The following is a 52,116-nucleotide window of genomic DNA, read 5'->3' as shown; positions in this document are numbered from 1 at the left end:
TCCTTCTTCACCACGACGGTCCGGTACATCGACCGCATAACTGCGGACGCTGCACCGATCCGTCTGTCAATCTCACGCTCCATCGTTCCCTCACTCGTGAACAAGATCCCGAGATACTTGAACTCCTCCACCTGAGGCAGGACTTCCCCACCCACCCGGAGAAGGCACGCCACCCTTTCCCGGTGGAGAACCATGGCCTCGGTCTTGGAGGTGCTGATTCTCATCCCTGCCGCGTCGCACTCTGCCCCAAACCGCCCCAGCACATGCTGAAGGTCCCGGTCCGATGAAGCCAACAGGACAACGTCATCCGCAAAAAGCAGAGATGAAATCCTGAGGTTCCCAAACCGGATCCCCTCCGGCCCCTGGCTGCGCCTAGAAATCCTGTCCATAAAAATTATGAACAGGACCGGTGACAAAGGGCAGCCCTGCCGGAGTCCAACATGCACCGGGAACAAGTCTGACTTACTGCCGGCAATGCAAACCAGACTCTTGCTCCGACCATACAGAGACCGGACAGCCCTTAGTAGAGGGCCCCGGATTCCATACTCACTGACCCCCCACAGAATGGCACGAGGGACACGGTCAAATGCCTTCTCCAGATCCACAAAGCACATGTAGACTGGTTGGGCAAATTCCCAAGAACCCTCGAGCACCCTGCGGAGGGTATAGAGCTGGTCCAGTGTTCTGCGACCGGGATGAAAACCACATTGTTCCTCCTGAATCCGAGGTTCGACTATCGGCCGTATTCTCCTCTCCAGTACCCTGGCGTAGACTTTCCCGGGGAGGCTGAGAAGTGTGATCCCCCTATAGTTGGAACACATTCTCCGGTCCCCCTTTTGTCGCAGAGGCGTGTCAACCAAGACAGCCCTACGACATCCAGAGACTTGAGGTACTCAGGGCGAATCTCATCCACCCCCGGTGCCACTGAGGAGCTTATGAACTACATCAGTGACCTCGGCTTGGGTGATGGATGAGCACGTCCCCGAGTCCCCACTCTCTGCTTCCTCAATGGAAGGCATGTTAGTCGGGTTGAGGAGATACTTGAAGTATTCCTTCCACTGTCCGACAATGTCCCCAGTCGAGGTCAACAGCTCCCCACCCACACCGTAAACGGTGCCGGCAGAGTACTGCTTCCCCCTTCTGAGGTGCCGAACGGTCCTCCAGAATTTCTTCGAATCCGACCGAAAGTCTTCCTCCATGGCCTCCCCGAACTCCTCCCAGACCCGGGTTTTTGCCTCCACGACTGCCCGAGCCGCGGCCTGCTTGGCCTGCCGGTACCTATCTACTGCGTCAGGAGTCCCACAGGCCAACATAGCCCGGTAGGACTCCTTCTTCAGTCTGACGGCATCCTTTACTTCCGGTGTCCACCACCGGGTTCTAGGATTGCCGCCACGGCAGGCACCGGAGACCTTGCGTCCACAGCTTCGAGCCGCTGCGTCGACAATGGAGGCAGAGAACATGGTCCACTCGGACTCAATGTCCCCCGCCTCCCCTGGGATCTGAGAAAAGCTCTCCCGGAGGTGAGAGCTGAAGACGTCCCTAACAGAGGGCTCAGCCAGACGTTTCCAACAGACCCTCACAATCCGTTTGGGTCTGCCCGGTCTGTCCAACCTCCTCCTCCGCCAGCGCATCCAACTCACCACCAGGTGGTGATCAGTTGACAGCTCAGCCCCTCTCTTCACCCGAGTGTCCAAGACATACGGCCGAAGGTCAGATGAAACGACCACAAAGTCGATCATTGACCTCCAGCCTAGAGTGTCCTGGTGCCACGTGCACTGATGGACACCCTTATGCTTGAACATGGTGTTCGTTATGGACAAACTGTGACTAGCACAGAAGTCCAACAACAAAGCACTGTTCGGCACAAGCTTCGGCTCCTTCCCACCCAGCGAGGTGACATTCCATCAGAGGTGTCAAAAGTATTCACATTCATTACTCAGGTAGAAGTATAGATACTAGAGTTTAAAAATACTCCTGTAGAAGTTGGTTTCAAAACTACTTAAAGTATAAAAGTAAAAGTAATGTAAGGGGGGAAAAAGCCATTAAGGACAAAGGCCATTGAAAATGAATACATCTTAGTATAATGCAAATATATTAAAGAACCGTATGTGTACTGTTGAGCATTAACATGTGTTTCAGAGAGCAGAAGATATGAAGACTAGTTGCCTATAAGTATTGTAATGGTGCAAAAAGTCAAACTTCAGAGGCATGTTATCATTTATCCTAACCTTTATTGGAATGTACATCCAAGTTTAGTTGCAGGAATCTGAGGGCAACGGATGTAAGAACAAAACTGGACAAGAACATCTGAAACAACCACAACCAAATTCACTCTATCCGGATGGAGCAATTTAACTGGATAGTTTTTTTTTAAAGGCCGAAATGAAATAGAGTAACGAGGCTGTTTTTAAAATTTAAGGAGTAAAAAGTACAGATAATTGCGTGAAAATGTAAGGAGTAAAAGTAAAAAGTCGTCTGAAAAATAATTACTCTAGTAAAGTATAGATAACCAAAATTTCTGCTTAAGTAAGGTAACAAAGTATTTGTACTTTGTTACTTGACACCTCTGCATTCCATGTCCCCACTTGGGATTGGGTCGTCGAGGCACCCCGCCACGACTGCTACCCAGTCCACATGGCACCGGCCTCTCACGGTCCTTCCTGCGGGTGGTGGGCCTACTGGCCCATCACCTAAGACTTGTTTGCCATGGGAAACCCTACCAGGGGCGTAAGTGCCCCCGACAACATAGCTCCTAGGATCACTCGGGCAACACAAACCCCTCCACCACAGTAAGGTGGCGGTTCAAGGAGGGGCAGATAGAACATGCTGGTTCAAATATGAGTAATTTTGTTTTGAATTTTACTGTTCTTGTGTTAACACAGTTTTCCTGGGTATTCTGGCATCCTCCCACAAACAAACAATAATTCAATCTATTTACTATTTTACTATTTTTACTACTTACTATTTTCCGACAATCGGCCGCCAACCTGTCCAGGGTGTATTTCTAACATTCCCCAGTAATCAGCTAGGATAAGGTCCAGGATACCCCTGGCATCCCGAATATAAAAAACCATGATAACATGATAGATGAATGGATGGTGGGTGCATAATGGTAATGTTTACTCATTGAGGAAATTCTATTCCAATTTCTTCGAAATTGAATTGTTATTTAAGAATTTGAACCAAGTGTCTATTTTTGCAACTGATCTAGTATTGCCATTTTTATTACACATGTAGCCTAAAATAAAATAATAAAACATAACGACGCCTTTATTTTGAAGGGCAACAAACCACAGAGATGAGTCTGGTGACCGACGGAGACAGTTCACAGTTCTGTTTTGCGTCATTTTTGTTGTCCGTTTTAAGATTGAGTCACATTTCGGAAAGTAATCAACACAAAGGAGCGAAGTAATGGAGACAATATTCGGTGTTTCAAGCTTTGATTGGATAGACAGCAGAAGTATTTTACTATTTTTCTTAGTTTTCTTGCTACTGAGCGATTTTTTGAAGAACAGGGTGCCATCAAACTTCCCCCCCGGGCCGTGGTCTCTTCCCTTCATCGGTGACCTGCATCGGATCAAACCCAGCAGACTCCACCTGCAGCTCACAGAGGTTCGAGTCCGTGTTCAGAAAACCTTAAAGCCTGATTTATGGTTCCGCGTTAAATCGACGCTGGCTACGCCGTAGGGTGCGGCGTAGCCTACGGCGTAGGCTCTGCGTTAGTGTAACGTGGAACCATAAATCAGCCTTAAGTGTCCTCCATCGGGCTGAAAGCTGCGACCTGCCTCTCACCCATGAAGCTGATGTTTGTTTTTGACGAACTCCATGTGGGTTAAGAGCTTTAAATGTCCAAGTAAAAAAACAACACACACACACACACACACACACACACACACACACACACACACACACACACACACACACACACACACACACACACACACACACACACACACACACACACACACACACACACACACACACACACACACACACACACACACAAAAAGTGCGTTCTATAACTTAATAACATAATATAATCAATAAACCCAATACATACGAATATTTAAACATTAAAGGAGGCAAATGAAAATAGAAAAGTTGGATGATGAATCAAAAATGTACCTCTTAAAGAATATTTTTTATTTTAGGTTAATTGTTTCTTGAGATGGTTTTGAACCCTGGGGTTTTTGACTTTGATGATTTATTTATTCATTAAACAAGGCCTTAGGTCTTACGTCTTTGGCTGGCAAAGGTTTTTTTTCCCTTCAGTTTTTGCCCTGTTGCGCCATGTTTATTTTACAAAGTTACAAGATAATTTTGCATCTCAAAATATCAGTTTGTAGAAAAATGAGATTTCCTTTTATAATATCTGGAAAAACCTACACATTCAAAATGTATGGACGGGTGTTCTGAAACTTTTTATTATACATAGGCGATACCTTATTATCCAGGTCCTGCTTAAGGTTTCTTCCCTCCTAAAGGGAGTTTTCCTTGTCACTGTTTGGCTTAAAGGGGACATATTATGGCATTTAATGTATATTTTAAACAGGCCTTGAATGTCTTAAAAACAATCTAAAGCTTGTTTTTTTCTACCTAAATCAGAAATTCAGCCTCTGGGCCATGTCTATAGTTTTACAGATAATAAAGCCTTTTTCCATGACACCTCCCAATAAAATGTTTCCCAACAAGTCAAATCCAAACCATCCAATTCCCCACATGCTGAAAAGACTCCTTTTCAGTAAAATTGCAGAGTAAGGGCCAAAATACCAATGCGATCATTTGATTGCATCTTGGAGGACAAAGTCCAATCCTCAGAGACCCCACCTGAAGTCACACTGAGACAGAAGGATACTTCAAAACAACCTCAAATGTTGCTTGTCCTCATCCTTGGAGCCCATTGTTCCACCTTTATTGTTTAAAATGACATTCAAAGCAATCAGGCAGAGATGCACAGTGATACGTAGTAGGATATTAAGGCAAGGGACTCGAGAGTAAAAGGGGACATAAATATGATGATAGTTGCATTTTAAAGGGTATTCAGGAATAAATGTGAAGAGAGAAGCCAAAACCAGAGACTAGGCTGTAAACAGACACTCACATCGGATCCACCAATTTGCTTTGTTTTATCAGCTTGCAGGGAAATATGGAAACGTTTTTAGCCTGCGTCTGTTTGGTGGTAGGATTGTGGTCATCAATGGCTACAAACTTGTGAGAGACGCCCTGGTCCAACAAGGAGAAGACTTCAGCGATCGTCCCATAGTTCCAGTGTTCCATGAAATGGTTGGTAATAAAGGTAATATTGTGTTACTTGAATATATTTATATAGTTTTTAGTTGATGTTTCGTAAGGTCATCAACAGTATCACTCTTGATTAGTTCAGGTGTAATGATGTGTTGTGTTTCTAAAAGGTATCGTGATTTCTAACGGTCATAAATGGAAGCAGCAGCGGAGATTTGCCCTTCATACACTCAGAAACTTTGGTCTGGGAAAGAAGACGATGGAGCAATCCATTCAGCAGGAGTGCTACTATCTCACAGAAGCTTTGGCAGATCAGCAAGGTACATGCACTACAATTGATTCGTACATCAGGTTAAAAGAACGTCATCAGTGTCGGAGCAAGCAATTACTCTGTGGGCATAAAATTAATTCTGAAAAGCCAATAGGCTGTTCAGTTTGGGGTTCTTATTTGCATTTTCTCTTCGTTGCACAGGCCAGCCTTTTAACTCCCAGACACTGATAAACAGTGCAGTATCTAACATCATCTGCTGTTTGGTGTTTGGACGTCGCTACGAGTACACTGACCAGCAGTACCACTCCATTCTTCAGGACTTCAGCGACCTGGTTTACTTAGAAGGAAGTGTGTGGGCACAGGTGAGCTTCCTTTGTAAACACGCAACAATATTATTCAAATCAGCTTTTATCCAGAGGAAAAGTCAAAAGTGTACAGTATATTGATGTGTAATGTTCCAGATTTTCCTGGTAAGGTCTCTTATAATAATAATACCTTTATTTATAGAGCACTTTTCCAAAACAAGTCACAAAGTGCTTTACATGCAATTAAAAACAGGAAACAAACAATTAGTACAATATTAAGACACAATTGAGAGATAAAAACAGACAAATAATACAATCAGTTAAACGCAAGTCTAAAATAGTGAGTTTTTAAAAGTAACTTAAAAGAAGACAGTGTGTTAGCTACCCTGATCTCCTCCGGCAGGTCATTCCATAAGCGAGGGGCTAAAACAGAAAAGGCCTGGTCACCCTTGGTCTTTAAGTTGCACCAAGGAATAGCCAGGAATGACCCACCAGAGGATCTCAGGGTGCGTTCAGGCTCGTATGGGGTCAGGAGGTCAGCTATGTAATCAGGAGCTAGCCCCATACGAGCCTTAAAAAAAAGTAATAATTAAAATTTTAAAATCCACTCTAAAACGGACTGGGAGCCAGTGAAGGGACTTTAAAATTGGTGTGATATGTTCTCTCCTGTTGGACCGGGTAATGAGTCTGGCTTCTGCATTTTGAATTAACTGTAGTTTATTTAGATTTTGCTGAGTGAGGCATGAAAAAAGTGAATTGCAGTAATCTAACCGGGATTAAATAAATGCATGTATAACTGTCTCTAAGTTTCTAGATGAAAGAAATGACCTGATTTTGGATATTTTTCTAAGATGGAAGAAGCATGATTGGACAACGGAATTTATATGCTGGTCGAAATTGAGGTGTTTGTCAAAAATACCGAGGTTTCTACAAGAAATGGTGATGTTGGATGAAAGGGGACCAAGATGAGTTAAATTGTAAAAAGTTTGATGCCATCCAGTTATAGATATCTGCAATGCACACGTGGAGGTTATTTAGTTGATTGGAGTTTGCTATTATCAAAGGAAAGGTATAATTGTGTATCATCGGCATAGAAATGGTATTTAATATTGTGTTTTGTAATAATCTGACCTAGAGGAAGCATGTAAATGGAGAACAGTAATGGACCGAGAACAGAACTTTGAGGAATTCCATAATCTAATGGTGATGAAGATGACTGAAAATGACCAATTTCTACACAGAAAAACCTTTCGGACAGATAAGAACGGAACCAATCTAAAACCAACCCTGAAATGCCCACCCAATTTTTAAGACGCTCAATTAAAATATTATGATCAACAGTGTCAAAAGCCGCAGATAGATCCAACAGGAGTAGAACAGAGTGTTGACCACGATCAGCTGCTAAAAGAAGATAATTTAAAACCTTAAGAAGTGCCATTTCTGTGCTACAACCTGCTCTAAAACCCGACTGAAATCTCTCGAAGAGGTCATTATCGTTCATAAAAGAAATAATTTGATCTGCCACTACTTTTTCTAAAACTTTAGCGATAAATGGTAGTTTTGAGATTGGCCGGAAGTTATTGAGGATATCTGGGTCTAGTGAGGGTTTTTTTAAGGAGAGGTTTTATGGCTGCCATTTTGAAATAATCAGGAACAAGACCAGATGAGAGCAATGAGTTGAATAGTTCCTGTTATGTCTCTGTAGGCGTTGGGCTCAAGTGCACGCTGATCATGGGTTACAGCTTAAGAAAACTAAAAATCTAAAAAAAATAGAATATTCTAGGAATCTTAATCTTAAACTGTAAGCCATAATCAGAAATATTAAAATAATAAAAGGCTTGCAACATTTCAGTTGATTTGTAATGAATCCAGAATGTATGACATTTTTGTTTTTGTAATTGCATTACAGAAAATAAAGAACTTTATCAAAATATTCACATTTTCTGAGACAGCCCTGTATAGGCTTATTGGATTATGGGATACAGTATACAAGGTAGACAAGTCAGTTGAATGCTACAAGTTTTTCCAGAAGTAACATGTCTTGTTATTATTTGCATGCGATCGTTGAGATTTAAGCAAAATCCATGTGCAGTAGGAGGGTAGTATGTGGTTTTAAAGGCTGCTTTACAGCACAAAGAGGACAATCTGTCAGACTCTCAAATACTGCCTCTCTGTGAAATTTGTGAAATTTAAATTGTTTCAATTTCCCAGCGGGAATTCTTATAGAATTATACCAGAAGTGAATAAGAAGGCAGGACTTAATGACCCTGATGTCCCTGATGTCCCTAATGTCCCGGTGTTGATATTGCAAAACCGTATCCATAAAAAAGCTGTAAACACACAGGAATGTCTGAGCTAAGTTCCAGATGTTTAGACGATCTGGAAAGTGTCTTCTATCCCTGTAGATTTACAACGTAATGCCCTGGCTGATGAAGAGGCTGCCTGGACCTCATCAGAGGTTGTTCACTTTAACGCAAAGGCTAATCGGCTACATTGAAATAAAGGTGAAAGAACACAGAGAGAACCTTGATCCTTCATCACCTAGAGACTACATCGACTCCTTCCTTATAGAAATGGAAGAGGTGAGTGCTGTGTTTTGTTGCTGGTGTGTTTTTTTTTCTTTTCCTTTTTCTAGTGAAACATATCGGTGCATTTTTCCTTTCTTTTCCCTTTCAAATGTCTCTTATAGAATCAGGACGAAGATGCTGGCTTTGATATCAACAATTTGTGTTATTGCACTCTCGACCTCTTTGGTGCTGGAACTGAAACCACCACTACTACATTAAACTGGGGAATGCTGTACATGATCTACTATCCTGACATACAAGGTTTGTGTAGGAGTAATGTCTACCTGCCAGCGTCAGACATGCAATATATAACTTGACTTTATGTCGTTGTTAGTTTCACAGGTCAGCTCTGTATGTTTTGCCATGTTTTCATTGTGTGCAGAGAGAGTCCAGGCTGAGATAGATGCCGTGATTGGTTCCTCCAGACAGCCCTCGGTGTCTGACAGAGAAAACCTGCCCTACACCAACGCAGTCATCCACGAGATCCAGAGAATGGGCAACATCCTCCCCCTCAATGTGGCTCACATGACAAGCAAGGACACAACCCTGGATGGATACTTGGTCCCAAAGGTGCAACTCTTTACCTCCAATAAGAAGGCTTTGGATTATAGTGGTCAGGATTGTAGGTAAAGCTTTTTTAGCAGATTTTGAATGACATAGGCTACTGTTAGAAAATCAACAATAATAAATGACTCCAAGTTGTGTTTGTGCACATAGCAAAAGTAGTTTTACTAAATAACACCTGAAAGCAGGGGTGGGCAATGCTGGTCCTCGAGGGCCGCTGTCCTGCATGTTTTAGATGTTTTCCTGCTTCATTGCACCCTAATGTAGCCTAATTAACGAGAAAGATAGAATAGATAGAATACTTTTGTTGTCATTATACATGGGTACAGTGAGATTAAAAGCAGCATCACCTCTTCAGTGCAAGACAGTGCAAACAGATAAGAAATATAAATAATATAAAAATATAAAAAGGTTAAGGTGCATTTTGAATAGTGAAATCAAGACCTGAGATCCTATCTACAGATAATAACAAATAACTACACATGTGGTGGAATATTGCACAGATAGGCCGGGAAAAAGTATTGCACGGTAAAAAACAGTAATGAAGACATTCACATATTGTTCAGGGCGATTATGGCTTTGGGGAAAAAGCTGTTTTTCAGAAAGCCTAATTAATTGGGCCTTTTCATCTGCTGGGACCATCGGGTTGAGGTCAGGACTCTCCAGACCAGTAAAGTTCATTCACACCAGACTCAACACCAGTATTCCATGTCTTTATTCATGTTGGAAGAGGAAGGGCCAGCTCTGAACTGTTCCCACAAAGTTGGGAGCAGGGAATTTTCCAAAATGACTCAATTGGTATGCTGCAGCATTCAGAGTTCCTCTCACTGGAACTAAGGGGACAAGCCTAGCTCCTGAAAAACAACCCCACACCATAAGAGCGACCCCATTCTTTTACAAAAAGTTGTAAACACAAACTGCATGTCTAGGTGTTTGATTTTATACACTTGTGGCCAAAGAAGTGATTGGAACACCTGATTCCAATTATTTGGATGGGTCCTTGAACCGCCACCTTACTGTGGTGGAGGAGTTTGTGTGCCCGAGTGATCCTAGGAGCTATGTTGTCGGGGGCATTACGCCCCTGTTAGGGTCTCCCATGGCAAATAGGTCCTGGGTGACGGGCCAGACTAAGAGCGGTTCACAAATGCCAATCATGAGGAACAAAACACCAAGGACCGTTACGTCGCCCGGATCGGCGTCACCGGGGCCCCGCCCTGGAGCCAGGCCTGGGGTTGGGGCTCGTAGGCGAGCGCCTGGTGGCCGGGTCTTTGCCCGTGGGACACGGCCGGGCTCAGCCCGAAACGGCGACGTGGGCCCGCCTTCCCGTAGGCCCACTACCCGCAAGAAGGTCCATGAAAGGCTTGTGCATTGTGGGCTGGGTAGCAGTCGTGGCGGGGTGCCTCGACGACCCAATCCCTGGACCAAAACCCTCACAGTGGGGACATGGAATGTCACCTCGCTGGGGGGGAAGGAGCCGGAGCTTGTGCGTGAGGTTGAGAGAAACCGGCTAGAGATAGTCGGGCTCACCTCCACACTCTGGAACCCAGCTCCTTGAAAGGGGCTGGACCCTCCACTACTCTGGAGTTGCCCAGGGTGAGAGGCGGCGGGCTGGTGTGGGCTTGTTTATAGCCCCTCAGCTCAGTCACCATGTGTAGGAGTTCACCACGGTGAACGAGAGGGTCGCTTCCCTGCGCCTTCAGGTCGGGAAAAGGTCCCTCACTGTTGATTGTGCCTACGGGCCGAACAGCAGTGCAGAGTACCCGGCCTTCTTGGAGTCCCTGGGAGGAGTACTGGATAGTGCTCCAACTGGGGACTCCATTGTTCTACTGAGGGACTTCAACGCCCACGTGGGTAATGACAGTGATACCTGGAGAGGTGTGATTGGGAGGAACAGCCTCCCCGATCTGAACCCGAGCAGTGTTTTATTGTTGGACTTCTGTGCTAGTCACAGTTTGTCCATCACGAACACCATGTTCAAGCATAAGGGTGTCCATCAGTGCACGTGGCACCAGGACACCCTAGGCCGGAGGTCAATGATCGGCTTTGTTGTCGTTTCATCTGACCTTCGGCCGCATGTCTTATCGATTTACCGGTCAATCTACGCCCCTACCCTCACCTATGGTCATGAACTTTGGGTAGTGACCGAAAGGACAAGATCGCGGATACAAGCGGCCGAGATGAGTTTCCTCTGCAGGGTGGCTGGACGCTCCCTTAGAGATAGGGTGAGGAGTTCGATCACCCGGGAGGAGCTCGGAGTCGAGCCGCTGCTCCTTCACATTGAGAGTCAGCTGAGGTGGCTTGGGCATCTGTACCGGATACTCCTGGACGCCTCCCTAGGAAGGTGTTCCAGGCATGTCCCTCCGGGAGGAGACCCCGGGGAAGACCCAGGACACGCTGGAGAGACTATGTCTCTCGGCTGGCCTGGGAACGCCTCGGACTCCCCTCGGAAGAGCTGGAGGAAGTGTCTGGGGTGAAGGAAGTCTGGGCATCCCTGTTGAGACTGCTGCCCCCGCGACCCAGGAACGGATAAAGCGGAAGAAGATGAGTAAGATGAGTGATGAGTGGATGGGTGAGCAAATACTTTTGGCAATATGGTGTATATATCAATATCGACAAAAAACATAATAGCATTTTTTACATTTCTTCTTTTTTTAAGCAATACACGCTATATTTACAACCTACTGAACTGCACACTACAGTAAGAATAGACTGGCTTCTCCAGGCATCGCTGGACCAGTGGGAGGGGCTGCACAGAACAGCGCTGGACCACAACTCCAAATGCTGCTTCATCAGTCTGAAGGACCTTTGCATTGAAAAGGCAGTTTTGTTCTTTCAAGTAATTTTCTTAGTCTGTCAGGCATCAGTTTCAAATCTGTTTTCCTGTGAACTGATATTTATTCAAATCTTCACTTTGATGTGAGCACAAAGCCACGGTTGAGAGTGAAAAAGAAACAATCTTCAGCTGATCTAGACTGGGCGAGGGCATCCATCTGGCTAGACCGATGGAGGAGTCGTCTGTGTAGGTAAACCTTTTCATCAATGCTGTGTTTTTAGGGCACCATGGTCCTGCCAACACTGGACTCTGTCCTACATGATGAGTCGATGTGGGAAACCCCGCACACCTTCAACCCTCAACACTTTCTGGACCAGGATGGTAAATTTAGGAAGAGAGAAGCTTTCCTACCTTTCTCTGCAGGTTAGTCAATTGTTAAAACCCTTAAAACCGAGCTCCGCGCTGCTTTAGCAAATTATTTTAAAGGGAGAAAGTGACTGAAAGAAGTCACACATCTTTGCTTGACAACAGTTCTTTACTTCTAGGTAACAGTAGTAGGTTGGTAGGGGATTGCCTGTGCTTTCATGCTCACTGATGTATCGGCTGTTGATCTTATTTCAAGTAAGACAATATTTGTAACGTTAACAAGAGCTGCAAGTAAGATATTCTCTCATAAACTGGTTGATATGTTCCAGATCTTCATCTGATTAATGACTCATTCATCCCCATGACGCTGCAATGTTTGTGCACATCCAAAGCATTTATCAGAGCCATATATAAAAATACAGAAGTTTCCACCTAAACACAATAGGTTGTCTTTTTTTCTCCCCTTTCAGAATTCATATTGACGTTGGCTGAACTGAGGGCAGTAGTCGTAAAGGAGCAAAAATGTTCATTACAAGTAGATAGATGAACTCTTAATAGGACATACTGATGCCTTAAAGGGGACCTATTATGAAAAACACGTTTTTTCTTGTTTTAACATATATAAGGTGGTCTCCCCTCACCCTGCCAGCAGAGGGGAGATGAAATCCCATGAATTTCTGCAAGGTCTTTGATCCCCGCCCGACAGAATCCCCCAGTGTCACGTGATTTTTTTGAGCCGATTAGAATCTGCTCCCGTCGTGAGTCACGACGGGAGCAGATTTCCATAGGTTCAGCCTCCGCTGCTGAAACCACGCCCACAACCAGCTCTCTCTGCCGGCTGGAGCTCCGCCATTGTTTAGCAGCGGTGACTGTTTTCCACCGGTTTCAACAGCGAGGGACAGTTAAAATGAGATTTGCATCGACATTTACCCTCATAAAAGGATCAGTTCCAACAGCACGGACCCGGCAACTCCACACGAGTCAGCGGTAAGTTCATTTTTTTTAATGTTATTTATATTTGTATGATCTTTGCATGGGCTAAGTATTTAGCTTAGCTCCGGAGCACCGGCACCGCATACGGAGCTGCCGAAGCTGCTCACGGACCGGCCCGGCTCCAGTGTTCCCTAACGGAGCCACTCACTCGTTAGGTAAATTAGTAATACATTTTTTCTGGTTTCAGATCTTCCAAGCACCTGAAGCTGTTCAACGACACCTTCAGAAAACGCATGGTCCTTCCTTGAGCCAGCAATAGTGCATAAATGTTATTTATATACAACTCATATTTTATTTTTTTAACAATAAAGTTGCCATTTGTGAAAATTCAGTGTTGTGATTTATTTACAGTTAACATGATTCATCTGTCTTGTAACATAAGAAATTATGAGAATTCTTCCTGTGTGAAGACGAGGTGACTAAAGGCTGATTTATGGTTCCGCGTTACACCAACGCAGAGCCTACGGCGTAGGGTACGCGTCAATTTAACGCAGAACCGTTAATCAGGCTTTAAGATCCGTTTACAGCGTGTAACTGAATGAGAGCGTCCGACTATCAGGTCGAGCTGCGTGACATCGGACCCTCTCTGTCCACACTGAAACTGTTAAACTCGCGGCCAGTTAGGACAGTGTAATACAAAAAAAATAAAGCTATGGAATTGATTTTGTCGCAGAAGCTTCTCTCATGGGAGACGCTTTGTGTATGACGCAGCCGGCTGCTCTGGCCGGAGCGAGGCTTATTCTCCTCCCCTCCTACATGTCATTCAAGCAGCCAATCAGTGCAGAGCCTCACTATCATAGCCTCCCCTCCCCTTAGAATGAAGCACAGAAAAAGGCTTTAGAAGCGGTAAAACTAGAGACAGGGCCCACGGGCTGAATTTCTGATTTATGTAGAAAAAACAAGCTTTAGATTGTTTTTAAGACATTCAAGGCCTGTTTAAAATATACATTAAATGCCATAATATGTCCCCTTTAAGGTGTAGACAAGACCTTCATAATCCACCATTTGGTTATTTCTTACTCTAAATATGACCTTATTCAGGTTGAGTTCAGCAAGAATTTCTGTTCACATGGCCAGGCCTCCGTTGGAGTAAGGTTGAAGCTTAGCAGAAGTTCGATGGCTCAGCAAGTCAATGACCCAAACCGTAGAAGTAAGGCCCTTTCAGGGTAGAGTTAGAGCCCAGACTTATTTTAAAGAGATGTGTGTTCAGACCCAAATCATATAAATTGTGCGGGTCTGATCCAGAGCTGTTTGACTAGCTAGTTACTCAAAGGAGTCACTACTTTTTCATCCAGCATTGTGAATATGTGATGTATGTGTTCAAAAAACACAAGGCATTAAAATGTATTGGGTTATAAGCTCTCTTTGTATATTGATTATAGATGAACATTGAGTCATATTTGTAAGAAATAAATGCACAAAACCATTAAATTCCAAGGAGTTCACTTACTTTTTCTAACTATTGTACGTACAATGCCTCTAACAAATCTTTACATTTTTCCAGATCTGCTGTAGTTTTCTGGGATTAAATTTAGTGGCCCTTTTTAATGCTTTTGTTTCATGTTTTATGTTGTATTGTCAGGAAAGCGTGTGTGTCTCGGGGAGCAGCTGGCCAGGATGGAGTTGTTCCTCTTTTTCACCGCCCTCCTTCAGAGGTTTTCATTCTCGCCTCCTGCTGGAGAGCAGCCCAGTCTGGAGTTCAAGCTGGGAGGCACTCATTGTCCCAAACCTTACCGCCTCTGTGCTGCACCACGTTAAGACGTCAACCACCCCAAACCGAGCTCAGTATGCATCTGTATTCCTCCCCATTTATATGGCATTGTTCTGTTTTATATTAGTCTTTTTCTATAGTATTAACATAACTTTGGATTTTCAGTTCTGTATTATTTGACCAAAGTAATGCTCTGTATTCCAACATGCAATAAAGAGGAGAAATCAATAGTAGTTATGTTTCTGCAGAGTGTATGTGTGTGTTATTGTTTGTCTGTTCATGGCCTGCAATCAGCTGGTGTCAAGTGTTCACCAGCTGAGAAGACTCGAGCAGGTCGGTGTGATCCAAAATGTGAGAAAGCAACTTTAGGTGATGGATGGATGGTTAGTACTGCGTGTTATTGACAATTGTAAAACGTGTGTGCGTGTGTGTATTTGTTGTGGGTTTTAGTCTGAAGTGGCTGGTGTAGTAAAATAGTTAAGAAAAAAAATGTACTAGAGGAGTCTGTTCTGTTTCACTGTTTGAAAATGTTATTTTGAAACTAAAGTGGATTCTCAGTTTATGTGAAGCTTGTGTAGAGGAAATGATAAAACTGGGGCTTTCAGCAAAGTTTTAATCATCTGCCCTATTTGCAAAATTTCTACCACACAAATTTAAAAAAAAGTCACTATCTCATGTTATTCACCTAAGCTTAACCTTTAGTTCTTAATATTTAAGGGGAGTAATTCTGAAAATCATCAGCCGTTAGTCTTGAGTTCTCTTTGATCTTGACATCAGCCTGTGTATGTCACACATTTGGGTTTTCCCAGAAAGCTTTTGAGGTTACAAGTGGAAAATAACTTGTGAGATAAAGTCACAAAAGCAACGGAAGCTTCAGAAATGTTCACATTCCCTCAAACCATCTGACTCTGAAACTACAATCAACTCAAATGGAAAAGAGAAAAATCGTCATTATATAAATTAAACCCCTAAACACTTAAAAGTGTACATTTGTTTGATTTTTCTAAGGATGCAATTTAAGAAGAAATATGCCTTGCAGCTGAAAACCCAAGGAATATACATTTTGCTGATTTATTTTTAAGATATATGTAGTTTATATATGTTTAATGACTTCTGGATGCCTCTCACCTCATAGCCTACATTTGGAGCTGCAATTAAGAAAAAGAGTCTCGACCTTTTGTGGAGAAACAAGTGAAGCAATAATTGAAGCATTTTACTTTCTTGACACAATTGTCTGCTAACACCAGCATGTTTAATGGGAGCAGGTTGTTTGTTTCAAGTTTCACTGAACCTCTGTGGTGATGAAAAACAGGCAACTGAAGTAGGGCACAGCTGTATGTTCAAAGTTTCTGCTTTGCCAAAATACCACAAAACTAGGTCAATGGCCTCTTTTATGATTTATATGACATGTATAAGAAAGATCACTTTAGTCAGACGCACCTCATAGCCTAAAAGCGAGGAGTCGGAGGAGCCGGAGGAGCTGGGACTTTATTGAAAGTCACTAACCAGAAGTCATCGGATCGTATTGTGATAAGAAAACCCGGACGAGCGACATTCTGGTGAGTGTTATCTCATCTGGTTGGTGTGGTCTGATTAAAAAAAAAAAAAGTTGGATAGTTGGATATGATCATGTTTACAGGACATGTTTTTTTAATCGTATTTTTGGCATTGACGCATTTTCTGTTGATTTCATACTTTTAGCAGAACAAGCGCGACCCACGCCTCTCTTATCTCACATGTGCTGCTGAGACGCATCTGCAGATGTTATCACGTTATTAGCCATGTAAAGGGAAGAAGGCAGATAAACCAAACACTGCTCTATCCTGTCATTTTACTGACAACACTCCTGTTCTGCACCAGTAAAGCGGAGGTAGGGTTTATCTCCATGCACAGTAATAATCTGTGATTTATAATTAGAATAATCTGTGATTTTAATTAGATTAATATTATAACAGTATTTTTTTGTCCTCAGCTGCTGAGTGGGGTCCTCCACTTTAACAGCGATGAGTTGCCATGAATCTCTCCTCGACCACCTGGAGATGTATAATCGTTCTCCTCACTTTTTCTGTCAGAGGTGAGTGGCTTTTACAGCGTTTTTCTCTTCACTTCGGGCTCGAACAATTATCACCATGTCAGAACGGCGAACCGCGAGTTGGAGCAGGAGGGCGCTCGAAGTTTGTCTTAATGCTGATTTATGGTTCCGCGTTACACCAACGCAGCGCATACGCCGTACCCTACGGCGTAGGATCTGCGTCGATTAAACGCGGAACCATGATTTAGGCTTTAGTCAGTCTGCGTAAAAAAATAACGATACATTATTAGTGAAACACCTCGGCCCTCCGAGACCAGATTTAAACGTCAAAACACGTTTCTGTAAGGAAATCTTACACTTAAGACCCGGAATTGTACTTTGTACATATAATTTTGCAGTTGAAAATAATATGTTGATGGTAGTTCAAGATATTATAAATGGTAGTGTTGGAATATCAAAGTTACACTTAAACTAAGTAATTAATTTAATTAGTAATAAGTAATCACTAGCTGGAAACCTGTTTATGTGTGACCACAATGTATGTGACCACTGCTTCCTCTGTTGATTTCTAACACACACACACACACACACACACACACACACACACACACACACACACACACACACACACACACATATATATATATATATATATATATATATATATATATATATATATATATATATATATATATCGTCTATAGATCGTCTTGATCATGTCTACATTCCTAAATGCATTGAGTTGCTGCCATGTGATTGGCTGATTAGAAATCTGCGTTAACTAGCAGTTGGACAGGTGTACCTAATAAAAGTGGCCAGTGAGTGTATAAACGGAACATGGCGATTCTGCCAACATCACCGGCAGTAGCACCCCCTGAGAGGTTTTTCAGGAGCTGCCACTTCTGACGTGCTCCTGTCTTCATCAGGCTGCCCTCTCCTCCCAGCTGACTGCATGAAATTCATCCCTCTTGGATACCTGATGGTGGAGCGGGCTCCACCCTTCCTCCTGGGCTCTGACCTGACGGTGTACTGTCACATCAATGAATGTGATTGGGGGTAGGAATAGTACAAATATAATATGATCCATTGTCATAGACTTTACTGTTACATTACGTTGTTTGTCTGCGTGATGTTTCCCAAAAATACTGCTTTAAATTATATTTTTTTAAAGTCTGATTCCCATGCAGTCTGTCTTATTGACTTCCAGGTCCAAAATGTTCCTGGAGTTGGATGGTGCGAATGTGAATCTGTCGAAGAGACTCAACTGCACCTCAACTGTGTTCCATGTGGCCCCCGTGAGGCCACGGTCCTCAGTGGTCTGCAAGCTGATGCGTGCTCACATGTCTGCTCTGAATGTTGTCAATGGACTGGATCTTCAGGCTGGGCGTGAGTGCAGCTCCCTACCAAGAGTGTATCTGTTTAAAAATAAAACCAGCGGGTGCAAGAGACATACAAGAGATATACGGAAATGAGTTAGTGTCATCTATAAGGCCTGAACACATACAAATGAGCAATTATTTGTAAATATACTGTTTGTTAAGTATTTGGACAGTGGTAAAGACATTGTGGTTGATAATAGGTATTTAAATGAAAACTAGAAATCCTTGCAGACATGCACCTGTTTCATAAATTACAATGATACTCAGTCATTGCATGACTTGCAGATGTTTCTAACCCAGAGAGGATTTACTTAGATAAGCTTCACGTTTCTTTGCTTGAAACCAACTAAACAGTACAAAAAGTAAAAATAAACAAACAGAAAATGCTATTTATGTTATATATATTTATATGTATTGTTCTGACCTTGAAGTCCCTCCAGATGAACCCAAAAATATCATCTGTGAAACAACGAGGAGCTCAGAGTTCGTCGTCTGCTCATGGCAGAAAGGAGGTGAAACTTACCTGGATAAATACTACAACATTTCACTAGTCAGGTGTGTTTTCTGTGTACATCTCCATTTTTGTTTGATTGATTTTTATTGTATGTCAGTATATACTATTGATAAAATCTTTAATGTTTTTGTTTTTTTTTGTTTTTGCATTATTAGACTAAATGGGACCCAAGTACTGTTGGAACAAATCAAAGATGCTGAGGAAATCTCCATACCACAAGCAATACTAGTTGAAAACACTAAATATGAATTGATCATTACCGCTTACAACTACCTTGGAAAGTCACAGTCTGAGCCGTTCATCCTCTGCGTCCAGGATGTAGGTAAGCATCTACTTTTGTTATACTTGAACAGGACTTGTTATGCAGAGACAGAACATCACAAACCCGAATCATATTTGAGTTATTCACCGGGAGACGATTTGTTCAGAGCTATGACACCCATTGTAAAGAAGAACAAACTAATGAAGAAGCCTTCCTTAAACCTGCCGCTATGATGCGTGAGGTTTTTTTGGACTGTATCCCTTTGATACGGTACAAACCACAGCATGCTACAGACATTTCATGAATGCCTCAGGAAACACACAAAAGTATATGTGATCAATATTTTATCATCTTTACTGTGATGATGATGATTCTTATGAGGTGAGTCATCTTGTTTAAGCGACATTTTTCTGAAGGGACCCGTTGCTCCGCTGTTCTCTGCCCACTCCTGTCACGGCTTAAGTGAACTCTACAACTTTTCACACCCTCGTCAACAAGCCTGCATCTCCCTGCATGACCTGCCTGACCACTAGGGCTGTTCGATTAATCGATTTTAAATCGTAATCGCGATTATGTAATGAGAACGATGTTAAAACGTGAAAATCGTAAAATCGATTTTTCACTTTTTTTTTTTTACCTTGTCTGCACACATATTAATGATTGATACCATATTAATGATTGATGGAAATACCTCTCAATACCTGCAACAAGTGCCCCATCGGAGAGGCTCTTTAGTGTAGGAGGGGGCGTTGTAACATGCCACCGGGTAGACCGGCTCGTGTTCCTTGCAAAAAACTTGCAAATGTGAATAGCAAATGTAATGACTGACATTACACACCTCTACCTGCTTCATGGGTTGCATTATTATTTAGCATGCAAAGATCCAGTTTAGTTTAATTAGAAAATGTCTTGTTTTATTTAATTGGAAACATAACTTACTGTATGTTTGCAAGTGCTGATTTGCTGATTTTTTTTTTCAGAGATAAAACTTTATATTTTATTATATTTTTTAAAACTTTTTTTCAACTTATTTTACAGAGTTTTGCACTCTATTCATTCATTTTGGTTTAATAAGAGCAAAGTTTGCACTTAAAGCCCAATGGGGCAAATGTTCAATAAAAAAACAGCATATTTGAAATCATTTCTTTGCCTTTTGTCAATTCACAAAATAATCGTAATCGTAATCGAAAATCGGATTTTGAGAGAAAAAAATCGAGATTTTATTTTTGGGCAAAATCGAACAGCCCTACTGACCACCATTGCATTTTGGTCATTACTGCAGCATTCCTCTTGTATTGCAGTGATACCAGAGACCCCACGTATCGTGAAGGTCGAGTTTGGGAGCAACTTCAGTGCCGTGTTACACTGGGAGACCTCAACGCGTCTCAGAACCCATACCAGGCTACGTGCAGATAACGGGTCCTGGGTAAAGTGATAACAGCATCTGCAGTAGATTTGTGGTTATTTTCAGCACCAGTGATCTAATTGCCTGATGTTTCCAGGAAATGAGAGAGGGAACACAACTTGGGGAGGGTCTGATACAAGTGGACAGCCTTAGACCCCTGGCTGTATATGAGTTCCAGATGAGAGTGTGTGACGCAGCGTCAGGGCTCACAGACACCAACACATCCAGGTGGACCGTCAGCCACAGAGCCACCTGCAGCAGATGGAGCCCTTCTGTGATGACGAGGAGCCCTGGAAAAAGCAAGTCGATCACTTATATTTATCACCAAAACGAAGGCGGTCTTCATCTGATGAAAGTTTCTTGTCAATCATTCAAAAGCCATAACTTGTGGTTTCCCTCCTCTGCAGGTCTGTCTCAGCCGCTCCATGTGTGGAGGACTGTGGGAACCCCGCAGGACACGAACGGGCTGAAAAATGTTACTGTTTTGTGGAAAGTACGGTGCTTTAGTGAATTATGAAGCCTGGTTATAAAAAAAAATCACAGCCAGCATTTACGTGTTGACGCCATATGGGTTAAAATTGTCCTGCAAATTTGGGTCTCATGTGGGTTTCTCTCTGTAGGGTCTGCAGTGGCACTGCCCGTGTTTGCACATTCGGACTCTTAGTGGGATCTGCTTTTTCTTTTTTTTAAGCAGAGATAAGCTGCATCACCCGGGTCTCATGTCAATAAGCGTTCATGGGACCTTTATAAATACATTTGTATCTCTTAAGAGCCCCATATATTCTGCTGCCCATAAAATTTGAATAATCGTAATTTGCACTTTAGGCTAAATGTTAAAACAGGTTTGAACACCAAATCCACATGTTTTATACATCTATATCGCCCTGCTCAGTAATTACAATGAACAGTTTGCAGTTTTTGAAAAGAAATTCCTTTCTTGCACAGATTTAAATGATGAAATTAAAACAACTGTCATCACCGAAAAAAACGCTTTCTCTTGACATGAATTTCCCTCATAATCCACAATCCAGTATTGTCCTGCACATAACTCATCCTAAAACTGAAGCAGGTTATTTTGACTGTGTTGGTTGCATGTATCAAACATGCTACATGCCAAATACATTTGTAAAGAGTTTCAGGTGTATTTTGGAGAGAAATTAGTCCTCTGGTATGAAGGAATTACCCAAACTGCATAGCTATTCCTTAAAAATGTGATGAATTATATACAAATGAATGAAAACTGATCAGAGGACCTAATCCTCAGCCTCCAGCTCCAGAGGATTACAGCGGTGAGCTGCAACAGTACAAGATCTTTGTGGATGATGACCGTGAGGAGACCTGCACTGCTGCGTCCAGCCAGTGCTCAGTTCAGGTACCAGCAGGAAACCGGATGCTGAGTGTGAGCGCAGTAACCTCATATGGGACCTCTCCACCAGCTGAAGTGGAAATCAGATACTCAGGTACGTCAATGCTTCATGCAGAACACAAATACAGGTTAGATGGGGATGTTATGGGAAAATTCACCTATTGAAATGTTTCAACTGATCAGGTCTGTTGGGACCAATTCTGCGAGAGTTTGCTCCTTCAGCCAACGGCAATGCCGTCCTCGTGTCATGGACGTCGACTCTGGAGGAACTGCTGTACTACGTGATGGAATGGACATCTGTGCCTGCAGGAAGGCTGCAGTGGAGAAAGCTGACAAAAGATCTCACAAACACATCAGTCACAGGTACGCTTACCATTCAGGTGCAAATGCAGCAGAGTTCCTGTCTGCTCATATAACGTGCACATGTAACAAAATAGACATTGCATAACATCACAAATAGAAAAACTTTAACAATGGTGCAAATGTTTTAATTAAAAAAATGAGACTAAACATTTGCTTTTCCAGTGTCAGCTTTGCCTGCATCTGTTTATTCAGTGATTCTTTCCCAGCCTGCACCTGCAGACTCACACAAACACACTTCTCATAAGTAATATCGTGATTTTGTGAGCATGGTGTGTGGTTTTATCAGGACTTTAGCACTTTCCTTTAGGTGACAGCTTTGCCAACTGTTTCACCTGTCGCTGAAACCGCTGCTGTGCATCTGTCCCTGTAACAGAAACCACACATCGCCACAGTCTACAAAAATGTTTCGATACTTTGAACCAGACAAGCAGCATTAGTCACATTACCTGTGTGTGGTTTTAATGTTCTGGCTAATAAGCGTACACAAGCAAAGCAGAACTCTACTGTGGTTCCTTTTCAGGAAAGTCAACAAAGAAAAGCTCATCTAAGTTTGGAACTATTGTGTTGGATAGCATTAGTTTTGGCAAAGCTGAGGAAAATGGGTGTAGTGGTAAGATTGAGAGAAACCTTGATTTTTATTTTTTTAAAGGACATTTATGCCTCCTTTTGAAATGGCTGAATATAATTGTTACAGTCAGTGAAAAGGGCAAAAAAAAAGTACAGTAAAAAGGAAAACAAACGTCAAAAGGGACTGAAAATAACCCTTCTTGTGAAAGTTTACAGTTACAGTAAAATAAAAACAGTATCAGCTTAAAAATAAATATTAATCAAGATATGTGTCAGCTTTTCTTTTTTTTTAATTAACAGCTAGTGTGAAATAACTGTATCAAGAAAGAAATAGGAAAGCTGTGGAGGAAATTAGAATATTCATTCATAAATGATTGTTTATGTATGATTGTATGATTAATTTTTAGCTGGTTTGGAAATATTTTCAAGTTGAATTAAATTTTATTTTTAAATAAATGAATTAAATATGGGCTCAGTAGCCGAAAATGCAAAACTATGTCTAAAGTAATAATAATTAAAGTAATGATAAGAATAATAATATTTATACTTCCTCATTTAAGAATAAAGACGCAGTGATTAACAAACAAAAAATATTAAATGGTGACCTCTTGTGGCCATTTTAATAACTGCACCTCATTTACTGTTGCCATACCACCACCTGTTTAGAAAGTAAAATCTTATGATACTCTTAGATCAAATAGGAAAATAAATTTGATGATCATGACGTAAAGTGCAGTTTCATTTTCCAATATGGTTTCAGGTTTGACTGCAGGTGTGAGGTATAATGTCTCTCTGTATGCTGTAACCACCAGAGGTGTCAGTGCTCCATCATCCACGCTGATCTACTCCCGAGAACAGAGTAAGATCCATTACCCCCACATGTCTGAGAAACAGATACCTTAGCCAGTTTCATCATCTGATAGATGTAATGGAGTTTGCATCCATCTGTGTGCGTGTTTCAGGGCCACTTTCTTCTCCCACCCTGCATGTGCTGGCACATGAGACCAAACGCATCCTGGTCCAGTGGGATGAGCCGCCTGTAGACCAGCAGAGGGGCTTCATCACAAAGTACACCGTTTATTTGCAGACACTGGACTCCAGCAACTCGGAACTCAACGGTGGGCATCCTAAATATTAGTGTGAATATAAGAACATAAATAAGATGGGCATTTGACACCATATATGATATCTTTCATACAAAGTTATTTTATGATGAAATTAAGAATGTTATTGTGGTGTAATGTCAAATAATTTCAGATTTTGGTTAAACATGCCCTTTAAGTAAAATCTATAGCTATTAAGCTGCCTTTAGAGCTCTGTTAAATGCCTCCCTCATGATAGAAATTCATGCTGATTTGAGGTGTGGAGGAAGCACAACTTTGCAGGGAGTTTCCTGTTCTTGCTCATCATCCGTCATGCCCTTTCTTTTACACGACATGCATTTGTACTTTACCTTGGTCAGGCAAATGTTTCCTATAATACCTGCTGTGTGCTCACACATGTGGTAAATTAGATATGCAGCAGTATGCATGTATTCTGTCTCAGTACAAGCCACAGTTACATGATGGAAAGCATGCAAGCAGCATTCCCTTGACACTCCCCTCCCTCAAAGTTTCAGTGCATCAGCAGGGTTTTTCAGCTCAGACTTCCCGTAACGTGGTGAAATTCAAACCTAAACTTGGCACTTTTGCAAGTTTGATATTTATTTATGTTGTATCATTACAATAGTGAACACATGTATATACAATATAGGGACCTTTCTATGGGTCTGATATTCAAAATTTTTGTTTTTTTAATTATTAAATATTTAAATGTAGCTTTTTCACTTTCACGGATTGAGATGTTGAGTTGAGTCAACTGAAGTGGGAAACGTGGCACGTCATCATTTTCACAGTCTTTCGATTTCTTTTTGATCTGGCTCTGACCACAAACAGGAAGCTGTGTAGGTTAATGCTGTTACTAACCAAGCTGGCTTAAAGACGTGTAACATCAGAACACCTGAGAACGTACCCTTTCCTGTTGCTGAAATATTTCACATGAACTGAATGTCTTTTCTTTTTTTATTCTTTTTGTTGGGTCTCTTCTCTTCCTCTGCTCTTAGGCTGTGAGCTGAGGTCTTTGCAAACTTGCAAAGTTTGTGACTCTTGTTGGTTTGGTAAAAAGAAAACAGTATATCGCTGTATGAAGATAGTTGGGCTCCAAATATATTTGAACATTAACTGTTGTGCTGCATTCAGTGATTTGAATGTTTTCAAAGCTGTCAAACTGAAAAGATGATCATATTTAACTTGCTTTCTGTTTTTTTTGTGTATACTTGCCTTACACATTTTTTGACTCATTTGATATTTTTTTTTCAACTCTTACTTACTCTCTTGCCAGGTGCTGAAAATTTCCCCTTACACTTTTTGGATTTGGTGTTTTGCGTGTGGAAAGTGTTGAGCTTCATTGGGCTGGGAATTGGGAATTGGACAAGTGCGGGTACTTAGTCTTGTTAGGGCCAGTGGCAGAGCCTGAGTAGAGTCTTCTGTGCTTGTTCTGCAACTTTATTATCTGGTTGAGTCAAGGTAGGGTGATACACTCCCTGTGGTGGTGTGGAATGCGTGTCTCGAATTTGCTCTCGAGTACTTTCTCGAGTATCCACCATCTTGGTAACATGCAAATTTGGGGTCCAGACACACCAAATCGCAAGTCTGTGTGTTGCATATCTTGTTTATTAAAATGTAATCTTTAAGATACATTGTAGGCTTTTTCTCAGTTTTTTCTGCAGTCATGCCCACAATCTGAGCTAAAATGTAATACCATACATTATTTATTATGATTGCAGCCATATTGACAACATAGAAATGAAAGCTCAAACTGACCAAATGTGTTCACATTGCTTAAAAAGCAGACTATTTGACATAACAGTTAGCTGTCACTATAAAAATCCATAGTAAAGCTCCTTTCCATGTTGGAAATATGCAAATACACCCAGATACACCCAATTATAAAAATAAGTATTCCAATGGTTTTCCCATGCTCTGAAACCATGAAATAGACACCAAGTTTGCATTTCTAGCCCATTTGGTTCAAAAGTTATCACCAAGCTATGTTTTGATAAGTGGCCAATATTAAGGCGGCCATATTGGACTTCCAGCAAAAAATTGGCCAGGTAGTCCATATAGGTTGTGTTCCTACTGGGTCATAGATATTATTTCTGGTGGACTACCTTTTATAGCAGGGCAAATGCAGCACACTAAGAAAACAGGGGACTTGCCCCCCGAGTATCTTGCTGTGGTAAGCAGATTCCAGGCTCCTTTGTTCTGTTTTAACCCCGAGATCTGCTCCCTGACTGACCGTGAAGGAAGCATCTGCATAAATCCAGTCATTTCTATTCTTATTTAGCTCCATTTTAAGTACTTCTTTATGTTACACTTCAAGTGTTGATTCTGAAAGAGGACTCTCTGGTGCACTGATGCAGATAGTGAGGATTTTATCGCCTGATCACTCAAACACGTGCAGAAATTGTGAGTGAAACTTCTGGAGTCAGATTGAGGTTATTATTGAAGCTGTGATTGTTTTTTCCAGTTTGCACCAATCTGGATTTTTTTTTCTTTTCATGTGTTTGCTCACACCAACGTGAGAGTGGAACTGTTTGGCTTAAGGTTTTTCTCCCACTAGTGGAGTTTTTACCTGCCATTGTTTATTTAATAATTGCTCGGTGGTCATGTTATGGGTCTCTGGAAAGCGTCTAGAGACAACTTTTCTTGTATTAGACGCTATATAAATAAAATTGAATTGAATTGAATTGAACTATGTGCTGACAACAAACTGGATTTTCACTTTTCGTCTTCATCTTGAAGGATGCAAGAGACATTATTTCCAAATTTTATTTCAAATTTAGTTTTGTCAGACCAGAGGACACTTTTTTTCTATTTTGTATTTTCACTTAACATCATCAGTCCATGTTGCAGAGAAGAAGGACAGAGATTGAAGCTGTATTTATTAAAACAAGCATTGCACAAATATAGGAAACTATACATATTCGCTATAGTGGGGCATATTTAGTTAAAAGACGACTCTTTATGCCAAAGATGATGGTAATTTCTGATATTCTGATATTAGCGTCACCTCATTCAGTTTGCACCACTGAGACAAACTTGAACGGCAGCAGTATAGGCGATGCGAAGTTTGCAACCTGGAAAAGACGCAAACGTAGGACCTCTGGATGACGCCTTTATCCTTTGGTCCAACCTCGAAATGTATATCACACAAAAATAAATCAAAATTTTGATAAAATATTGTGATTTTAAACCATTATGAACAATAAATGTCTGTGATAAGTGCACGGATAACAAGAAATCTAAACCTTAAAAGAGCCATATTCTCACCACACTATTTTTATGCTCCACTGCTGCCTTTGTGTTGATTGTGTCATTGAGAGGTCAAGACTTTTTCAGATTTTTAATACATTCAGTTAATTAATCTATTTGTTCTGTATCCAAGACAAGTTTATCTTATTAAAATGTAATAAATAATGTTGAACATAATTTCTCCATGTACATTCCCAGTTTTTAGAAGAATAATTTCAGAAAAAAAGCCACAATAGAGCAGATAATTTGTACATATCACTTTCCCACCAATCGAGAATCACAGTATGATGGAAAGATTGATGAAAAAAAACTCTCGATTTTAACTCCTTTTATTTATTCTTTATTAGGAATTGACTGATTTCTTGAAGTAAAAGTTAATAATGGGAGGAACTCAAAACTTTTACTGAAAGTGAACATAAACCTCTGCGATGCTCTTCATCTAATAGTAATAAAAAAATGTATTTGTAAGGCACTTTTCATAAAATAATCTCAAAGTGCTACAGATACCAGCAAACAAAAAAAAAAAAAAGGAATAAAATCAAGACACATAAGAAAAACAGAATTAAAAGCATAAAAGCACAGAGACAATAGAAATAACTATATCTATAAAAGACCAGGGAAAGACTTCAATTCAATTCAATTTTATTTATATAGCATCTAATACAACAAAAGTTGTCTCTAGGATCTGTCCAGAGACCCAGAACATGAACATAAACCCCTGAGCAGTTATTACATAAACAATGGCAGGTAAAAACTCCCCTAGTGGGAGAAAAACCTTAAGCCAAACAGTGGCAAGGAAAAACTCCCCCTTACCCTGCGTTCACACTGAAAGCGTAAAAAATCTCCTGACACCAGCATAGCGCTGCTTGGTGCGTTCACACTGAAAGCTGCATGTACTGTCGACACCTGCAGTGGGTGGGGCTAAAGCTGCGCTGCAGAACTGGAGGGAACAAAGTGTATATAGCCTACACATATCTATATATAGCGTGTACATCTTCAGTTTTCTATTTCACCATGGATCCCACTTTGGGAAGCCTTCTTTATATTTTAGCGTTATTTCCGCATAGATAAGAGTGAGTTTGATGCTCCTTAACAAGGTTGGTCCTGGATCAACAGCAACCATCGTTGGTCCCGGTGAAGCTGCAGTCTGTCTGCGGTGAACACTGAAGTTTGTTAGTGCACAGCTCTGCTCATGTACGCATGTGAATGATTGTATGTTTGTGTCTACACGAAAGTACAATCTGCATTGAGGCTTCTTGCTTCGGGAATCCCAGTCTGTGATTGGACGCTGCCTCGGCGTCGCCGCTGCTCATTTGCATAAAGTTCAGATTTTTCAACCTCAAATTGACCCGCTGCTCTGGCTGCTCTCGACGTGCGTTTTCATAGAAAATGAATGGCAGCCGGCTGCCTATGATGCACGTGACGCTTTCAGTGTGAACGCAGGGTTAGGAGGGAAGAAACCTTGAGCAGGACCAGGCTCATAAGGGGGGACCCTCCAGCTGAAGGCCAGACTGGGGTGGTTGGGGACGTCAGCAACACACAGCAGACATCCACACAGCAGACATCCACACAACAGACATCCACACAGGCAGGTGGAAGCAGCAGCGGGATGACCAGAGGGGGGACTGCAGGCCAGTACGCAGCTCCTGAAGCTCCGGCCTGCAAACATGCACAAAAGAGAAAAAAGGGGGCCAGCAAGAGAAACTACAGGAACGATGGACAAAAATGATGGCTGTGCGATATAATAAATAAAAATGGAAAAGGAGAAGAGAGGAAGGGAAGAGAGGAAGGGAAGAGGAGAAGAGAGGGGAAAAGAAGAAGAATGAGAGGCACAGCCCAGTGGATCATTTCCTGAACAGAAAAGTCTTCAGTCCCTTTTTAAAAGTGTCCACAGACTGGGTTTGACGTAGGTGTTCAGGTCGGGAGTTCCAGATGTGGAGGCAGCGGAGCAGAAGGCTCGGCCTCCCTTGGAGCGGAGTCGTGGGGGGGCTGAAAGAGGTGGTTGGTGTTTTGTGAGCGGAGGTTACGGGTGGATGAATGAGGGGCAGTGTTGTGCTAGTTACTGAAAAATAGTAACTAGTTACCGTTACTAGTTACTTCATTAAAAAGTAACTCAGTTAGTAACTCAGTTATTTAGACCAAAAAGTAATGCATTACTATGAACAGTAACTTTTTAGTTACTTAAAAAAAATATATATATATTTATAATGCTCCCATTTAATGCCCCTCTAGCCTTCATTTCAGCAGGTACTGTATGGATTTGCATTGTGCACCGTGTTCTGCATTCTGATTGGTTAAATAGTCTCCCCGCTTCACTTTCTGTGTCAATAACGTTGGTCGCTTAGCAACAATGCTGATAATGGCAAATGAGCTTCAGCAGCAGCTCAAGAACGGGACCCTTTGATGAATCGTTCATTACAGTCTCAGATATAATCGATGGTGGCATGTCGGTTTATAAGAATCTTTTTTCCCAGAAGAAAAAAGAGCAACAACAACGACCCATAACTATTTTCTTCTCTCGAAAAAACCTGCACCGCGGGCTTTAGGAGAAAAAGACACTACAGAGTCAGGATGCAGCGGCTCAGAAGAGCAGTGCCAGGCGGTGCTGATCTCCACAATTTGAAGCCTTTTATAATAATTGTAAAAAAAAAATCACTTATCACGTGTTCTTTTTGGAACGTAACCCTTGCGAAAAACGAGGGATTACTGTAATGACAATATCTCCACCGCTCATGTTTTTGAATGCACACACACTACGTTTCCTCCGGTCTCCGCGTGTGGGGAAAAAAAGCTTCACTGTAGCCAGAAATAACGGAGTAACGCACCGTTTGGTAACGGTAATTGCGTTAATGAATTAAAAAAGTAATGTGTTAGAGTATTAGTTACCGCCAAAACTAACAGCATTACTGTAATGCGTTACTAAATAACACGTTAGTCCCAACACTGGTGAGCGGTAAGGAGGTCTTTGAGGTATTGAGGGACATTGCTGCAGATGCAGAGGCGGGTGATGAGGGAAATCTTGTATTGGATTCTTGAGGTTATGGGAAGCCAGTGTAGGTTCTGAAGAATAGGGGTGATATGGTCGTATATGCGAGTTTTCATCAGAGTTCGGGCAGCACAGTTCTGAATGAATTGAAGTTTCCTGAGGTGTTTGTTGGGGATACCGATGATTAGGCTGTTACAGTATTCGAGCCTGGAGGAGATTAGGGCGTGGACGAGTTTTTCTGCATCGGAGAAAGTGAGGAAGGGGCGGAGTTTAGATATGTTCCTTATGTGGAAAAAGCAAGTTTTGTACAGATGTTTGATGTGGTTTACAAAGGTAAGTTGTGGGTCCAGCTTCACACCGAGGTTGGTAACAGAGGTAGAGAGGGGGATGACTTGACCGGAGAAGGAGATGGTGGTTATGGGTGATGACTGGACCTGGTGAGGGGTGCCAGTTTGCATGGCTTCGGTTTTGAAACTGTTCAATTTTGTTTTGTCAATCTTGTTTTTGTTGTTTACTTGATGACAACCCGGTTGATTTTTCACTCAATCTTGGACTGTGTTCTTGTGCTTGTACTGGCGCAGACATGCCGGGGTGAGGAACTTCTTAAATCGATTATATACCATTTTGGTGTCCTCTTTTATAACAAAATCCTTCGGTTCAGGGAGTTCTTCAATTACTTCAAATTGTTTCAAATTCTCAGTAATTACTGACCCGTTATTCCTTCTTGGTCTCTGCTTCTTTGCTTCTTGCTCAGAAACCCCATCGTGTTGGGAGACCAATGCCGTTTCAGTGGCCTTTTCATTGGCCCCCACCAGCTCAGAGACGCCCTCTGATTCTGCAACTACTTTTATTGCCAACTCTTGCAAAATTATCAAGTTTGGTGTTGGTATACCATCTTCTTTTTGTGCAGAAACCCCATCCTGTTCAGAGACCAATGCGGTTTCAGTGGTTGGTACCAGTTTGGACAACACTTCTGGTCCAGTCAGTTTGCCAGAACTGATAGCCGAATAAGCACCTCCTCTTTATTATATGTCACTTTTAAACTATGCTTTCTCCCTGAAGGCAGGCAGAAGAAGGTGAATGACAATGTGCAAATGAGTACCCTGTACCCAATATATAGCAGTCCTAGTTTTCTGTGATGGACAGTCCATTAAACAAATTGCAGACACACATTTCTCCAGGTCCCACTACACGACTGGTTGTTTTTACTTTATTTTACTGTTACTTTTTTACTTTGCATATCTAACACTGACAATAAATCTGCGAGGTTCAGCCAGTCAGGAACAGCCATAATGCATAATCTAAAGGGTTACATCCATTAACAGTATTAACAATATCTGCAGTCAACTGAGTAAAGTCCTTTGCTCCTCTGCAGTGACAGTGTCTGGATCTGGATGGAGACGGATGTGGCTGGACTGTCCAGAAGGAGCTCTGGCTCTCCAGCTAACAGCATCCAACGCCGCCGGAGAGGGACCACGAGGGACTCTCATCTCCTCCCACCCTGCAGCTCCTGCAGGTCAGCGTGCTTCTGCCACCAGAATAACCATTTTTTAACCAGAATAAACCCATAAATTAAAGAAAATGGGTCACTTTGTTTTATTTTGATTTGTCTTAAAATAAAGAATACAATTATCTTTTCGTATTACATTTAAGAAATATGCTGAACTATGGGGTCTTTTTCTTCTTATTTCCTCCAGTTGGCCTGGTGATCGTGATGGTGTTCATCACTGCTATCTTCATCGTAATCGTAACCAACCTGCTGTGCTGCGGTTGCGTGAGAGAAAGGTGACATTAAATATCCATCACACTCATCTTTCCGGGGAAACTGTCGTAACAGACACAACACACCACAACAGCGGAAATAGTGAAAGTGAGAATAAATGGGGCTGACTTATTAATCAGTATCCTCAACCCGATTGTGCATAAGTTTTGTTTTACGAATAATAAGGACGGATGCTGCTGCGGTTGACTTGTGTGAAATGCTACACCACAACATGACCAGATGAGCAAAATATCACCCAGTTAACGTGAATAGAAACCTAAACACTAATCTGAAACTGCTGCTTTTTTTCTGTGAAAATCTCAATTTGGCATTAATAGAACAGAACAGGTTTTGTTTATTTTGCAGACTGAAAGCCTGATTTGTCCTTTTGTCTCTCAGGATCAAACAGAAATGCGTATCTTGGGGTCCATCGTGGCTTGTTGGAAACTTGCCGAAACCAGGACGCAGTAATGCCATCAGACTACTGACGGTAATGAAGTCAAGCAGACAAAGTCTGTTCATAGTTGTGTTACCCTTCTCAAATATGAACTGAGTAATCGGTTCAACTAAAACATCACAAGCAACTGCACCGAAGCACAAACACCAAACAATCACCCCACATGTGAAAATGGCTTTATTTATTGGTTTATTTGACAGGGACAATGCACATCAATAAAAACATTGCTGTAAATGTGCCAGAGTTAGCCAAGAGGCTATTTTTCATCTATAGTCCCTACAGATGTAAGAATACAAAAAAGTACAGAAAGATACAGAAAGTACAGAAAAGTACAAAAGTACAGAAATACAGAAAGGTGAAATTAAGTTTTAGTGCTGACAGAGCTGAATATTAATCAACCATTTCTTTAAATGAGCTCTAAATAAACTGTATGTGTCCAGTTCTCTGATAGTTGCAGGGATGGAGTTCCATTCTTGTGCAGCTTTAACAGAGAATGTAGACTGACTAAAAGCACTTTTTCTGAGTGGAATAATACAATCCCCTCTTGCTGCACCTCTTGTGAACCGATCAGCAGTTGTTCTAATGTTGACAAAGTGTCTGAGTGGAGGAGAAGTCAGGCCGTATATAATCTTGTGCATAAGACAAACATCTACATATTTAATCATATTTTCCCAACTCAACAAGTTATATGTTTTAGTATTGGGCAATGATGAAAATGTACTGATTTCTTATCAAGGATTTTGAGTGTTCGTTAATATTTTGTTTCTTTAATATTTGTATCTTTTTTTGTTTTTGTCTCCAGGACAACAGAAGCGAACCAATATTCTCGTCCACCGACAGTGACCCTCCACTGTCTCCCATCATCATGCTTTCCCAGGAGATGGATGAGGTGTACCCCACCATCCAAGTAGAGGTGTCCCAGACCGGATCTGAACAAACCGCAGCAGGGACATCTCTCTCAATGACAGACAGCAGGACAATACTTGTGGAGGATGGGGGCTACAAACCACAGATTATTTCACTGTTCCCGCTAGAAGAGGTGCAGGATGCAGAGGAGAGGGATGTTCCAGCGCATGAAGAGGAAAATAGTTGTTCAAATGAAGGATTACTGGGAAGCTTCCTGTCCGGTGTGGATGTTAATTTTTCTGGATCCTCTCAGGGGCCGACTCTCAGCTCTGTTGGGGTTTTTTTGTGGCCTCAAGCTGGTGAAACAAGTGTCTTGACTAAAGTCGTCTTGCAAGAGACGACACATGGGGATGACATGGCAGACTTTCGCTGTCTGGATCTAAAGCAGGATGGCTCAATGGCCACTGACACTGTTGGTAATTGCTCGTCTGCAGGCGAGACGACACTGAACGGCGGTTACTTACCTCAGCCTGGGTCAGCTCCGTGTCACTCAGCACACAGATGTGACAGGGATGATGGGAGTGACACAAACTGTACTGCTGGAGTATGCAAGATGGTATTAAAGGAAGAATCTCTATGACTTTCAGTAATCAGTAGGAAAACCTGGATCGAATTATAATCAGCTCTGTCAAACACAATGACCCATGATTCCTCAGATCTGCATTTATGCACTTTCTGTCTCTGTCCGTATGAATGTAAATATGGCACAAAAATGATTGTTAGTAATGTGTTCTAAGCAGTAGTTTCATATGTGTAATATTAAGAATCTGGACACCAGTACAATTCATGTTAAGTGAGCAGTTACTCAAATGTTCAGGTTATAGGTATGTAATAATAGCAGGGGCTAAGCCAGTGTCAGCTGTCACGCTGCATCATTTTCCTCAGAGGATGGACGCAACTACAGTAACTTTGTTCATTTCTTTGCTTTTCCTTCTGTATTTTTTGGAAGTTGACATATTTTCAGGGTTGTTGCCTCACATTGGTAGAAATGTTCAAAGTGTAGGTAACTTTATCCCCTTCAGAGTTGTAGAATCACCGGTCATAACGTGAAAACTGTGTGAACATCTACAACATTGTATGGTTGACCTTTTTGATTCTGCAGGGATTGAAATGTAGTCTGTTGCACACAGGCATGTCCTCCACACACCCAAACCCTCCAAATGTGTCCTTACATCTAACTGATGCTGTAGGTGTTGCCTTGTGTTGCTTGTTGTCTTCTTTTCCTGCTTTCAAATACATTAACACCTTCATGGACAAAATAAAAGACCAGCAGGAGGGGTTAGATATCCCCAAATCTGAGCTTCCCTTTATTCCCTTTTTAGCTACCTGTTAAAATCCCATATCGTCCCCAAGAGAGGACTTCCTCCCGAACTGCAGATGTACCTGTGGTTCCTACGGTTTCCAAAAGTAGAACAAGAGGCAAAGCATTTAGTTCTCAGCCACCTTTCCTGTTTAAGCAGCTGCCAGATAGTGTTAGGAAAGCAGACATCTCGACCTTAGTATTTAAAAAGGTTTAAAAAGCTTTAATTTTGATAATGCTTAAAGTATCAGATAGTTTGTTGATGTCATCCTCATACTGGATTGTACTGAAGTCCAATCAGATTGAACATAACTTATTGAGATTTGACTTTGTAAACTTTGACTTCTTGTGTGTAAAATGCCTTTAAATTACCTTATTATGAATTAGCTATATGCGTTAAGTGAATTGAGCTGTGGTGTGTTAGCTGTGAACTTTTTGCATATGTTAACTGATTAAAGTAGCCCTTAGATAGAATATTTCTGAGTTCAAGAACTAGAGAAGAAAATATTAAACTTGCATCATATTATAAAATGATGCTGCTTACTGTTTAAAAACAGGTTAATTAGTGATTTTTGATTTACTCATTATTTATTTGACAAAAGCAGAAGCATATTTATTCTTTCTAAGGACTTTATGAGTTTGAAAAAGTTGCTATACTGTGTAAAATGCAAATGAAAACACAATGCAATGCTCTTTAAATCTCATAAACTCACATTTTATGCACAATAGAACATAGAAAACATATCACGTGTTTACACTGAAGAAATGGATCATCTTAAGATTGAGGGCAGCTATATCAGTAGCTCATGACATCTGTGAACTGAGAAGATGAGTTAAAACTGGAGTTTTGGGAGGAGAATGTCATTCCCTCCTTGTCTGATACAGGATTCAAGCTGTTCAGCATTCCTGGGTCTTTTTTTGTCATATTTTTAGTTTTATAACAAGCCAAATATTTCCAGTTGGAAAAGGCTCTGGTCGACAGGACAGTAGTCCTCTCCCATGAAAGAAAACATGCTGTTGGTAATTGGTGCAGAATCTGGTTTAGCAGCTTCTTGCTGAAAGATGCAAAGTCTCCCTGAAAAAGACACTGTGTGGATGGAAGCACATGTTTCTGTAAGGCCTTCATATAACTTTCAGCATTGCTTGTTCCTTTCCAGAGCTGCAAACTGTCCATTTCATTGACAATAATACAACCATGTACAATAATATGGTTTTAACACATGCCCTCCAAGGCTCCAAGGCTCATGGACATCAGAGTGGATTTGTGACCCTTGCAGAGATTTAGATATTCAAAATCTTTTGATGACATTTTGTACTGTAGATATAAATACTGGTGGGATATAAATACTCTTTTCCATTTTACCCTGAGGAACATTATTTTAGATTTTTTTCACAGAATCTATACAAATTTTTTCACTGATGAAAACTTCCCATTGTTACTTCTGAGCGACTCTTACTCCTTAGAAAGGCTCTTTTAATGCTAAATTATGTCCCTGACCTGTTGTCAGTTAACCTAACAACAGGTCGTCACTCAGTCTCCAAAGATGTTTGGGGATTTAAAAACTGTTGCAGTGTCTATTTGGAAAGATATCTCACACTGAAGGAGCTTTAGTCGAATTAAGTCAAAGCAAATATCTTATACAGCTGGCATTTTGATATTGTGCTGTTACTACTGCATGTTTCTCATCTTAGCCACTATGTTTTGTGAGCAGTGAAGTGACGCAAGCATAAAGTTATTCCAAAACATGCCCTAAGAAAAAAACGTCAGTTGGGGCTTCCCCTGCCACAGTCACTGGTTCATGTCGATGCAGCAATGTACTCCTGAACCCTCAGTACTTCTCACACCTGCAGCTGAACACCGTTTTTTTGTTTGATCATTTCCTGAGAGTCCTCTCCAGGGACGTAGCACCAAATTCTAGGCCCTGTACTCGCTCAATGTGAGTGGGCCCCTATCCATGCCAGGGCATGAGGCACCTGAGATTTTATTAAAAAGAGAGAAAAGAAAAAAATTGGGTATTTACCTTTTTTAGAAAAAGCATAAATAGAGTTTTAAGATACAATCAAATCCGATTATATTGATTCCTTCCATTCACTGAATTGATTTGTCTCTCTCTTCTATGGCAAAAATCATAATCACAATTATTTTGGATGGATATTGAGATGACAGTTATTTAACATGATTATTCATCGGCTTGGGTAACATCATGAATTTATTGAGCATGGTCTCTACTCTGGCCGTGGGTAGTCAGGTCCACTTCCCCCCCACCACCACGCCCATGGTCCTCTCACTTCCTTCTTGATCATCTCCAGTAGGAGAGTTAGTACCTCCTACTAGTGACAGACAGAAGTTGTGAGACATTTCCAGTTTTCTCAGTGTTTTGAAGAATCATCAATCATCTTTTTTTCTGTTGATGATTTTTAACACTGGTGGTAGTCTATGTTTCAGGTTATGTGTTGTGCCTGTAGCTACAGGAAATGGGGGGGGGGGAGTCCCAAACGGCACCACGTGGATGTGTTGATGAGAGTGACAGACTGGGCCTGTGTGGAAAATCTGAGGACATCAATCCATCTGCAAGTTTGTTGTACACTTACAAGCGCTGCAAAGCATTATTTACACATTGATTGTATATCTGTTTTGTGCATATACTGTCATTGTCATGGGTCGTGAATAAAACACTTCAGAAAAACTACGAATGCACTCAGGTTTATTTTCTAATATCACAAATATCGTATTTAAAGGAACAATAATCAGACGAGACGCACAGTTCAACTTTGTGTAAATGTCTAGAAAGTCTACTTCCGTTTTTTTTTCATAATGTAAACTATGGTGCTGTGCAGAGACTGGGTGATGGTGAGCGTGTGAGGGAGAAGCTGCTGAACTGTGACACACTGCGGTTTCTGCTGCGCGTCACGTCACCGCAGACACAAGCCTGAATTATGGTTCTGCGTTAAAACGACGCAGCCCTACGCCGTAGGGTACGGCGTAGCCTGTGGCGATGGGTCTGCGTTGGGGTAACGCGGAACCATAAATCAGTCTGGAGGCGGCCGCCAGCACGCATGTCTGTGTGTGCACTGTACTACACGAAGGTGTTCAGTCAGATACGATGACGGATAAACGCTCCCAACATGTCAGGAGAAACGCGGATTTAATGGTGGGATATGAGGTCCTTGTGAGTTTTTTTGGACATTTTTCCTCCCAGTTTGTGGCACCGTCCTGTTTTACGCAGCTGCAGATGAGCCGGCTGCGGCGCATTAGTTGGCGACTCCGCTGTACTTCAAATGTAAGCTATACTTTCCTAATAATTATCGCTGTCTGTATATATAATTGACGTGGAACTGATCAAACAGTTAATTGTTTTCTAAAAAACAAACTTATAAACTGTTGATCTGAGTGAATATGTGGCTCTACTTGCAGGCACGGTACTGTATACTAAATCCAGAGGTGACCGTGCTTTTCAAGCTGTTGCGCCAAAATGATGGAATGCTCTCCCTTCACAACTGCGTTCTCTAGACTCATGTGAAGGCTTTATGAAGCAGCTGAAAACGTTTTTATTCAGACAGGCTTTTGGTTAACTGTTCATTTATTGTGTCTTTGCGTTGCTGCTATGTTTTTAATTGTGCGTTGCGACTATGTTTTTAACATGCCAGCCCATTGCTGTTTTCTGTACCCTGTTAATTTTATCTAGGTTTTTATATATATGTATACTATTGGTATCTTTTCTTTTTAATCTCTTTTAATTTGTGTGCCTTCTTTTAATGTAAAGCATTTTATATCTGTGAAAGGTGCTATATAAATAAACTTTACTTACTTACTTACTTACTTACTTACTTACTTACTTACTTACTTACTTACTTACTTACTTACTTACTTACTTACTTAATTACTATAGGCTACTGTATATATATATATATATATATTTGTATTTATAAGCGTGCATGTGCTTGTTTTAAGGGGAACTAGCAGCTCCAGAGCCAATGTAAGACGCTTGTGCAGTTTCTGGTGCCTATTTGTGACAATGTTCCGGTCGTGGCTCATTGTCATCACAGTCACCGTGCTGGCCGTGCAGTCCTGCGTGGGTAAGCTCAGATACATGCGTAAACTCACACTTCTGTTCACGGACTATTCACAGAAAGTATAGTTGAAACACGTCATGATCATCTTTTTTTAGAAGAAAAAAAAAACAAAACAAAAAGATATTCTGGAAAAGGCCAATTTCGATATTTTTGTTTCTGGGTTGTAAACATATTGATATATTACAATGTGCCAATTAAGTCTGCATGAGAAAAGTGTTTTTGTGTGTAACTCAAGAGCGTCTCGGAACTGAAGGGAGGAAAGGGAAGGGGGAAATCCAATCTTGAAAATAACACTTCTGGTCTTAGGTGAGACATCCTGCGTCCTCTGGTCCAGTTCTGGCTCTGTGGTGCAGCGAGGGTCCAAGTTCCAGGTTTACTGCACCTTCAACTGCAGGTGTCAGGGATCCATGCACAGCTATGAAGATAACCACCCCAAACAGCAGGAGCACACCCAGCTGAATTCTACAACCATATATGTAAATGTGGCAAATATAACAGACAGAACAACATACAGCTGTTACTGTGACTGTCATCGTGCACTGGACCCCTGCGGACTGGACATCTTAGCTGGATGTAAGTGAGCAGGAAAGTTAATTCATGAGTTTCCATAGATAATAAATTGCCATCCGAATGTAATTGATAGACCTTCAAAACTGAACTGACAGAAAACTCTTGCAGGATGCTTAAAAAGATGTTTAAGAGCTGTTGCTTCTGCTTTCTGTTCTCTTAATAAACAGAGTTCACAGTTAAATCAGCCTTCTCACCAAAGAGGTGTGACAGTTTTTTTTGTTTTGTTTTTAAAAACATGCAGCATTGTAGTTCCCTAAACTGAAACATCCACTCAAGAATATGAACAAGTCTATGTCCACCTCTAACAAATTACTAACTAACAAAAGCTACCATTGCTCATCCTTACTGATAGAATATTTGTTGTTTAGTTTAGTTTTTTAGAAAAAGGAGATATTATATAGATATTACACATTTCTGAAAACTCTTTGTTCTTCCACACAATAGCAGTACTTTATATGATTCTGTTGGATTTTTGTCCCCTTGTCCAGATCCACCAGATCGCCCAGAAGAAATTAAATGCATCTACAACATCTTAAGAAATGAGAGTGGAGATGTGGTCTGCACTTGGAACAGAGGACGGGAGACTTATCTTCCCAATAATTCAACGCTTCGGTCAGTACTCCTCAATAATATGATACTATATGCGTATGAGTATATGCAGTCTCATGTTTTCAGCTGAAACTTGGTTTTGTGGGTTTCAGGGTGAGAACTGGATCTGGGAACCACACAGAAGGCCCAGTTCTGTACAATGTGTCCGGTAAAGGAACTGCGTCACCGTCGGCTGGTTTCAATCTGTCCAGATCAGTTCAGCAAATATCGGTGTGGGTTCAAGCCCAAAATTCACTGGGCTCTGTGGAGTCCTCTGTTGCTAACTACAGACTCAGTGACATTGGTAAGACAGACAATGGCAGTTTATAGTTGTTTGTTAAAGCAAAAAGATATTGTAGCAGGAGTTTTGCAGTGGAAATGTTGGTTTTTACTCTTATATTCAACTTTGTGGTTGACTCCCAACAATCATGGAAAGATCTAAACAAAAATAACAATATGAATAAAAAATAAAATAGCCGTTGCAGATTTCTGATTGTAATTTTCCATGTTCTGTTGTGTTGGTCCGGGTAGTGATGCCATCAGTCCCGGTGCTCGGGCAGCCTGAGTGTTCTTCAAGGAAGTGCATCATCAAAGTGGAGCAGTTAGTGAGGACTCCGCACCTGCAGATCCAATACAGATCTGAATCGCACCAATGGACAACTGATCCAGACTCGGTAAGAAGTTTTAACCATCTGAATTTATTCATAACCTTAGAAATCAGTGGCTGTTGATGACATGTAGAAATTGCAAAAGGTTACGCAAAATGTCATATTGGATGCTCCATAATGCAAAATGTTGCAGTTTCAAACAAATGAGCCCAGACTATGTTTGTCTGAGTCAATCTGTCAGTCACACAAGGACCTTCAGGTTATTTGGCATCTCAGGATTTTTATCCGTAGATAAGTGAGACAACTTTGTACCAGAACTACTGTACCTGCTATACTGTAGGTTTTCTTATGAGACTTGGCTAAAAATATACAGTAGCTGTATGAGCAGCTCTCATTTTCTTCTGCTGATTCAGAGCTGAAGGCAGATATGAGTGCAGACAAATCCACAATGACGCATCAGTCTCTGAAACGAACTGAAATTTGACCTTTTATGTCTTCTTTATGTGTTCATAATGTGCAATTAACACAATAAAAAGATTCAAGCTCCTAGGTGTAATGTTCACAGTTGGGTTTAAAATATAAATGTGTTGATGACCTACAGGTTGTGCAGATGATTTCATCCCTGGTTTGGTCAGTGTCCTCTCTGGAGCCCTACAGGCTTTACCATTTCAGAGCCAGAGCCAAATTCAGCACAGGCCTATGGAGTAACTGGAGCGCAGAAGTTTCAAGCTCTACTGAAGAAGAGGGTAAGCAGTTGTGTCTTCACAAGCAGTTCTGTGAAAACTGTTCAAAGGCCTGCGTTTATTGCATTTACTGATGAAAAATACCACGCATTCAGTCGTCAGTCAAACTCTACAGCATTTTATCAGTGTAGTTATCAGACAGTACAGTTACGTTTCACTCAATCGCTGATGTCCGGGGAAAAAAAGCAAATTTAAATGATAAGTAAAAATGTTTGCAATATCTTGCATAGATTTTTTTATGCTGTTGTAAAGATTTTCAGACGGTAAAGATTAAGCAAGAGGTTCAGAAGTTAGTAAAGAGGAAAGCAATGCGTTATGGGAAATGTTTCCACTTAGCTGGTACTACTGATGGTGTGAAGATATGCAGGTCTCGTATTGAATTTTTAAGTTATGTATGTGCAGCTGTGGCAGGTTATAAGTTTCCAGTTACAGCAATCGGTAACGGCGTGAAAAAGTATACTTTTTTTTATTTTCTTTTTCAAACCGAAATCTACGACAATAGGTTAATTCAATTTTATTTATATACAGTCTATTACAATAGAAATTGTCTCTAGGTGCTTTCCATAGACCCAGAACATGACCCCCGAGCAATTATTACATAAACGATGTCAGGTAAAAACTCCCCTTGTGGTAGAAAAACCTTAAGCCAACCAATGGCAAGGAAAAACTCTCCTTTAGCAGGGAAGAAACCTTGAGCAGGACCAGGATCATAAAGGGGACCCTCCTGTCGGGGGCCAGACTGGGCAGAGCAGGAAAAGAGAGAACAGACAGAGAGAATGAAGAACAGAAAGAGGAGAGATACAGACATAATGGCCAACATTGTTTGCTCCTGTTCCATAAAAAAAAGCCAGAAAAGCCATTAGGAAGACGTTAGGCAGCTTTGTTACAAGTTGATGGAAACATATGAAGGGAGAATTGATCAACACAATTAATTGTGTCTGACAGTTCAGGAGCAGAGTCCTCCGTGGGAGAAAATAAATACCTGTAGGTTTGTTGTTTTTTTAAAACTTTGCATAGCCTGTTATGTGTACATAAAAAAAACCGATGTGAGCCACATTGAAAGAAAACAAAACTCCACAAAGGATATCTTTGGTGACAGCAAGGTTATTGTCATGACCCTTTCACAGTCACTGGTTGAATCCAGGACACCGTAATAGGCTTGAAAACATATATTACCTGTGCTCAAAGAAATTAACCTTATAGTAAAGAATTTATTTCACCATTTGTAGAAAGTAGTAATATCCCTTCATAGAAGTGCAAATTTAACTGATTTGATTAAGTTGTTTTATGCACTCATTTTTTTTCTACTTTCTAACTGCATTTCAACTCACATGCAGTCAAAGTGATGTCACTTATGCAACCATGTAGTGTTTGCAATGTAATATTTGTTCAAATTAAGTCAATGAAATTGTATAAAACTAAAATGTTTTTTGTTCTGTCCTGCTGAAACTAAGTTTCATCTCATTTAAATGTTCAAAACTCACAACCAGGGACTGCTCACATTTGGAAACATTTTTCTATGTTCTTTTAAAAAGGGTGGAGTGACATTTTCCTCCTCACTGGTTTTATCACATGTTCTTAGGGTGTGAATCCACCAACTGTAAATACAGTAACCATACTTCACAGAAAACTGCCTTTGCAATGTGAAAGGGTTGAGTTTGTCGTATATTCATGTTAGTCTTCAGCTCACAGGAAACCAACAGCTGCACATGGGAGGTTTGACAGCCTTCAAAGAATGTGTTATTTTGTTTTTCAGCCCCTGCCCAAGCACTGGACGTGTGGTTCGCCCATGCATCTGACTTAGGGTCCATGAGAGTCTTCTGGAAGGTAGCTCTCTTTAAAATATAATCTAAAAGTCTTCTACATTTATTTTTTTTTTTTTTTTACAGCAATGTGAGTGTTTGTAATACAGTGGTACCTGTTGACCTGTAAACGCTTGTGAATTTGCAGGATTTCTAAAAAAAATATCCTTTCAAACATCATATGAATATTACCCAAGTCAAGTAAACAAAGATATCAGAAATAAAATGTGTTCGCAAAAAGTATTTAACTTGTTATGTTGATAAAAGTTATCCAGTATTCTCAATGAGAATAGACATTATGAAAGATGAACCTTCGGTTTCAGTATCTGGTGTGACATTCCAACTCCTCACACCCCATCGCCTTCTGTAAATGCAGAAACAAGTCACACACATCCGTTATGACCTGCTTCTGCTATGCGGGTGATACATCGTGCACAGTGGACTGATTAGTTAAATACTGGAAATTATTTCTGGAAGTAGCAAATCATTTAAGTATTTTTTGTATACTGCAGATTGTGCAACTTTCCAAAAAAAGTTGCGATGCTGTGTAAAGTGTAATGCAAGGATTTTCAAATCTCATAAACACCTATTTTTATTCCCAGTGCAACATTAACAACATATAAGATGTTGACACGTAGATATTTTACCATCTCATGTAAAACAGATAGAACAAATAGATAATTTTGAATTTGATGGCAACACATCTCAAAAAAGTTGAAACAGGGCAAAGTTTACCATTATGTAGCATCCCCTCTTCTTTTAACAGCTGTCTGTAAACATTTGGGAAGTGAGGAGAACAGTTGCAGAGCGCTAGGGGAGCAATATTGTCTTCTTGTTTGATGAAGGATTCTAGCTGTGCAACGGCCTTGGGTCTTCATTGCCGGAGTTTCCGTTTCATGACAAGGCAAATGTTTTGTATTGTGTCTGCACTGCAGGCAGACCAGCTCAGCACCCACACTCTTCTCCTGCGAAGCCATGCTGTTGCGTTGGATGCAGTCTGTGGTTTAGCACTGTCCCGCTGAAATATGCAAGGCCTTCCCTGAATGAGACATTTTCTAGATGGGAGTATATATTGCTTTAAAACGCCCATGTACTTTTTAGCATTGATGGTGCCTTTCCAAATGTGGAAGCTGCCCACGCGACAGGCCCCAATGCAACCCCATACCATCAGAGATGCAGGCTCTTGAGCTAAGTGTTGATAACACGCTGGATGATTCATCTCCTCTGACGTCTGTAGGATACGGTTTCCATGATTTCCAAAAGAATCTTAGAATTTGGTCAGTCAGACAACATAACAGTTTTCCATGTTGTCATTTTACATGAGCTTTGGTCTAGAGAAGATGGTGGGGTTACTGGATCATGTTCACATATAGCTTCTTATTTTCTTGAAAGAGCTGAAATCTGCATCTGTGGACTACACAGTGAAGTGTGTTCATAAACTGTGATCTCAGGAAGTCTTCCTGAGTTCATGCAGTGCTTTATAGTAGAGTATCAGGTCTGATTTTAATGCTGTGGTGCCTGAGGACCCAGAGATTACAAGCATCCAGTTTTGACCTTCAACCTTTTCTCCTGATTGTCTGGATCTTTTGACGATATTATACACTGTAGATGGTGGGATCTTTAAAGTCTTTTCAATTTTACGTTAAAGAACATTTTCCTGAAATCGTTCCACAATTTTTTGACACAGTATGTCGCTGAATGGTGAACCTTTGCCCTGCTTTAGGTCTCAAAGGCTCTGCCATTCTGCAAGGCTCCTTTCATACACTCGTGTTTTTTGAGCTGTTGCTAATTAACCTAATTAGTTGCCTCAGTTCCAACTTATTTGAGATGTGTTGCTGCCATCAAATTCAAAATGATCTAATATTTTCCATGAAACGGTGAAAAGCCAGTGTCAACGTCTGATATGCCCGTTTATGTTCTACTGGGAATAAAATATGGGTTTATGAGATTTGTCATCATTTTCAAATCATTTACCGTATTTTCTGGACTATAAGCTGCTACTTTTTTCATAGGTTTTCAACCATGCGGCTTAGACAAAGATGCGGCTATTCTGTGGATTTTTCTTCCACCGCTCGGGGCGCTCTAACCGGAATTAGAATCAAAACTAAGACAAAATAAATGCACAGAAGAATATGCTACTTCTTCTTTAACAGATAGAAGTAGGTAGAAGCAGATTTCAAACAGATAAATAGATAAATAAATACCGGTTATTTTCTCTTGGTTCTGTCCCGTTTTAATCAGTAAAAAGTTGCTGTCGTGTTAAAAGACACTGTTAGGAAAGGATCTATTTAGGTACAAACATGTACATCATTTACAGTTCAAAATCCTTCTGTACATGTAGTAAATATCTAATCTAACAACATAAATATCTGCGGCTTGCATATCTTTTTTTTTTTTTAAAATAGAGCGGATGCGGCTTATATACAGGTGCAGCTTGTATATCTTTCTTTTATTATTTTTTTAAAAATAGAGCGGATGCGGCTTATATAGAGGTGCGGGTTATAGTCCAGAAAATATGGTAATTCTATTTTTGTTGACACTTTGCACAGCGTCCCAAATTTTTTGTAACTGGGGTCGTACTACATATTACATTTTGACAAAAATCAGTAGGCTACCTATCAGAGGTAAAGCATGTAGTTTTGAAAACGGAAACCTTGTATGTTTAAATTATGAATGACCACCATCCTTTATCATTGAATAGCTACAATGCACAGCAGCATGTAACTCTTCATGAGCCTGAGGGTTTTGAGGTCTTCAAGCACTGAGTCTCCTTCTCACTCTGTCATTGTGTGTTTGTGCGGTGCTGTAGCCATAGTAACACTTTCTGGTCTACCTGCTTCTCTGCTTTGTTCTGCATAAACTAAATGTCAAACCTTGACCATGTCACCTCGACTTATGTGTGATATCCACACACACACAATACATGTTTCCAAATTCTACCACAGACACACCTATGTTCTTTTAGTGCCGCAATACAGACAGTGAGAGGTAAGTGAAACCTGTCAGCAGACACCAGCAGTTTCAGTTTACAAGAAAAAGAAGACCTGAACAGAAATGATGTGTCTCATATACTCATCTTGGCAGTGTGATTGATTTTGAGCGGTGTGTAAATCAATAGCTCCTATAATCATTTAATTTTCCTTCTACTCTGCACCCTTCAGTCATCAAGAACAAAATAAAAAAAAAAAAGATACAACACTGAAGTGAAAACTTATTTTTAAAGATTGTTCTGATTGCAGGAGGCCAGCGTGATCATCTCTAGAGGGAAGATCCTTGATTACACAATCAGACTTAACAACCCAAACCTGAATAACACCACTAATGTCAGTGCTGATGTCAGGAGTTATTCACTTCCCTACTACTGTGATGACTGTGAAGTGACGATGTGGGCTCGCAACTCCAAAGGGTCATCTCCCCCTGCAACCATAACAACACATCACACAGAAGGTAAATAAGAAAAACAACCAACTAAATCTCCAAACACTTATTGTTTTATGCACTCCAAGATTAGCAGTGGAGAAAAAGAAATGCTGTTTACGTTTACCCACCCCTGCCCACTTCCACATGATTATAAGTCACTCTTATACACCTTCAATGTCCTGTAGGTGGAACTCCAAAAGAGGACAGTTAAAGATGCATCCATAACTTTTTTTCCTTTCTACATCACTAGTGACTCGATTACATGCTGCTTACCTCTTTTCAGACACGCCTCTTCTGGGTCTGCGGGTAACAGCACCCAATCAATCTATCTCCATCTCCTGGAGGAAACCTGAAACTGCACCCTCCCGTTACGTGTTGGAGTGGTACCCAGAGGGCTGCAAGTTGGAAGAGCTCAGATGGATCAAACTGGGCCAGAATGAGACCCATACTGTCATCACAGGTGGGTGGCTACATAGCAGAGGCAGTGATGGACAGTTACTTTATGAAAAAAATACATTTTGATACCTTTTCCTCCTCCATTATGCTTATACGGTCTCTTCACTGTCTTCCTTTATGCAGGAATTAAGCCGTACGAGTGCTATGAGGGAGCAGTGTATGTCTTTTATGATAAGAGCTCAGCGACTAAGACCAGACTTAAACCATTTGCTACTGTGGAGTCAGGTATGATTCAGGAGTATTATCAGCTTTCTGTTTATTTAGCCATTTCTACACATACCGATACATAGTTTAGAGCAATAGGTCTATCATATTCAGTATTTTAGTGTTTTGCTTGTTGTTTGCAGCTCCAGAAAATGATGGCTCATGGTCTTTTGAAGAAAGGGTGGAGGGAAACAAAGTGACGATCACCTGGATGGCGCTCCCCAGGGCTCAGCGCAGAGGCTGCATCACCACGTACACCATCTGTCTCCAGAACAGCAGTGGACATAAGACTCTTTGTAAGCACAACTGTAACCGTGCTTGATATCGATTGCAAAAGGATGTTTTTATTCTTGCCGAAGTCATTCGGGTTTTCTCTAACTGTGTATTTCAGTTTCTCATTTGTGATATTACTTCAGCATTTAAAAATTAAAGGAGTGAGAGAGAAAGTTACGTAATATATAACTCATGTGTGCCATGATGGCTTTTTTCTCTGCCATGTTCAGAGGATGTGGTGTTGGGTTAAAACACTCTGGTGCAAAAGCACAAAGCTGTTGCTCTCTTTTACATGCTTGTTTACTGGACTCAAGTTTTACTGAAGAGCTACTTGTTCATGAAAAGAAAGTGGTTGTTTAATCATTTTGTTATGTTTGCACAATATCAGGAAAATATAGGAGGAGACTAATCTTTCTTGGAGTGAAGTGGGTGAAAAATAATCACCAGAATGCTGAGGAAATTAAAATATAATCTGCTGTAAATGCACTATTTTTTGTTTTTGTTGTTTTCAATTTCAGTCCCTTATGTGACGAAAGTATCTACTGTTGAGTTGATGCATGAAACCTGCAGACAGATGCATGAGTATTTGTGGTTTTTTTTACATAAAATGACTCCCCTTCTCCCTGCTGTGTGTGTCTATACTTTTTCCAGACACTGTGCAAGCACCAGAGATGACTTACATAATCAAAGATCTGCCTCCAGATACCTACAGTGTGTGGATGAATGCTTCAACCGCCAAGGGAGAAGGCCCTGCAAGTCAAAAGACCAAGATCTTCATTAAGCGTAAGCAGCTGTTCATTTATTCATTTATTTATTTTCAAAATTTAAAGTACATCCTTCAAATTTGGGGGAAATATAAATATTTAAAAAGTGTTTCTTCTCTCTTTAGATAAACAATCTAATATTGATAAAAAGCATCACACTCTTCAAAACCTTACTATTTGTTATAATCTTAATTTGAAAGTTAACTAGTTATTTAAAGGAACATTCGGGGGTTAAAAAGACCCTCGTAGAAAAGATTATAACCTGAGAATGATCAAAGTATGGCTTTCAACAGAATCTGCTGCCTCAGTTTTTATGATGGAATCGGCATATATGGTCCAGAGTGTTATAAAGAGTGAGCAGATGAATTGCAATCAATTGCAAAGTCCCTATTTGCCATGGAAATATGTATTTTAAGAAATGTGTTGCATTTCACCGCCAACACAAAAGGACCAGCTGACATCCTGTCAGTGATTCTCTCGTTATTACAGGTGAGAGTGTTGATGAGGACGAGGCCGGAGATCACTCTGTCATGCTGATTGACTCAGAATAACAGACTGGAAGCTTTAGAGGGAGGCGGGTGATTGCAATCACTGTTCTTTCTCTGTTAACAATGAGAGCTCACATGCAGTCATCATTGATTTGCACAAAAACGGGGCTTTACAGCCGAGGAGGCTGGATTGCACCTAAACCAAGCGTTTATTGGATCATCGAGAGGTTCAGTTGTCGTGCGGGACCGTTTCCTGAAGTTGACTAGGCTGCAGGATTGCGTCCCCACCAGTGCAGAGGTTGCTCAGGAATGGCAGCAGGCAGGAGTGAGTGCATCTACATGAACCACGAGGGGGAGACTTTCTGACCATGGCCTGGCGTCAAGAAGGGCAGCAAAGAAACCACTTCTCCACTTGTTACCATTGGTCCTCTGTCATGCCAGCAGCAAAGCGTCCTGGATCATTCATGTTTGGGGTAGTTTCCCAGTCGAGGAGGTGGGCAATTTTGCATAAGAACATAGTCCGGAATAAAGAGCGGTACCAAACCATCTCCCAAGAGTACGAGCATCGGCTATGGAAGGATGGGATTCCACTAGTCAGGGTGTGGTCCAGAAGTTGACAGCGTGGTAGAGTGAAGTGCAGAGCTCTTGAAAAAGAAGGGTCAACACTGCAAATATGGACTCTGTAGAAACAATGCAACTGTCAATAAAACCTGTTAACACTTATGAAATGCTTGTAATTACACTTCAGGATACCATAGAAACACCTGATGAAAAGCAGTTAAAACACTGAACCAGCAAACTGTGAAGACTTGTACTTGTGCCAAACTTCTGGCACGGCTGATGTTTGCGTGACTGTCAGTAGTCAACTTGTCGACGGATTTATTACAAGATGGCAGCAACAGGACAAACTTTTTATTCACTTTCTGGATTCTTTTAAAATCAGGATGAGCTCAGCTTGTCTAAAGAGACCCTATCCACACTATCACTTAAGTGGAATAAAGTTTTGGAGTCTTGTCCGGATCCTAAAATAGCTATTTATTTTGATATAGCTCTGTTATCGCCTTTGCTCACATGAATTGCCATTTTGCTGCAAGCACCTTCAGTTCTCACTAAAAGCTGCTTTGATTCATATAGATTCAGTTTTAAAACTGTAATGTTCCTTTCAACAACCAGAAGGATATTGTTGAAAATGTTCTCTTAAATATAAAGTAAAAACAAAACTGAAACACTACATTTTCAGTTTTTTAAACTTCAAGCACTGTTCCTGAGTAAAAGTATTTAGTTACTTTTTGCCAAAGGTGTAGCTTTTCACTTTAAAGATGTAGAGCGTTTAAACCTTATGTCGATCTGCTCACTTTGCACTCTCAACTTAAAATCTCCTGCTTGTTAAATCAGACCAGTTTTGCTCAAAAAGTTCAAAATCTGTAGTTTTAACCCATTGAGTAAAATAAGTTTCCCCAAAACTTTCCTTTCTTTGGTGCACCGTATCTTTTTTTTCTTTTCCAAAAGGTTTAAACGTACAGTACAGGCCTACAACATGTGAGCCCAATGTTTTCCGTTGTACAAATTATTACCGTTTTCCTGTTTTTTTAGTAGCCTAAACTGCAGTGCTCGACTTTTGCTCATGAAAATAACCTTTATCAACTACAATATTTATTTTAATAATTTCCCTAACCGTTTAAAATCAAAGGAACCAAGTGCTGTAATCTAACGCCCCTGTGCTTGGATGTCTCTGTTGCAGAGGACACCCAACTGTCCTTCCTGTTGCTGTGTATGGTCGCCGTCCTGATGCTGCTGTTTCTGCTGTGTCTGTGCCAGAGTTCAGCGCTAAAGCAGAGGTACGTGTGCAACAGCAACCTCAAATGTGTTTTAGATCCAAAAGTATGCTTAACACTTGTCATTGTTTTGGGCGTTTACGCTGCAGAAAGCAATAGTTGTAGCAATGCTTGTGTTACTCTAAAACATTTCCCCGCAGCGCTATTCAGCAGTTTCAAACATTTCTCCTTCAGGTTCTGGGTGTTTCTCCAGTTCTTCACACCCAGAGTTGTGCCAGATCCTGCAAACAGCAAGTGGGCGCAAGATTGCAAACGAGAGCAGGTAGTTATGTAAAAGGACGGAAATTTCAGCCGTCGTACCGCCGCCATTATTCTTCGTGTCAGCAAGTGTATTTTCTCCCAATAGGGTAAGATGATAGTCCAGCTCTCGTCTACTAACACCACTCTGACGGAGAGCGATGAAGAGGCCAACCTGGTACATGTGGAGGAGGTGTTCAAGCAGACTGGTGACACTTCTGTACCCACAGACATCTCCCCACAGCTCCCTCTCCTGCCCAACCTGAGTCCAGACACCGAGCTGCCCAGACTGCTGTATCTGACCACTTACATCAAGAGCTTCTCCCACGACTCGGACAGCTCCAACAACACGCAGACCTCGCCGGACACAAACTCCACCTTCGACGACTTCCCATTGCAAGGGCAAGGAAACATGGACAACTGGGGTGAAAATGAGGAGGAGTTCTTCCCCAGTCACAACGGCTTCACAGAGCTGCGGGGGTTCGGAGGGAAGCTCACTTTGGATGCAGTGAAAATCGACTGCAGTGGCCTCCTCACAGAAGGCTGCGTGTGACTGAGACCGGAACTCTTCAGAGAGATTTAAATGGTTTTCGGAAGACTGAAGCAAAGACGAGAGCAGAAACGGTGAACATTTCTTTTGGTCAAGCTCCTCTTTGAGATCTGCATGAACTACCTCCTCGCTTACTAAAACCAGCACTGGACCAGAAATTATCTTGCTGAAGTCTAAGCTTCAGTCATGCAGAAGTAATTTCATGCATTACTATGGTTTTTGTCATTGAACGCTTATGGACACACTAAGCATAACTTAAGTACAAGCTGCAAGAAGTATTGTGATTTATTTAGTATGAATAAGGGGATTTATATTCAGCTTGCTTACACAGCAGACTCAACTTGGCATAGAAGGAAGGGCAGGGGATCACAATAATATTATCTTCATCATCCATGTTATAATTTATATTTGTCATTTACTCCTTCAAATGCTCTTTGCCCCTAAAATCATGAGCACATCTCAAATGCTTTTTCCTTGACTGTATTATTGGTCATGCTTCATCCTACCTCAGTCTCATCTAAGAAAAAAAGGACACTGTCCCAATAAAAACTTTTTTTTTCTCTAATATTTGATTTCTTTAAATAAAGCAGGTAATGTTTGATATCAGAGGTCAGCAGCCATGCAGGTGGCTCTCTGAGGGAGAAATAGACTCAAAGGTGATTTGACTTAATAGCAAAGCGTGCAAACAGGCAAGAATAAGAAAAAAGTTTGAGTCTTTTTAAATAAACTGGTTTTCTGAATCATTTAGCCATAAGACACAGTGATAAGTAATAAACAGTCTCTCTAACACATCTATTAAATATTCACAGTATTGTTTGAAAAAGAAAGTGAACTTTTTAAGTTAATAAACCTCATTCTGCACCAGTGACCTCAGAAAAGAACTTCCAGCAGGTTTGAATCAGACCTGCACAATGTTGAGACGAATAAAGAGCAATTCTTCTCTACGTACCACTCACACACAGTTGTTAGGTGTCTGGTGTGGACGTCTCTCTTGAGGTCACACAATCCCTCCGGTGTGGGGGAACACAATCATAAACTTCCCTCTGCTCGTTTATGATCGCC

At 41.1% G+C, this 52,116-nt stretch overlaps 3 protein-coding genes across 6 annotated transcripts; all 3 read left to right on the top strand.

Annotated features, from left to right (window-relative positions):
• Nucleotides 1-3,309: 3,309 nt before the first annotated feature.
• On the top strand, nucleotides 3,310-15,740 carry LOC133458180 (cytochrome P450 2J2-like). Of its 2 annotated transcripts, none has more exons than XM_061737807.1 (9): nucleotides 3,310-3,612; nucleotides 5,134-5,296; nucleotides 5,412-5,561; nucleotides 5,714-5,874; nucleotides 8,223-8,399; nucleotides 8,507-8,645; nucleotides 8,767-8,954; nucleotides 12,003-12,144; nucleotides 14,663-15,740. In XM_061737807.1, exons 1-9 carry the CDS (start codon nucleotides 3,412-3,414, stop codon nucleotides 14,836-14,838), a joined length of 1,497 nt encoding a protein of 498 aa, XP_061593791.1. In that variant the 5' UTR covers nucleotides 3,310-3,411; the 3' UTR covers nucleotides 14,839-15,740. The 2 variants fall into 2 exon arrangements, with proteins under 2 accessions (XP_061593791.1, XP_061593792.1); XM_061737808.1 differs by lacking the exon at nucleotides 3,310-3,612 and adding an exon at nucleotides 3,829-3,853 and having other exon boundaries at nucleotides 5,184-5,296.
• A 359-nt stretch (nucleotides 15,741-16,099) lies between these two features.
• On the top strand, nucleotides 16,100-36,421 carry il23r (interleukin 23 receptor). 2 transcript variants are annotated; one of them, XM_061737793.1, is made up of 18 exons: nucleotides 16,100-16,350; nucleotides 16,493-16,661; nucleotides 16,764-16,865; nucleotides 17,750-17,879; nucleotides 18,031-18,209; nucleotides 18,643-18,757; nucleotides 18,872-19,038; nucleotides 20,280-20,404; nucleotides 20,481-20,682; nucleotides 20,791-20,876; nucleotides 21,648-21,843; nucleotides 21,933-22,112; nucleotides 23,440-23,538; nucleotides 23,642-23,797; nucleotides 31,393-31,533; nucleotides 31,715-31,802; nucleotides 32,179-32,269; nucleotides 33,039-36,421. In XM_061737793.1, the coding sequence occupies exons 3-18, from the start codon at nucleotides 16,805-16,807 to the stop codon at nucleotides 33,720-33,722; spliced, it is 2,700 nt and encodes an 899-aa protein (XP_061593777.1). In that variant the 5' UTR covers nucleotides 16,100-16,350; nucleotides 16,493-16,661; nucleotides 16,764-16,804; the 3' UTR covers nucleotides 33,723-36,421. The 2 variants fall into 2 exon arrangements, with proteins under 2 accessions (XP_061593777.1, XP_061593776.1); XM_061737792.1 differs by having other exon boundaries at nucleotides 18,634-18,757.
• A 1,093-nt stretch (nucleotides 36,422-37,514) lies between these two features.
• Nucleotides 37,515-51,619, top strand: il12rb2 (interleukin 12 receptor, beta 2a). 2 transcript variants are annotated; one of them, XM_061737795.1, is made up of 16 exons: nucleotides 37,515-37,723; nucleotides 38,395-38,519; nucleotides 38,823-39,089; nucleotides 39,575-39,698; nucleotides 39,788-39,978; nucleotides 40,206-40,348; nucleotides 40,884-41,028; nucleotides 42,782-42,852; nucleotides 46,067-46,274; nucleotides 46,531-46,707; nucleotides 46,827-46,928; nucleotides 47,051-47,203; nucleotides 47,832-47,963; nucleotides 50,174-50,270; nucleotides 50,442-50,529; nucleotides 50,614-51,619. In XM_061737795.1, coding segments are annotated over exons 1-16 (2,469 nt in total). In that variant the 5' UTR covers nucleotides 37,515-37,721; the 3' UTR covers nucleotides 51,058-51,619. The 2 variants fall into 2 exon arrangements, with proteins under 2 accessions (XP_061593779.1, XP_061593778.1); XM_061737794.1 differs by having other exon boundaries at nucleotides 50,174-50,529.
• The last annotated feature ends 497 nt before the right edge of the window (nucleotides 51,620-52,116 follow it).

The sequence above is a fragment of the Cololabis saira genome, chromosome 13, assembly GCF_033807715.1.
Source record: "Cololabis saira isolate AMF1-May2022 chromosome 13, fColSai1.1, whole genome shotgun sequence".
Lineage (NCBI taxonomy): Eukaryota > Metazoa > Chordata > Actinopteri > Beloniformes > Belonidae > Cololabis > Cololabis saira.
This window is presented reverse-complemented; position numbering and strand designations above follow the sequence as displayed.

Excerpts from the sequence above, each read along its gene's own strand:
- LOC133458180 (XM_061737807.1), top strand. The coding sequence starts at position 3,412 with ATGGAGACAATATTCGGTGTTTCAAGCTTTGATTGGATAGACAGCAGA. Across the intron at positions 5,875-8,222 it reads AAGGAAGTGTGTGGGCACAG|ATTTACAACGTAATGCCCTG; the intron begins GTGAGCTTCCTT and ends CTATCCCTGTAG. Across the intron at positions 8,400-8,506 it reads TCCTTATAGAAATGGAAGAG|AATCAGGACGAAGATGCTGG; the intron begins GTGAGTGCTGTG and ends TGTCTCTTATAG.
- il23r (XM_061737792.1), top strand. The coding sequence starts at position 16,805 with ATGAATCTCTCCTCGACCACCTGGAGATGTATAATCGTTCTCCTCACT. Across the intron at positions 20,405-20,480 it reads GTGCAGATAACGGGTCCTGG|GAAATGAGAGAGGGAACACA; the intron begins GTAAAGTGATAA and ends TGATGTTTCCAG. Across the intron at positions 31,534-31,714 it reads CCACCCTGCAGCTCCTGCAG|TTGGCCTGGTGATCGTGATG; the intron begins GTCAGCGTGCTT and ends TATTTCCTCCAG.
- il12rb2 (XM_061737794.1), top strand. Across the intron at positions 46,708-46,826 it reads GACCCATACTGTCATCACAG|GAATTAAGCCGTACGAGTGC; the intron begins GTGGGTGGCTAC and ends TCCTTTATGCAG. Across the intron at positions 46,929-47,050 it reads ATTTGCTACTGTGGAGTCAG|CTCCAGAAAATGATGGCTCA; the intron begins GTATGATTCAGG and ends TGTTGTTTGCAG.